Source organism: Arachis hypogaea, chromosome 18 (assembly GCF_003086295.3).
Source record: "Arachis hypogaea cultivar Tifrunner chromosome 18, arahy.Tifrunner.gnm2.J5K5, whole genome shotgun sequence".
In the NCBI taxonomy this organism is placed as follows: domain Eukaryota; kingdom Viridiplantae; phylum Streptophyta; class Magnoliopsida; order Fabales; family Fabaceae; genus Arachis; species Arachis hypogaea.
In genome coordinates this window covers 18,271,966-18,344,054 of record NC_092053.1, presented here as the reverse complement: position 1 = coordinate 18,344,054, position 72,089 = coordinate 18,271,966, and the positions used below count along the sequence as shown (strand labels likewise).

At 34.0% G+C, this 72,089-nt stretch overlaps 4 protein-coding genes and 1 long non-coding RNA gene across 6 annotated transcripts; 4 read left to right on the top strand and 1 right to left on the bottom strand.

Annotated features, from left to right (window-relative positions):
• Positions 1–23,392: 23,392 nt before the first annotated feature.
• LOC112772997 (uncharacterized) lies at positions 23,393–25,348 on the bottom strand. Its single transcript, XR_011876592.1, has 2 exons — positions 24,479–25,348; positions 23,393–24,400 (listed from the first exon to the last, which is right to left on the bottom strand). It is a non-coding gene; the product is annotated as an uncharacterized lncRNA (long non-coding RNA).
• A 17,400-nt stretch (positions 25,349–42,748) lies between these two features.
• On the top strand, positions 42,749–45,348 carry LOC112772621 (G-type lectin S-receptor-like serine/threonine-protein kinase SD1-1). Its single transcript, XM_025817588.2, has 7 exons — positions 42,749–43,339; positions 43,479–43,607; positions 43,767–43,927; positions 44,020–44,230; positions 44,345–44,582; positions 44,679–44,829; positions 44,905–45,348. The coding sequence occupies exons 1-7, from the start codon at positions 42,835–42,837 to the stop codon at positions 45,190–45,192; spliced, it is 1,683 nt and encodes a 560-aa protein (XP_025673373.1). The 5' UTR covers positions 42,749–42,834; the 3' UTR covers positions 45,193–45,348.
• An 8,093-nt stretch (positions 45,349–53,441) lies between these two features.
• On the top strand, positions 53,442–56,671 carry LOC112772620 (G-type lectin S-receptor-like serine/threonine-protein kinase At4g27290). The gene is made up of 7 exons (XM_025817587.3): positions 53,442–54,842; positions 55,006–55,128; positions 55,211–55,359; positions 55,444–55,654; positions 55,737–55,971; positions 56,056–56,206; positions 56,294–56,671. Exons 1-7 carry the CDS (start codon positions 53,564–53,566, stop codon positions 56,597–56,599), a joined length of 2,454 nt encoding a protein of 817 aa, XP_025673372.1. The 5' UTR covers positions 53,442–53,563; the 3' UTR covers positions 56,600–56,671.
• A 2,261-nt stretch (positions 56,672–58,932) lies between these two features.
• LOC112769121 (G-type lectin S-receptor-like serine/threonine-protein kinase At4g27290) lies at positions 58,933–62,423 on the top strand. The gene is made up of 7 exons (XM_025813534.3): positions 58,933–60,366; positions 60,584–60,709; positions 60,801–60,949; positions 61,033–61,243; positions 61,373–61,610; positions 61,703–61,853; positions 61,920–62,423. The coding sequence occupies exons 1-7, from the start codon at positions 59,055–59,057 to the stop codon at positions 62,196–62,198; spliced, it is 2,466 nt and encodes an 821-aa protein (XP_025669319.1). The 5' UTR covers positions 58,933–59,054; the 3' UTR covers positions 62,199–62,423.
• Positions 62,424–64,032: 1,609 nt separating this feature from the next.
• Positions 64,033–67,457, top strand: LOC112769123 (G-type lectin S-receptor-like serine/threonine-protein kinase SD1-1). Of its 2 annotated transcripts, none has more exons than XM_025813539.3 (7): positions 64,033–64,874; positions 65,177–65,317; positions 65,702–65,871; positions 65,971–66,181; positions 66,297–66,534; positions 66,645–66,795; positions 66,886–67,457. In XM_025813539.3, the coding sequence occupies exons 1-7, from the start codon at positions 64,358–64,360 to the stop codon at positions 67,171–67,173; spliced, it is 1,716 nt and encodes a 571-aa protein (XP_025669324.1). In that variant the 5' UTR covers positions 64,033–64,357; the 3' UTR covers positions 67,174–67,457. The 2 variants fall into 2 exon arrangements, with proteins under 2 accessions (XP_025669324.1, XP_025669323.1); XM_025813538.3 differs by having other exon boundaries at positions 64,192–64,874; positions 65,174–65,317.
• The last annotated feature ends 4,632 nt before the right edge of the window (positions 67,458–72,089 follow it).

The window sequence follows — 72,089 nt, the reverse complement described above, 5'->3', positions numbered from 1 at the left end:
GTCCTAAGTTAGGTGAGAAGTTTAGGTTAATTAAGGATTCAAATTTTAGTCCACTTAACCAAATACATTCCTACCTTGACCCTAACCCCATTACAACCCTTAAAAGACCTCTTGATTTGTGTATTTGTGCATTAAACTTTTGTTGATTGGTAGAAGAAAAGCAAGCCTTAGAAAGCAAGATTAGTAGAGAATTGAGAGAATCTAACCTCAAACACCTGAGCGATTAGAGTGTATACACTTCCAGTGAGGGTTCGATGCTCGATTCGTTGTTCCCGGCTTTCATGAGCTATCTTCTTCTTGCAAGTCTATTTGTACTTAATTTTTATAATTTGAATTAGTGAAATCCAGTTCATATTTGTTCTTGAAATATTTATTTACTTTTTACCGAGTAGGTAAAAGCATTTTGCATGTAGTTGCATTCACATAGATAGGTTGCATTTCATACTCTTTACCATTCCTCTTCACTCTTTTAGTTCTCTTGAGCTTAGCATGAGGACATACTAATGTTTAAGTGTGGGGAGGTTGATAAACCCCATTTTTAGGTTTTATCCTGTGCTTAATCTAGTGGAATTTATCCATTATTCTCACACTTATTCATACAATTCGCATGGTTTACATTTTCCTTCCTAATTTGGTGCTATGATTGAAAACATGCTTCTTTGGCATTATATTTGCTAATATTAATCCTCTCTTATTACCATTCAATGCCATGATATATGCGTTAAGTGATTTCAGGGATTACAGGGCAAGAATGGCTTGGAAGATGGAAAGGAAGCATGCAAAAGTAGAAGGAATACAAGAAATTGAAGAAACTGCAAAGCTATCCAGCCTGACCCTCTCGCACTAAATCGATCATAAGTTGAGCTACAGAGATCAAAATGAGGAGGTTCTAATTGCTTTGGAAATCTAACATCCGGGGCTTCAAAATGATATATAATTTGCCATAGTGGCCATATATCTAGGCGACGCGCACACGTGATTCATGCGCACGCATCGCAGTGACGAAAAACCAGCGTGGCAGATTTCGTCCCCAGCGATTTTTGGGCTGTTTCTGACCAGTTTTCGACCCAAAAAACAAAGATTAGAGGCTATAAAGTGGGAAAACCCATTCATTCATAAACAAAACTTTCATATACATAATTTGAGGTTTTAGATGTAGCTTTTAGAGAGAGAGGTTCTCTCCGCTCTCTAGGAATTAGGATTTCTAGTTTTATGCTGTTGAGTTGGATATTACATTGCAAAGAGTTACTACCTCCGTGAAGTCTTTATTATTCTAGTTTGTTTCCTATTTTCTTACTCCTTTAATTTCCATTTATCTTATTCTAGTTTGTTTGCTTTGTTCCTTACTCTTTTATATCCTTAATCCTTGTTCAGAGATACAATTGGAAAGCTTTTATGATTTATTAATGCAAGGAATACTTTTCCATTTAATTTTATTATTTATTTAATTGCTTTTAATTTTATTTCCATTATCATGTCTCTTTTCTATTCCAAACTCCCAACAACGAAGATGGCATGCATGATTACAGAGTAGACTCCCAACTTGACTTGGGGGTTGATTAAAAGGAGACCCTTGAAGTGAAATGCTCAAGTGATTAGTTAAAATTTGGAAGTTGTTGGCTAATTCTCCATTTACTAACGCTAGACCTTTCCAAGGGAGAGGACTAGGATTTGCGAATAAGAGTTAGCTCATTCACTTGACTTTTCTTTATTTAGTAAGGGTTAACTAAGTGAAAACAACAACCTCTTGACACTACACTTGAGAAAATCCACTAAGGATAGAACTTCCAATTAATCATAACCCCGGTCAAGGCTTTTTATTTAATTATATAAATCCCTTTTAATTTATATTTCCTTAATTCACAATCCTTTACTTTTCTGTTATTCAACTCTTAAAATTTCTCAGAAAACAAAAACCCATAACCAATAATAAACACACCTCCCTGCAATTCCTTGAGAGACGACCCGAGGTTTAAATACTTCGGTTATCAATTTATTAGTAGTTTGTTACTTGTGACAATCAAAACTTTTGTACGAAAGGATTCTCTGTTGGTTTAGAAACTATACTTACAACAGAAATTTATTTGGATCCTAAATTGGTAGCAGAGACTACTGAGAATATCAAGAAGATTCGTGCAAGGATTCTAACTGCTCAGAGTCGACAGAAAAGTTACGCGGACCAGAGGAGGAAACCGTTGGAGTTTGAAGTGGGAGAGCGCGTATTCCTCAAGGTCACACCAACAACTGGGATTGGAAGGGCAATCAAAACTAAGAAGTAAACCCAAGATATATAGGACCGTTTGAGATTTTGAAGAGATTCGGGCCGGTGGCGTATCAAGTAGCTTTGCCACCTTATCTGTCTAACTTACATGACGTATTCCATGTGTCACAACTTCGTAAGTACACGTCAGATGCGGCTCATGTGTTGGAGCCTGAATCGGTCGAGTTGAAAGAGAACTTTACTTTCCAAGTAACGCAAGTGAGGATTGGTGACACTAGTGTGAAGAAGCTTCGAGGAAAGGATGTTCCATTGGTTAAAGTTGCTTGGGAGCGAGTAGGAATTGAAGAGTATACTTGGGATTTGGAGTCTGAAATGCGAAAGGATTATCCCGAGCTTTTCTCAGGTAATTCAAATTTTGAGGACAAAATTTCTTATTTGGTGGGGAGAATATAAGAACCGCAATTAATCAACCGATTAATTAAGTGAAAATATTGTCCTAATTAGACTCCGAAAAGTTAGAGAGAGAATTGGAGGATTTAAAGGTGATTTTTGGACTCAGTAGGTCTTTCTGAGTCAGAAAATGTGTTTTCTGCAAAAAAAATCGTAAAAAATTGTGAACCGGCAGTTGAACCGGTTGAACCGGTTCAAGTCTGCACGGTACTCTGCAAGGAAAAGTGAAAACATTCGAAAAGCTTAGAAAAATATTAGAAGTAAAAAACCGAGCGTTAATTTTAAAGGCTTGGCCCAAAGTTGGGCCAAACGGGCTAAAAACGCTAACGGGTTAGACTGAGCCCAAGTTGGGCCAAAACCCAACATATAAATACACTTAAATGAATCCATTTCAGCCACATTCACCCTCATAACATAAACACAACAGCAGCTGAAGTGAAGAGAGAGGTGAGAGCTTTCCACCATTGTTACTATTCACTTCAATCTTCCCAAGCTCATATATTGAGCTACAGAGCTCCGATCGCCGCACCGTTTGTGGCTACGCGTTCCTTGTGAAGAGCTCTACAAAATCCATATAAGAAACTGGTAAGGTAAGCTTGAAATTCTCCCAGTTCTTCTCTCCAAAATTTTGGGTATTTAGAGCTTTTGGTTAAATGAGTTTTTGTGATTTTGGATGTTTAGGTTTGCTCTAATCCTTGCTTAGCATTAGATTTTTGCTATCAAATCTGTTGGAAGAGGTAAGAGACACTAAACCCTTGTGACATTATGTTTAATTGGAATCCTAGGTTGATTTGTGGTGATTTATAGGTGTATAGCTTGATTATTGTGAGTTTTGGAGCTTGTTGGTGCTTGTTGAAGTTGCATTGGTGGTTGGATTTTAATTGAAAGCTTCTTTGGTGCTCAATTTTGAGTTTTGGACATATAGGGGATCAGCCAAGGTATGGTTTCGGTTTCCTCTATGTAGTATATAATATTCATGGACACTTAGGCTAGTGACCCATAGGATAGGTTTGAATTAAACATGGTTGATGAATGTTGAATATTGTTGTATGTTGATTTATGATGAATTTATGGTTGTTGAGTTTGATTATGATGATAGATAATGATATGATGAGGATGAATGATTTGTGAAGTTGAGGAGTAAATTGTGTTGATATATGTGATGTAAATGTTGATGAGTTGATAATGTAGTTGGAAAATGTTAATAAGGATTGACTATAATGTGATATAATGATGATGAGGTTGAGGATGAAGAAAGGTGAAGAAAAATGTGGTAAGTTTGGTGTACTATGACACAAAGGGTTGATTTTGATTGTAGATTAGGTTTTAGAACGATTTGGTATGGTTTGGTTGAGTTTTACAAGGAATTGTGAATTTTGGTAAAAGTTAGTTTTTGGTAAATTTTGTCTGATCATAACTTTGCCTTGGTTTTCGAAATTGATTGAAATTTATTTAGAATTAAGGATCATTAAAAACCCTTTAAATAGATATAAAGTTTGTGAAAATTGGAATTTTGTAGAGGAAGTTATGATCATTCAAAGTTGGTGTTGAAAATCTGAAATTCTGCTAAGTTTGCATAATTTTATGATTTCTGATGTGTGCTGACGTTAGGATTTTTGCTGGTAAAGAATTTTATAAAAATAGTCGCGTTGTAGATATAGTTTCTAAACCGACAGAAATTTCTTCGTACAAACGTTTTGGTTGTCACAAGTAACAAACCCCTTTAAAATTAATAACCGAAGTATTTAAACCTCGGGTCGTCTTCTCAAGGAATTGCAGGGAAGTATATTCTTATTATTGGTTATGAGTCTTGTAAATTGGGGGTTTTGAAGGTAAGGAACCAGTATGTTAAATGATAAAAAAAAAATAAAATAGTAATAATAAAATAAACTCTTGGCAAGGTATTAGAACTGGAAGTCATATCCTAGTTATCCTTATCAATTGTGATGATAATTGGATTTTAATCCCACTTTGTTAACCTCTAACTACGAAGGTAAATCAAGTGGACTAATTAGTTTGATCCTCAAGTCCTAGTCAATTCCTATGGAAAGACTAGAGTTATTGGAGCAACTCCCAATTTCAACCACTACTTTAATTCAAGCGTTACCAATTACTTAACCAAAGCCAAAAGGGAAGAGAATCTACTCGAATAAAAATAATTTGGATAAATCGAAAGCATTCATAGCATAAATAAAATAATCATAAACTGAAATACATCAAATAACATTAATTAAGAAAATCATAACATGAATGTAGCATAAACCAAATTGAAAAGATAAATAATAATTAAAGTAATAAAATAAAAGTAGAAAAATAAATTAAAGGAACATTGAACCTGTGATGAAGAAGAAATAATCCTAAATCCTAAAACTAAATCATAAGAGAGAAGAGAGAACTTCTCTCTCTAAAAACTACATCTAAAATTAAAAATTATTAATTTTGAGCTTGTTATCATGAATGAATGAATTCCCCTACTTTATAGCCTCTAATCTGTGTTTTCTGGGCCAAAAACTGGGTCGAAAACAGCCCAGAAATCGCTGGAGAAGAAATCTGCCACGCTGATTTCTGTCACTGCAATGCGTCTGCGTGGAGCACGCGTTCGCGTTGCCTAGCGTCAAGACAACTATGGTATATTATATATCAAATCGAAGCCCCGAACGTTAGCTTTCCAACGCAACTGAAACCGCGTCGTTTGGACCTCTGTAGCTCAAGTTATGACTATTTTAGTGCAAAGAGGTCAGGCTGGACAGCTTAGCAATTTCTTCAACTTCTTGTATTCCTTCCACTTTTGCATGCTTTCTTTCCATCCTCTAAGTCGTTCCTGCCCGGTAATTCTTGAAATCACTTAACACACATATCACGGCATCGAATGATAATAAGAGATGATTAAAGTTAGTAATTTAAAGGTCAAAGAAGCATGTTTTCAATCATAGCACAAAATCAAGAAGAAAAACGTAAAACATGCGAATAGTATGAATAAATGGGTAAAGAGTTGATAAAAAATACTCAATTGAGCACAAGATAAACCATAAAATAGTAGTTTATTAACCTCCCCACACTTAAACATTAGCATGTCCTCATGCTAAGCTCAAGAGAAGCTATAAGGGAGTGAAGATGAATGGTATGATGTATGAAATGCAATCCTATCTATATGAATGCAACTAAATATTAAATGCTTCTACCTACTTGGTTAAAAGCAAACAAGTTCTCCAAGACAAATACAAACCAATTTCCACTAATTCAAATCGTACAATAAAAAGCAAGTAAACTTGTAAGAAGACAGCTCATGAAAGCAGGGAACATAGAATCAAGCATTGAACCCTCACTGATAATGTATAAGCACTCTAGTCTCTCAAGTGTATAGGGTAATCACTCTACTCTTCTCTAATCATGCTTTCTAAACTTTGTTCTTCACCTAACCAATCAACATTATTTAATGTACCAATGCAAACATCATGAGGTCTTTTTCAAGGTTGTAATGGGGCTAAGGTAAGGGTGAAGGTATATATATGGCTAAGTAAGCTATAAATTGAATCTTTGACTAACCAAGCTCTCACCTAACATACATACATTCTATATAACTCTAGAATCATGCCTAGCTACCCAAAATTCTTACTTTTGCATCACATACTCATGTATCAACTTTTCTTTAATTTTATCACATATGCATTGATTTTTCATTAACTTAACATTGGGGTAATTTTGTCCCCTTATTTATTTACTTATTTATTGAATAATTTTTTTTCTTTTTTTTATTATTATTATTTTTTTATTATTATTATTTTTTTTAAATAGAAAAATAAACATAACTTATCAATGCACATGGATTTTTTATTTTTCTAGTCTCACATGAGTAGGTACCCGAATTTCCAATATTTTATCAAAGTAAAAACATAACACATTCCCTTATTAACCCATGTTTCCACAGTTTCCCCACACTTAATTGTTACACAATCCCTATCTTAAGCTAACTAAAGATTCAATTGGGATATTTAATTATTTTTCTGCTTAAGGCTAGTGATGTAGTAAAATACAGAACAAATGGGGATTAAAAGCTCAAGGGGGCTAACAAGGGTGATGTAAAAGGTAGGCTAATTTTGGGGATAAGTGAGGAAAAATTCAAATGATGGCCTCAATCATATGCAAGCATGTAAATACACTAAATAATGGACATATAGAGTGGAACAAAGCAAAGATTGCAATCATAGAAAAGAAAATACACAAGAATAAAATATTTATAGTTAAATAATATAACCATATAAATAAGCTCAAAACCTCATAGGTTGTGTGTTCTTTGGCTCAAAAACCATGATCCAAATACAACTTCTGATAAGTTTAACACAAAAATTTTGATTTTAAATTAGTGAAAATTTTTCAAAAATAGGGTCTTTAAAAAGAAACTTATTATTTCTCAACCAAGCAGTGGCTAAATGCATAAAATCAAACAAACATGCAATTAAACATGCAAATGCAAAATGAACAAACAAAGAAAATAAAACAATGGTGTTGGAAAGAAGAAAATAGATAACCCATGGAGATCAGTATCGACCTCCCCACACTTAAAGATTGCACCGTCCTCGGTGCATGCTGAGATGTGCAGGTGGACGGGTTGTTCCAACTGATGCTTTTCTTCAAGGATTGTGCAGATGGACTTGTTTGTCTCCCCTTTTAGAAGTTTCTCCCTTTTTCCGTCTTCGGTGGCCAGCCTGAAAGAAGAGAAAAAGAAGAACAGTAACCCAGAAATAAAGATAAAATAAAATATGGTTAGGTTAATGCCAATAAGGAGGGTCTCAATTACATGGTAGCTACAACATGCAAGTGAGAAAACAGTAGAAGTACATGGCAAATCAAGAGTGCAAAAATTTGCAACAATAGGAAAGAGAGTGTGGGTAAGAAGAGATAATATAAATTCATGTCAATGTAAAAGTAATACAGGTATAAAAGATTGGCATTGATTAAAATAATATTACCTAACCAGAATAAAACAAGTCACTAAGCACCCAAAATAATTCAAGAGAAAATGCAACTGTTAAATAAGAAAATCAACACCAAAGGAAAAATAATGAATTTAGAAAAGAAAAGAAAAATATGCACTAAATTAAAATGCAATGAATGAAATATGCAAATAAATTAAGTAAAATAGAATAAAGGTGAAAAGGAATGAGAAGTGAAAGAAATAAAGTAAGAAAGAAAGAAGAAAAGATAGAAGAAATTAGGATTAGAAAAGAAAAGAGAAAATAATTGGCACTGATTTGGATGAGTTGTGCAGCGCAGGCGACGCGGACTGATGAGAGGAACTTTTGCGTGGTCTAGAAATTTGCGGATAAATCCTCGTTGCAAGTATAGTTTCTAAACCTTCAAAAGTCCTTTCATACAAACGTTTTGGTTGTCACAAGCAACAAACCCCTTTAAAATTGATAACCGAGTATTTAAACCTCGGGTCGTCTTCTCAAGGAATTGCAGGGAGGTATGTTCTTACTATTGGTTATGAGTTCGTAAATTGGGGTTTTGGAAGTAAGGAGGGAATATGTTATATGACAAGTAAAATAAAATAATAATAATAAAATCTCTTGGCAAGGTATAAGAATTGGAATTCCTATCCTAGTTATCCTTATCAGGTGTGAAGAGAATTGGGTTTTAATCCCACTTGGTCAGCCTTTATTAAACAAAGGAAGGTTAAGTGGACTGATTAGCTTGATTCTCAAGTCCTAGCCAACTCCTGTGGAGAGACTAGTGTTAGAGCAATCCTAACTAAAGCAGAATCTGCCAATTTCAATCACTTTCTGAGTTTGATAACTCAAGTATTACCAATCACTTGACCAAAGCCAAAAGAGAGAAAAATATCTAAATTAAATTAAAAGCATCAATATAAATAAAGCAAAGCAATCTTAAATCTGAAAATACCTCGAATTGCATTAACAAAAGAAATTAAATCTGGCATAGATGTTCATAAATTAAATTGAGAAAATAAATAAAAATAAAGAACCTGTGATTGAGAGTCACTCCTAAAACTAAGAGAAATCCTAAATCCTAATCCTAAGAGAGAGGAGAGAACCTCTCTCTCTCTAAAAACTACATCTAAATCTTAAAATTGTAAATATGAGAGCATGTTGATGAATGGATGCATTTTCCCACTTTATAGCCTCTAATCTGTTTCCTGGGCCACGAACTGGGTCGAAAACAGCCCGGAAATCGCTGGAGAAGAATTCAAACACGCTGATTTCTGTCACTGCGACGCAGCCGCATGGAGCACGCGGTCGCGTTGCCTAGCGTCAGAAAAACTATGGCATATTATATATCAAATCGAAGCTCCGGACGTTAGCTTTCCAACACAACTAAAACTGCGTCGTTTGGACCTCTGTAGCTAAAGTTATAGCCGTTTGAGTGCAGAGAGGTCAGGCTGGACAGCTTAGCAATTTCTCCAACTTCTTGTATTCCTTCCACTTTTGCATGCTTCCTTTCCATCCTCTGAGCCATTCCTGCCCTGTAATCTCTAAAAATACTTAACACACATATCAAGGTATCTAATGGTAATTAGAGAGGATTAATATTAGCAAAGATAAGTCCAAAGAAACATGTTTTCAATTAAAGCACATAATTAGGAAGGCAAATGTAAAACCATGCAAATAGTATGAATAAGTGGGTAAAGAGTAGATAAAAACCACTCAATTGAGCACAAGATAAACCATAAAATAGTGGTTTATCAACTTCCCGACACTTAAATATTAGCATGTCCTCATGCTAAGCTCAAGAGAGGCTAAAAAGATGAAGAGGAATGGTAGAATGTATGAAATGCAACCTATCTATATGAATGCAACTACATGCAAAATGTTTCTACCTACTTGGTTAAAAATAAATAAATTCTCCAAGGCAAATATAAATCAGATTCTACTAATTCAAATCATACAAAATAAGGTACAAGTAAACTTGTAAGAAGATAGCTCATGAAAGCAGGGAACATAGAATTTTAGCACTGAACCCTTACTGGTAGTGTATATCACTCTAACTCTCAAGTGTCTAGGGTCAATCACTCTACTCTTCTCTAATCATGCTTTCTAAACTTTGTTCTTCATCTAACCAATCAACATTGTTTAATGTACCAATGCAAACATCATGAGGTCTTTTCAAGGTTGTAATGGGGCTAAGGTAAAGGTAAGGATATATGTATGGCCAAGTGAGCTATAATATGAATCTTTAATTAACCTAAACTTTTACCTAATATACATATACTCTATATAATTCTAAGTCATGCCTAGCTACCCAAGATTTCCACTTTTACATCACATACTCATGTATCAACTTTTTCTTTTTAATTTATCACATGTGCATTGATCAACATTGGGGTAATTTTGTCCCCTTATATATATATATATATATATATATATATATATATATATATATATATATATATATATATATATATATATATATATATATATATATATATATATATTTTCTTTTTCTCGTTTTCTTTTCTTTTCTTTTTCTTTTTTTTTTTTGAATCATAAAAGCAAACATAACTTATCAATGCACATGGATTTTTCATTATTTTTCTATTTTGGTTTTTCATGAGTAGGTTCCCAAATTTCCCATATTCAAATAAATTAAAAACATGATACATTCCCTTATCAACCCATGTTCCCACAATTTCCCCATACTTATTTGATACACAATCTCTATCTTAAGCTAACCAAAGATTCAATTGGAATAATTAATTTGTTTTTCGCTTAAGGCTAGTGATGTGGTAAAATATAAAACAAATAGGGATTAAAAGGCTCAAAGTGGCTAACAAGGGTGATTTAAAGGGTAGACTTATTTGGGATAAGTGAGCTAAAATCAAACAATGGCCTCAATCATGTGCAAGCATGTAAATATACTAAATAATGGACATATAGAATGGAACAAAGCAAAGATTACAATTATAGAGAAGAAAACACACAAGAATAAAATATTTATGGTTAAATAATGTAACCATATAAATAAGCTCAAAATCTCACAGGTTGTGTGTTCTTTGGCTCAAAAACCATGTTCCAAATACAACTTCAAACAAGTTTAACACAAAAATTTTGATTTTAAATTAGTGAAATTTTTCAAAAATAGGATTTTAAAAAGAAACTTATTATTTTAACCAAGCAGTAGCTAAATGCATAAAATAAAAAAAATCATGCAATGAAACATGCAAATGTAATAATGTACTAAATAAAATATTGGTGTTGAGAAGAAAATAACTAACCCATGGAGATCGGTATCGACCTCCCCACACTTAAAGATTGCACCGTCCTCGGTGCATGCTAAGATGTGTAAGTGGACGGGTGGCTTTAACTGATGCTTTTCTCTATAGATTGTGCATATTGACTTGCTTGTCTCCCCATGTAAACGTCTTCCAGGTGGCCATCCTGAAAGAAAAAGGGAAGAAGAGTAACCCAGAAATAAAGATAGGAAAATAAATACAGTATGGGTGGGTTAATGCCAAATAATAAGGGTCTCAATTACATGGTAGCTACAACATGCAAGTGAGAAAACAATAGAAGCCATGGCATGCCAGTGGTACAAAATGTACAACAATGGGGAAGAGAGTGTGGAAGGAGAGATAATGTAAATTCATGTCAATGCAAAAGTAATACAGATATAAAAGATTGGCATTGATTTAAATAATATTACTCAATCAGAATTAAACAAGTCATTAAGCACCAAGAGAATACCAGAAAAGATGTAACAGTTGAATAAGAATATTTGAACACCAATAATAATTTTTTTTAAAAAATAAAAATATGCAATGAATGAAAGTATGCAAATAAATTAAATAAAATAGAATGGAAGTGAGAGAAAATAAGAAAGGAAGAAAAAAGAAGTAAGAAAAGATAAGAAGAATAAGGATTTGGAGAAGAAAAGATAAGAAAATTGGCACTAATCTGGATAGGTTGTGCGCGACGTGGACGCGTGGGTGACGCGGTCGCGTGGTGCGCAATAAGGTTAGGCGATGCGGACGTGTGGGGTACGCGATCGCGTGACTCGATTTGTGCTAGTGGCGCGAGTGCAGCCTCGCGGTCGCACAACTCTCTGTTCAAAACTTAGTATTTCCAAAATCCAGGGTGACGCGGTCGCGTGGGTCATGCGATCGCGTGAGTGGCCATTTTCTTAAAATGACGCGGCCGCGTGGGGCATGCGGTCGCGTGGTAGGGCTTGGGCTTCCAGCACGAGTCCAGCCCAATTCCAGCTCAACTTTCGACCATACACCTTTTTACGTCGATTTACAGGGCCACGCGGTTGCGTGGGTGACGCGGACGCGTGGGGAGGCTATTTCGCGAATGACGCGATTGCGTCAGTGACGCGGTCACGTGGGGTCAAATTATGCTAAAGGCGCGCCTCTAGCCACGCTTTTGCGTGACTCTCTATTCAATTCTTTTCTCCCCAACGCACTGGTGACGCGGACGCGTCAGCGACGCTGCCGCGTCGCGTGCATGCTTTTTTTTTTTAATCTGAAAAAATGCAGAATGCAGTGTTAATATGAATGTGATGCAAAAAATCCAGGTTCAATATAATAAAATAAAATAAAACTCGAAAACAAATAAAACTAAATAAAAAAAAAGAACGATCATACCATGGTGGGTTATCTCTCACCTAGCACTTTTTGTTAAAGTCCTTAAGTTGGACATTTGATGAGCTTCCTGTTATGGTGGCTTGTGTTTGAACTCACCCAGGAATCTCCACCAATGTTTGTATCTCCAGTAACCTCCGGGGTCCCAAACTAGGCATGTAAAGCCCTTAAGAATCTTCAAACAGATTCTTAGGCTCCCGGGGTGGCAGATGTCAGAGCAGATTCCAGCATCCCAAATCTTGCTTTTACACCCATCCTTGTCGGGATCTGTATTTTTCCAACTGGATGATAAGTAATTTGAATTCTTACTGCAGCTACCAAGGGCATGGGAGGTTGTGCTTCTTCTTCTTGAATCTTCATCTCTTGATCAACCTCTTCCAAGTCTTCAACTGTGATATGCCTTGGAGGTTGTACACCCTCCTCAGCATCAATTTCAAACATCTTGGAAGGGGGTTCTATGACTGGACTTTCCCATGGAGGTTCTGCATCTCCTAAGTCTTCAACCACTTCTTCTTCTTCAATAATTCCGGCTTCCTCCACTTGTTCCAGTACAAAGTCATGCTCCGTACTGTTCACTGGAGTTTCTAGTATCTCCTTCATGCTACGTTCTTCATTAGATTGTCCACATGAAGCCATGGGGGTTCCTTGAGTGTCCGAACGTCGGGAAGCTAATTGATTTATCGCTTGCTCCAATTGACGAATGGTTGCCTAAAATCGATCCACTGTTTCCTTGAAACGATCCTTTGTCTCTTGATGCACTCGGCTTTCATAAATAGGATCATAGTGCTCTTGGATTGATGGATATGGAGATGGTGAATATTGAAGTGGTGGTTCTTGTGAGTAATTGGGTTGGAATTGGGGTGGTTCTATATATGGTTCATATGGCTCATAAGGTGGTTGGTATGGTGGTTGAGGGTTAGGGTCATATGGAGGTGAATGGTTGTAGGTGGCTTGTGAGTATGGTGGTTCAAAGCTGTGTTGAGGAGAGGGTTTATAGGCATATGGTGGTGGTTATTGATAGTCCATTGGAGGTGGTTGTTGCCATGAGGGTTGATCAAATCCTTGTGGCTCCTCCCATCTTTGATTGTTCCAACCTTGATGCCTGTTCTCATTGTAATTTCTTCTTCCTGCAACATAATTGTAACCAGACTCATAGCCAAAGGGATGAAAGTTCATAGTAGCAAATAAAAATTAAAAACAAAAATAAAAAAACAAATTTAAATTAAAAGGTTATTTGAATTTTGAATTTGAAAATTAAATTTTGAAATTTTGAATTTTAAATTTTTGAATTTTGAATTTTTGAAATTTAAAATTTGAAAATTTTTAAATTTGAATTTTGAAAATTTTTAAATTTGAATTTTGAAATTTGATTTTTGAAATAAGATAAGATAAAATAAAAATTTTAAAATAAAAACCAATAACCTCTTAACTTAAGAAAAAGCAAAAATAAAAACAAAAATAAAAACAAATAAACAAGCAAAAATAAAATATTTACAATAACCAATAATAAGGCACACGTTTGCAATTCCCCGGCAACGGCGCCATTTTGATGAGAGGAACTTTTGCGTGGTCTAGAAATTTGCGGATAAATCCTCGTTGCAAGTATAGTTTCTAAACCTTCAAAAGTCCTTTCATACAAACATTTTGGTTGTCACAAGCAACAAACCCCTTTAAAATTGATAACCGAGTATTTAAACCTCGGGTCGTCTTCTCAAGGAATTGCAGGGAGGTATGTTCTTATTATTGGTTATGAGTTCGTAAATTGGGGTTTTGGAAGTAAGGAGGGAATATGTTATATGACAAGTAAAATAAAATAATAATAATAAAATCTCTTGGCAAGGTATAAGAATTGGAATTCCTATCCTAGTTATCCTTATCAGGTGTGAAGAGAATTGGATTTTAATCCCACTTGGTCAGCCTTTATTAAACAAAGGAAGGTTAAGTGGACTGATTAGATTGATTCTCAAGTCCTAGCCAACTCCTGTGGAGAGACTAGTGTTAGAGCAATCCTAGCTAAAGCAGAATCTGCCAATTTCAATCACTTGCTGAGTTTGATAACTCAAGTACTACCAATCACTTGACCAAAGCCAAAAGGAAAAAAATATCTAAATTAAATTAAAAGCATCAATATAAATAAAGCAAAGCAATCTTAAATCTGAAAATACCTCGAATTGCATTAACAAAAGAAATTAAATCTGGCATAGATGTTCATAAATTAAATTGAGAACATAAATAAAAATAAAGAACCTGTGATTGAGAGTCGCTCCTAAAACTAAGAGAAATCCTAAATCCTAATCCTAAGAGAGAGGAGAGAACCTCTCTCTCTAAAAACTACATCTAAATCTTAAAATTGTAAATATGAGAGCATGTTGATGAATGGATGCATTTCCCTACTTTATAGCCTCTAATCTGTGTTTTCTGGGCCGCGAACTGGGTCGAAAACAGCCCGGAAATCACTGGAGAAGAATTCAAACACGCTGATTTCTGTCAGTGCGACGCGGCCGCATGGAGCACGCGGTCGTGTCGCTTACCGTCAGGGAAACTATGGCATATTATATATCAAATCGAAGCCCCGGACGTTAGCTTTCCAACGCAACTAGAACTGTGTCGTTTGGATCTCTGTAGCTAAAGTTATAGCCGTTTGAGTGCAGAGAGGTCAGGCTGGACAGCTTAGCAATTTCTCCAACTTCTTGTATTCCTTCCACTTTTGCATGCTTCCTTTCCATCCTCTGAGCCATTCCTGCCCTGTAATCTCTTAAAACACTTAACACACATATCAAGGCATCTAATGGTAATAAGAGAGGATTAATATTAGCAAAGATAAGTCCAAAGAAACATGTTTTCAATTAAAGCACATAATTAGGAAGGCAAATGTAAAACCATGCAAATAGTATGAATAAGTGGGTAAAGAGTAGATAAAAACCACTCAATTGAGCACAAGATAAACCATAAAATAGTGGTTTATCACAGACGCGTGAGGGACGCGGTCACGTGGTGCGTGATAAGGTCAGGTGACGCGAACGCGTGGGTCACGCGATCGCGTGGCCTGATTTGTGCGATTGGCGCGAGTGCAGCCTCGCGTTCGCGCAACTCTCTGTTTGAAACTTTTTTCGCCAGATTTTTGGGTGACGCGGTCGCGTGGTTGACGCGATCGTGTGGATGGCCATATTTTGAAAATGACGCAGACGCGTGGGGCACGCGTTCGCGTGGTAAGACTTGTGCTTCTAGCACCGTTCCAACCTTACTCCAGCACAACTTTCAGTCATGCACCTCTTTTACGTCGATTTATTGGAGCACGCGTTCGCGTGGGTGACGCGGACGCGTGGGAGGCTATTTTTCCAAATGACGTGGCCGCGTGGGTCACGCGAATGCGTGGGCATGTTTGTGCCTAAAGCGCGCCTCCAGCCACGTTTTTGCGTGACTCTCTGTTTACTTCCTTTTCTTCACAACGCACTGGTGACGCGGACGCGTCAGGGATGCTGCCGCGTCACGTGCATTTTTTTTTTAATAATGCAGTATGCAGAATGCAATGCTAATATGAATGTTATGCAAAACTCCAGGTTCAATTCAATAAAATAAAATAAAACTCTAAAACAAATAAAACTAAATAAAAAAATGAAAAAGGAACGATCATACCATGGTGGGTTGTCTCCCACCTAGCACTTTTAGTTAAAGTCCTTAAGTTGGACATTTGGGGAGTCCTTTGTTATGGTGGCTTGTGCTTGAAATCATCCAGGAATCTCCACCAATGTTTGTGATTTCAATGGCCTCCAAGATCCCAAACTAGGCGCAGAAAGCCTTCAAGCAGGTTAAAGCAAGTGACAAGACCCCAAGAGTGTTGATTTCTAGACTGAATTCCGGGTTCCCAGACCTTGCCTTTGCACCCGTCTTCTTGTTGACCATCTTGGTCCAACCGGGTGATAAGCAATCTGAATTCTCACTAAGACATCCAAACAGCTTCCTAAACCCATTCAATTGAGAATTGTACCAACCTTTGTACTTCAATTTGGAGCATGCAACCATATTGAACCTTGCATGACAATTCCTACCACTAATTGTCTTCCTCTTACTCTTAATGCCACAAAGAGCTCTAAGTTGACCATCCGTCTCCAGTAGCCCATATTCAAGTGGAATTAGAAAGCTAGGGGATATGAATTTTATCCACTTAAATGTTGTGAAGGATGATGGCAACTTAGGGGGAGGGGTCTCCAACAATTTTGGCAAGGTGATTTCCAGCTCCACTCCCTTGTGCTCTTCTTTGACAACTTCCACCTCTTTGCAAGCTTCTTCAATTTTAACCTCTTCCTTTTGGTAGCTTTCTTCCAATTTAGTCTCTTCTTCATTGCTTACCAAGGACATGGGAGGTTGTGTTTTTTCTTCTTTAATTTCCATGTCAAGTCCAATGGGAGAGGATTCAATTGTAGATAAGAATTCATCAATGATTGAATCCATCTCTTGATTATCCCCTTCAAAGTCTTCAACCATGATATGCCTTAGAGGTTGTACACCCTCCTCAACATCTATTTCAAACGTCTTTGAAGGAGGCTCTTTGACTAGATTTTCCCCTGGAGATTTTGCATCTCCTAAGTCTTCAACCAATTCTTCTTCTTTGATAATTTCGGCTTTCTCCACTTGTTTCAGTACAAAATCATGCTCCTTACTGTCCATTGGAGTTTCTAGTATCCCCCTCATGCTGCGTTCTTCATTAGATTGCCTACATGAAGCCATGGGGGTTCCTTGAGTGTCTGAACGTTGAGAGGGTAATCGATTTATTGCTTGATTCAATTGGTGGAGGGTGGCATGAAATTTTTCCACTGTTTTCTTGAGACGATCCTTTGATTCTTGTCCAGCTTGAATAACATGATTAGGATCATAGTGCTTTTGAATTGATGGATGTAGACATGGTGTATATTGAGGTGGTGGTTCTAAGTATGGCTCATAAGGTGGTTAGTATGGTGGATACAGGTTAGGGTCATATGGTGGTGTTTGGTGGTAAGGGACTTGTGAGTATGGTGGCTCAAAGTTGTGTTGAGGAGATGGTTCATTGACATATGATGGAGCTTGCTGGTAACTACAAGGGGGTCCACCATATCTATTGTCTTGGCATGCATTGTAGGATGGTCGTTGTCCATGGTATCTTGGAAGGTGATGTTGCCGAAAGGGTTGATCAGATCCTCGTGGCTCCTTCCATATCTGAGTGTTTTGACCTTGATGCGTGTCCCTGTTATAATTTTCATTCCTTGCAACAACATTGGAACCAAACTCAAAGTGACGGGGTGAGAACTCATAATAGCAAATAAAAATTAAAAACAAAAATAAAAACAAATTTAAATTAAAAGGTTATTGAAATTTAAATTTTGAAAATTAAATTTTGAATTTTAAATTTTAAAATTTGAAATTTGAAATTTGAATTTTGAAATTCGAAATTTGAAAATTTTTAAATTTGAATTTTTAAAATTTTGAAATTTGAATTTTGAAAAAGTCAACAATAAAAAATTTCAAAAAGATTTAAATTTTGAAAAGGTTTGATTTTTAAAATTTAAATATTGAAATTTGAAATTTGATTTTTGAAATAAGATACGATAAGATTTTGAAAAAGATATGATTTTTTTAAAAAGATTTGAATTTTGAAATTTAAATTTTGAAATTTTAAAGTTTGAAATTTGAAATTTAAATTTTAAATTTTTAAATTTGAATTTTGAAAATTAAAATTTGAAATTTTGATATTTGAATTTAAAATTTTTTTTAAATTTGAAATTTGAAATTTGAGTTTTAAATTTTTGAATTTTTGAATTTAACGAGGAAAGAGAAAAATAATAAAATGACACCAAACTTAAAATTTTTAGATCAAAACGAAGAAAACAACTAAGAACAACTTGAAGGTCAAGATGAACACGAAGAACAAATTTTTGAAAAAGAAAATTTAATAACTAAATAAAAACCAATAACCTCTTAATTTATGAAAAAGCAAAAATAAAAACAAAAATAAAAACAAATAAACAAGTAAAAAGAAAATATTTACAATAACCAATAAAAAGGTACACGTTTGCAATTCCCCGACAGCGGCGCCATTTTGACGTTAGGATTTTTGCTGGTAAATAATTTTATCAAAATAGTCGCGTTGTAGATATAGTTTCTAAACCGATAGAAATCCCTTCGTACAAACGTTTTGGTTGTCACAAGTAACAAACCCCTTTAAAATTAATAACCGAAATATTTAAACCTCGGATCGTCTTCTCAAGGAATTGCAGGGAAGTATGTTCTTATTATTGGTTATGAGTCTTGTAAATTGGAGGTTTTGAAAGTAAGGAACTAGTATGTTAAATGATAAGAAAAATAAAATAGTAATAATAAAATAAACTCTTGGCAATGTATTAGAACTGGAAGTCCTATCCTAGTTATCCTTATCAATTGTGATGAGAATTGGATTTTAATCCCACTTTGTTAACCTCTAACTATGAAGGTAAATCAAGTGGACTAATTAGTTTGATCCTCAAGTCCTAGTCAATTCCTATGGAAAGACTAGAGTTATTGGAGCAACTTCCAATTTCAACCACTGCTTTATTTGACAACTCAAGCATTACCAATTACTTAACCAAAGCAAAAAGGGAAGAGAATCTACTCGAATGAAAATAATTTGGATAAATCGAAAGCATTCATAGCATAAATAAAACAATCATAAACTGAAATACCTCAAATAACATTAATTAAGAAAATCATAACATGAATGTAGCATAAGTCAAATTAAAAAGATAAATAATAATTAAAGTAATAAAATAAAAGTAGAAAAATAAATTAAAGGAACATTGAACCTGTGATGAAGAAGAAATAATCCTAAATTCTAAAACTAAATCCTAAGAGAGAGGAGAGAACCTCTCTCTCTCTAAAAACTACATCTAAATTTAAAAATTATGAATTTTGAGCTTGTTATCATGAATAAATGGATTTCCCCACTTTATAGCCTCTAATCTGTGTTTTCTGGGTCAAAAACTGGGTCGAAAACAACCCAGAAATCGCTGGAGAAGAAATCTGCCACGCTGATTTCCGTCACTGCAACGCGTCTGCGTGAAGCACGCGTTCGCGTCATCTAGCGTCAGAACAACTATAGCATATTATATATCAAATCGAAGCCCCAAACGTTAGCTTTCCAACGCAACTGAAACCGCGTCGTTTGGACCTTTGTAGCTCAAGTTATGACTGTTTTAGTGCAAAGAGGTCAGGCTGGACAGCTTAGCAATTTCTTCAACTTCTTGTATTCCTTCCACTTTTGCATGCTTTCTTTCCATCCTCTAAGTCATTCCTGCCCGATAATCCCTGAAATCACTTAACAAACATATCACGGCATCAAATGATAATAAGAGAGGATTAAAGTTAGTAATTTAAAGGCCAAAGAAGCATGTTTTCAATCATAGCACAAAATCAGGAAGAAAAACGTAAAACATGCGAATAGTATGAATAAGTGGGTAAAGAGTTAATAAAAACCACTCAATTGAGCACAAGATAAACCATAAAATAGTGGTTTATCATGTGCGCACGCACAGCCCTGTGCGCGCGCACAACCCTGCAAAAAACTTATTCTGTGCGGATGCACGCACAGGCAGGAAAGTGCGTACTGGTTGCAGCGCTAGCACAGCTGGTGCGCGCACACATCAATGGAGAATTGCGGCCTGTGCGAATGCACACACCCCTGTGCGCACGCACAAGTCGGGAAGGGGAGTCTGTTGGGGGAGCTAGCACACCCTGTGTGAGTGAATAGACTTTATAAATTTCAGTATCTGTGCATACGTACACCTCTGTGTGTATGCACACTTTTAAAATCTTCCTAGGCGTGCGCACGCACACACCCTTTTGCAGTCACACACGTCCTGTTTCTCAAATTTTACTTTATTTTCAACTATTATACCTTCCCAACAAGGTTGTAAGCTTCTCTAACACCATTTTAGGGCTATTGGGCCTATTTTTAGACTTTTGAAATATTGGGAAAGAATGTAGGGATAGTAGATGATATTAATTGGATAACTTAGAGAACGGAGGCCTAGGTTTCTGGTGTGCTGAGAAATGATAAACTATTGATGTGTGGAAACTGAGAGATGAATGGACAGTGGTTGAGATGAGTTGGGGACTTGGAATGAGATGATGGATCCATGTGTACTGAAAATGCTTTCTGAAAACCACTGAAATAATGTTTATACTGAGATTATGAGACTCTATGCTCCTAGCAGGGACGGTGGTTAATCCCGCCTGTCGAGGTAGTGGCAGTGGCGTAAGGGCGGTGGTTCGTCCCACTTGCACTTAGATGTGAGGTCTGTGGCAAGAGTATCCCGCTCACATCTCTTCGGATCAATAGAGCGTACAGGCGCCAGTACCTGGATAGTGATCCAGACACTATATCTCAGAGGTTCCCATATAATGATTTCGAAGGGTGACATCTCCATGGAGATGTGTCGGGTTGGCAGTTGAACCGACAATGTGATATCACAGCCAATAGGGCAGGCATTCATCATATGTATTTTCTATCTATTTGTATGCTTTGATTACTTGTAATGGCTTGCCTAAGTGAATAACATGCTTAATTGCTATCTGAATTATTTGCCTTATATGCTTCAAGTTGTGTTTTACTTACATTGTATATTACTTGTGTTTTCTACTGGGATTGAGGAGGTTTGGAAGGCGGTGGCGATGGGATCGCATAGAGGATAGGTTGGTGAAGGCTGTGGGACAGTGGTGTTTGGTTAGAGTAGAAATTCCCTAAGATAGATTACCCGGTTTATTATATTAAGGATTATATAATCATGCTTATCTGTTTTAATATGCCTTAAGTTTGAATCTTGTGATGGATATGAAGTCTAGGATCGCCTTTGACGTCCCGGGGTCTTATATCCTACATCACTGGGCACTGTTACCATACTGAGAACCTCCGGTTCTCATACCATATCTTTGTTGTATTTTTCAGATTCAGGTCGCAACCCACCTCGGTGAGTTGTCTAGTTGGTGACAGGAGCGGAGGATTCGGATATCTTTTGAGTCTTTTTGGCTTATTTTGTATATGTCTCTCACTTTTGTATTTTGTTTTTCCTAGAGGCTTGTATTTGAGAGAACAAAACATGTATAAGCTGTTTTACTGTCAAGTTGTTATATGTATGTATATATGGCTAGCCGGCTTAAACTCCGCGAGCCGTGACTAGATTCTTATTACATCATACTATCATATGTCGTAATCTCTGATTAACCTTTGCTTTACGATGCGAGGTGAAGCTTAGGCTAATTAGGGTGTTACAATTAAGGACTTTTCTTTCAACCTTGTACTGATTTGACTTTGTTTTCCTTTGCAAATTCAGATTGGGGCTTAGATGTTGATGACCGTCGATCCACAACTGCCTTCTGTGTCTATCTTGGCACCAATCTGGTCTCTTGGGCAAGTAGGAAGCAACATTATGTCAGCAAGTCCAGTGCTGAAGCTAAGTTCAAGAGCATTGCTGCAGCCGAAACAGATCTTCAGTGGATATTGAACTTGTTCACTGAACTTCAAATCCAATGTTCAAACACTCCAGTGATTTATAGCGATAACATCAGTGTTGTCATTCTCACAGCAAATCCTATCCTCCATAACAAAACCAAACACTTTGACCTTGATCTCCATTCAGTATAGAAATGAGTATGAGGGGGTGTTGAATATAAAAACAATAGGCTTACTGAGATAACTTGACTAAGCAAGAAAATCAAGATTTATTATGTTAAAACTCTATTTTAGCTGATCAATTCTGTTATCAATTGGTTATTGGGACAGGAAGGATTGAGTTCTATATATAGAATTTATGTGGCCCATTTCATGTACAATATAAACTTCTTCTATTTCATTGAATTTCGATAGCCATACTAGTGATTTAGAGGAGACTTTCCGAAAAGTATTTAGTTCCCATTTTGGCCAACTCTCCATCATCTTTCTTTGGCCTAGTGGCATGTATTTCCATACCGGACCAGATCGGAATAAGGTTATATACATTCTCATTATGAGAAAGGGGTCATTGTCACTGTTGCAGAATCTTCTCTGTTGCGTTTATCATCAATCTTCGTCTTCTTTACCCTTGATCTCTGTTACGTAACACCCCATGTCAGTAGGACAGATAAAATTTCTTTTGGTAGCAATAGACTATTTTACAAAATGGATAGAAACATAACCACTTGCAAAAATAATGTCGGATAAGGTATGATCTTTCATTTGGAAGTTCATCATATGTAGATACGGTTTACCTAAAGAAAGTGTTTTTGATAATGGTCGTCAGTTTATAGATAAACGAATTGCATCTTTTTTACAAGATCTTTGCATCAAACATATTTTTTTCTTTGTCGAGCACCCACAAAGCAATGAGCTCACTGAGGCAGCTAAAAAAAATTATCTTGCAGGAATTGAGGAAAAAACTAACAAAGACAAAAGGACATTGGGCCGAACTAATTCCTGAAATATTATGGAGTTATAATACCACCACACAATCATCAACCAAGGAAACCCCTTTTCGCGTAGTATATGGTGCGGACTCCTTGATGCCGCTAGAGATCTCTCAAGGATCACCACGACCCAAGCTATTAGACGATTCATCAAATGAAGAAGTCTGAAGGACAGAGCTCGACACACTGGAATACAACAGATATACAACAGAAATATAACAAAAAGGTCTGGCCAAGGACGTTGCATACTAGAGACTTGGTGCTTCAGAAGATCGAAGAAGTCCAAAAACCTCAATGGCATGGAAAACTAGCCGCGACATGGGAAGGCCCGTTTAGAATAACAGAAAATCTTGGAAAAGGGAGCTTTTTCACTAGAAACTCTGGCTGGAAAGATATTACCTAATACATGGAACATCTCATGCTTGAAGTTTTATTACAGTTAACATCATCAATGTACTGCGGGATTGGAAGGTACTCTTTTCCTGATCATGAGATTTTTCGCACAACTTTTACTCGGACAGGTTTTAACGAGGCCGACACCCCGCAACTCCTATCAAGGAGGATTCATCAATTTCCTATGAATTTATTACTTAAGACATCTTTCTTTCTCTAATCGATCTACTTTTCATAAAGTTCAAAATGTCAATCCTGCTCCAATGCAAATACTAAAACATATATTTCAAAGCAAATCCAAACAAAGTCAAACTGTTATAATAATTGGCACAACATCCATGCACAAACAATTCAGCACATAAACAGTTCCGAAATAAACATAGTCAAATTTAACAAATACATATTTTTAAGCTTCTTTATCAACAGGAGCGGCATTCTCATCTTCCAGCTCGTCGGCTTCATCCTCTACAAGTTCTCTATTAACTACTATTTTTGTCACATCTAACTTTCCAACGTCAAACTCGGGCGCAAAAGCAACCACCTGGCTAACAGCCCGATCAAAACCAGTAGCAAACATCTCCAGAACATCATTTTCTAATTCATGAATCTGGGATGTCATTCTTCCTTTCTCATTATCATGCTCCTTTATTTGACCTTGTAGTGAACGAATTTGATCCTGCAGGTTAGCAATTTCTGACTCTCCACTTTTCATCTTAGCAGTAACATCAATAATTACTGCCTCTTTTTCCTTCAAGGACTTTTCCAAAGTCGCCACTTTAAGACTTTCCTCAGCACCCATTAACTCAGCAGTATGGCCCATACACAACAATCTTAAAGTCACTATCTGAAATGAAATATTTGTCATCAAAATAAAACCTATGCATGTCACGATTGAACAACAAAACGCCAAATCATCCCAACACCTTCTTGGCCCACACGTTTGACCATCTTAACATCACGGGCATGTTGGGCAACCTTATCTGAAAGCTCCGCGATAGGAAACTTCTCACTCCACAAAGACTGGGTATTTCCATTGTCAACGAAGTCGTGCAAATTTCTCTATTTTTCAAACACTGACTTCTCGACATCCAGCTCTTCCTCGGAGAGAATTTCCAAAGAATCCTCCTCTTCACCCCTTTTTCTTTCCTGAACAATAGGCCAAGCACTCGATTGAGCCACATCGGCAGCTGTCTCTTTAACCACATCCAGATTAATTCATTCTTTCTCACTTTTTTTCTTCTACACTAGAAATGACTGCAACCGCGACATGGTTAAGTTTGTCACCCTTCCACCTGCACATAAGCAAAAAACTAAGAAAAACCATAAGCTCAACATCATCTATCAAAAGGATCTCATAGAAAGGCTTTTACCTTTATAAACCCCTAACGCTTCTTTGTCATTCTCCAATTTTAATAGTTCGAAAATAAACAAACACTCTCCATCCAAAAAAATTTCTACCAAAAAAAATCTAGAAACAAATCCTCCTCTTCGCTCCTGTCAACATCTTCTAGTATCTGCATAGGCTCCGGACACCAGTAAAGAGGGAACCTTTCCACTAGTTCCTCATCCAAGTAAAAGGGATACTCGCTTTGAAAAGACCGAATTTTTACAAACATGACTTTGAAGTTTTTAAAAGATGATTTATACAGCAAAAACAAAGATCGTCCAGAATAGCTACTAAGATATACAACCCTCTTCGCACACCTTTAGACTGAAAAAAGGAGAAGAAGATATCCAAGGAAGGTGAGTATTCAAGAAATTTCATCAAACATTCAAATCCTAATAAGAAGGCCCAGGAATTTAGGATATAACTGGGAAGGGACACAGTTCAACTGTGTCAGAATCTGACACTCAAAAACTAAAAAGGAAAACTTGACATGCAACTCCGTCAACACTGGAGTATACATGTAGAAGTACGTCCAATCTCTTTGCCTTTCACAAACTCGCTCTTCACTGCTAAAAGGCAACAGCTCAACACCAAAGGAAGCATCGTCTTTCGCCAACTTTGCGGATTTTAATTCAAGTAGCAAATTCGTGGTACAAAAGGCAGAGGCATGATGTCTAACATCGACATGCACCCAGTTGTAAATATCCTCCTTCGTAACTTCTACTACTTTACCCTTTTCCCTAGCCATCAAACAAAATGGACGATAGCAAAAAGGCAAAATAAAACTAATCTCTTGACGACATGGCTTTTTCACCTCCAACAAAAGAGTCCATAGTAGATTTTGTGTTTTTTCAAAGACACAAATGGCAGTAAACACACCACATTAACACTTTCACACGATCCCCAATAAACGAACGGTTGGATTACAAACCCTTTCAAATTCCGTAATAATGGAGGGTCGACATTATCTAGAAAAAACCGCACACAATATTTATTACAGTTACACGCTTTTAAAATCACGAAACGAGTTAAAAACGGTCAAACTTGTCCCAATTCACCAAAAACACGCATGTTGAGCTTGGGGGCTCAAGGAACACCACTTAAAAATTGACTAATGTATAGCAATTAAAAGCTCAACTTGCTAAAACAAATAAGTTCGGCAAGTCAAGATTGGAGGCTATGTTTTGTATCCCGAAATGCTCGGTCAAAAGAACAAATACCTCGATCAGTTATTTAACGTTACTAAAACACAAATAAATCACTACACAAGCTGCTGCCCAAAAATCTCATACCTAATCAAAAGTCGGTTACACATATTCACTATAAATAATAACGTTTAAATCTGAGAAAAAAACAGAAAAAAAATAGATCACAATATCACATTTATACTCTTTATTTCAAAAATATTTCACTGATTTGAGCGTCAGAAACTTTTTTTTGTAAGTATCACATCTGAATCCGAATTCAGAAGGTTACTTCCTTATTAATCAAAAAGTTTTGAAGACTTGTAGAATAATCCGGAACCGATCTATAACACAAAAGAATATTTTGATGGAACATATACCGAATATAATTAATTTTATTGTACGTGTAAATCTAGATTTATCAAATTTAAATATAAATATTAGTTGCCGTTGGTACAATTTACAAAAGAAAATTCAAATATATGAAGCTAGCACTCACGATTTCGATATTTAAAAAAAAAAATCCAAAAACGGCTCTCAATTTCTTATTTTTCATAACAAATATTTACAAAATTTTCGAAAGTTCTTCATTATTTAATTATAAAAAATGTTAAAAAATTATTATAATTTATTATTTTTAATTAATTATTAATATTTAAAAATATAAAATAAAATATATTATTAAATTATTAAATTGAAAAATTATAATTTTAATCAATAATTAAATAATAACTAAAAAATAATAAATTTTAATATCACTCTACTTTCCTTTCATATATCCTGATATGGTTTCAGTATGTGAAAAGAATTCGAGCACAATGATGTAGGTGTCATGGTAAATTAGTGCATGTACAACACGTGTGTTTTCTTTTTTTTTTTTTGAAATTATTACTCAATTTATTTATTTGTGCACAGTCACTTTGATTGTTTCAAAGCATACATGTCTTCCTTTTAGGTTTCTTTACTAGTTTACTTATTTGTTTATCAGTGTCCCCATCATCATGGTTGTTATTATTATTATTATTATTATTATTATTATTATTATTATTATTATTATTATTATTATTATTATTAAATAGTCTTTCCCCTTGCAATTCAAGTGCATTTAAAATCATTAGGTGTATCTATTTTCGTGATCCATTTTCTTTTGTTAATAATTTTATTTTATTTTATTATTTTCATTTTTTTTATTAGACTGCAAGACTAACGCCCAAAAGCACTACAACAAAACAACTATAGAGAAGTTAATTCCTCTAACATTAGTATCATAGGCTTCGTTTGTTTTCGAGAATAAGATATAAGATAGGACAAGATATTAAAAATATGACAGGATAAAATATTGATGGACAGAAATATAAAATTGTGTTTTTATATTTTATTTAGTGATAAACTAGAACAAATTATAAAAATTCAATTTATTCTTATTTTTTTTATTCAAAAAATTTGAGATAAAAAATATAATAATAAAAAATATAATTATAAAAAATTAACAAGAATAATGAAAGAAAAAATAAAAAATAAATTGTGTCTTTATTAGTATCTTCGTGTCTTTTCTGTCAGGATGGACATAAAATACACTAATTCAGTATCTCTGGATATATTGTCTCTGTCCATGTCTCCCCCTGTTAAACACAATTTTATGTCTCTGTGTTTCTGTCTTAGTGTCCTGTCTCTGTAAACAAACGCAGTCATAGAAATTGAAAAGAAAATATGAAAACCAATAATCAAAGTAACAAACTATGCCCATATGTTACTAATACGGGTAAGTATTGTTATAGTCCCTAAAATTTAGGGTCGAAATTAAATTTGTCCTCAACGTTATTTTTTATTTAAAATCGTTCTAAATATTTTATTTCGTATTAAAATCATCATTTTTAATAAAAAATTTTATTTTATTATTAAATTATTCTTATTTTAATAAAAAATTATAAAATAAAAAAAAAAGAAAAGAATGCATGGTAGGAGGAGGGGGAAGGGATAAAAAAAGGGGAAAAGACGTAAAGGGAAGAAAAAGGAGAAAAGGAAAGGAAAACGGGGACGGTGCCGGCGAAGATTGGAGCCGCCGTTGTCGTCGAGAATCAGAGCTCCCGAGAGAGGGAGGAGATGCGAGCTCGCCGCCTCACCTCGCAGCTGTACCTCGCCGCCTCACCTCGCCGTCGCACCTCGCCGCCTCGCCGCTGCACCTCCTGTTTCCGCTTCTGCTTTTGTTTTTTGCTTCGGTTTCGGCTTCTACTTCTTGCTTCAGCTTCGGCTTTTTGCTTCTGCTTCTTCTTCTGTGTCTGTTTTTGCTTCTGCTTCTTTTTCTACTTTTAATTCTGATTTTGATTTGTTAATTTCTGATTTTATTATTGTTGTGTGTTGATTTTGTTGTTGAATTTGATGTTATTGTTTCTGAATTTGAATAATGTATTATTGTTGGTATTTTTTAATCTGATTATTAGTACTTGGTGATAGTAAGGGAGGTGATGGTGGTGGTAAAGATGCTGGTGGTGGTGCTGTTTTTGTCCGTAAAAAGTTAAAAAGACGATTTTAATACGAAATAAAACATTTGGGACAATTTTAAATAAAAAATAACATTGAAGACGAATTTAATTTCGACAGCAAATTTTAGAAATCAAAGCAATACTTACCCCTTACTAATATGTCCATGATGGTAACTCTATTTTTTTTTTTTTGAAGTGGCGCATCGTCGCATTGTAATCCATTATAACATATTGAAACATTTATAACTACACATCTATTATATTTAATGTTTTAAAATTATTTTAATATTAATTAAAAATATAAAATAAAATAAATTTAAATTAATTTTTTATTATCTCCTAATTACTTTTTTGGTGAAAACTCAATGGAATCAACTTCACATAAAATCGTTAAATAATTTGATTGATTTAACGAAATTTTTATCTAATACCTATCAGTTATCAACTTTATGTTAAGTTAACTCCACCTGAGAGTTTCATTCCCGAACTTCATGCTTCTGCTCTCTCTCCCTCTTCCCCAAACCCTTTACTTCTAGAACCAACAACAATGTCCACCTTCATGAGGGACGGATCTAAAAATATTATTATGGGGCCATTAACATATATAATATTAAAAAATTATACAAAAATTTATATAATGTAAGATGTATTACAAAAATATATCGATAGAGAATATATTTTAAAATGCAAAAAATATGTGTGTACTTTTTACTAATGAAGTACTCGATTCTTGGCATTATAAAATTCATCGAAAATAGAATATGTGTTAAATTTTTCAGCAATTTTTTTAATATAATTAAAAGACAATTAACAAGAAATTTATTTTTTATTTTGTTTTTGAATCATTCTTCACAATATTTATAGTTAAAAAAGATCTTTCAGTTGTAGTAGTTGAAACAGAGAGAATTAATACCAAATGAATCAAAAAAGACGATCACAAGAAAAAAAAAGAATCTACTTTATTGGATTTGAAAAATTTTATTTAATTAAAAAATATTAGTAATAATATCTTTTTTTTTTTTTCTAATATTGTTACTTACTTTTTAGATATTAGAAATCATTAATATTTAGGTTGGACTAGACTATTATTTATAGGATAAAGTATACTTTTTGTTCCTGAAGTTTGACCAAAATTTAAAAAATACCCCTAAATTTTATTTTGTCTCAAAAGTTTTCAATTTGCATCAAATATATCCTCGACGGTTAAATTTTCAAAAAAATAAAGACCAATCTAACAATAATGCATGAAAATTATGTTTAATTTTCTTGTGTTGAGGGGTTGTTCTTATAAAATTGTTGTTGAATCGGTCTTAAATTTTTTGAAAAATTAGTCGTCAGAGAGATATTTTTATGCAAATCGAAAATTTTTGGGACAAAATTAAAACAAAATAAAACTTAGGAGTATTTTTAAAATTTTTGTCAAACTTTCGAAACAAAAAGTATACTTTATCCTTATTTATACTAGACTAAATATTAAATAAATTTTTTAAAAATTAAATCATACTTAATAACTAAATCATACTTAATAACTTACTACTATTAATTTAAAAAAAAAAAGTTGGGCAAAGGCCTCCACTCAACTTGCCCGAGCTCGTACGTGCCATTAGGGCCGCCACCGATGCAATTCTCACCACCGAACCAAAGGAGATCAAACACATCCACAGCGGCGGCCTTCCGGTCGGCACAAACAGCCAATACTTCACCACCTGGGATTTTGTCAATGGCATGATCTGTGCCGCTTCGACTACTCCGTCACCAACTTTCTTCGCTACAGCGGCTTCCAAGAAATGGCTGCCCTAGCCGCCGCAGTCAGCAAGCATCTTCCCGCTGCCACCACCCGCGAAGAGGCTGTCAAAGCCGTCCGCGCATTTTTGGCATACATAAACCGTCTCGCGGCATGGTCGTTTCATCACTTTCCTTGGAACATTGGAAAGCATCTGACTTACAGCTACACTACCGCCGCGTTCGCAACACGCACAGATATTTCTCGTCGAGTCCACATCTCCAACGGAAAAAAGGTTCTTCTAACGTGGCAGCCATTGGATATAAGTGTGATTGCCACGTTGACAACCAATGAAAATCCGGATCTCTGCAACGATGTGTTGAGAGAGCTGCCGTTTACTGTTGTCCAAGATCACACCATGGTCTGCGGTGACATGAATTCATTGATGATGAAAAATCAGGTGTTGCATTAGTTCTGTGCCAATTGGATCCTGTCATATACGATGGTCAAAATAGAAATGAGCAATCAAGAAGCTGTCATCGAAGGAGTTCGCAGAAAGTTTATAGAAAAAGTTGTTGTTGATCATGAAGATGTTGGGTATAGCAAGAGGATAAGATGACAAAATTTTATATTTATGTATTGGTTTCAAGGAACGATTAGATCGTTTTCTTTAAAGAAATATTTGTCTCCACACTTAGTTGCTACAGGGTTGATGATAATACTCTTTCAGAATACAATGAAACTTAAGAATTTCTTAATTAGCAACAGTAAGAAATTCTCAACTCTCTTGAACAAAGAAAATCTCTTAATAGTTGAGTAAATTGTACACTTAGTACTTGTATCTCTGAAATAATGGACAAGGACTTATTTATACATATTGCACGCACCAATTATGATTAATTACGTATACAAATGGTTGTGTCTTTTTTATTGCCAATAGATACAATGTTTTGAATATACACAGTTCTTAAAGAGTTATATCCCTTTAGCCATAGACACAATATTTTAAACATACACAATTTTTAAAAAATTATGTTCTTTCAACCAAATAGTACTAAACGGTTAATAATCGTTTATTAATATTAATAATATTAATAATAATATCAATAATATTAATAAAATTAATTAATCAAATTTGTCAAAAGATCGTGACAATGATGGTTCCTCAAGTGATTAGCATTTTCTTTTGGTTATATTTGGTTTTCTTTTAAGTGGATTTTTTTTTTCTTCTTCCAATTTCCATGAAATTAAGTAATTTTAATCCGCCCACCATTTGCTTCTGCTAGGAAAGGTTATGTAACGGTGTTAATGGTGTTGTACTCATAATATTTGTGCCAAAATGTAGATACCTGATTCTTCATGTTGTACTCATAATGTTGTAGTTATCGCCCTTTAAAGAAGATGCATAAAAGAGAAAATATAATTATAATTAAACCATATGTTTTAGGACTAGAAGGTTACTATAAGAGAGTTTTGCCTTTATTTTATTATATTATTTGTGTAGTGTAGTCCAATACTCCAATCATGCTAGCTTTGTATATTATTTTCAATTTTCCAATCACAACTCGTTTTATATTTTAAAAAAATATTGAGATTATAAAAATTAAGAAAGTTTTTAAATATATTTAGAATATTAGTATTTCAGTGATTTTAACTATTTGTTTTAATTAATATATATTATATATATTTTTTATAATTGAGATCAACCATTAAAATTATTAAAACACTTATTAATCTCACCTTTATCCATGGTGTATTAGTATATAATCCAATTAGTCCCCTCATTATTATTTTATTGCACCATTTTTTTGGCTTATTTTTTTATCTATTTTATAGAAGAATAACTTTTATCAAATTGTTTTAGAAATGAATAAGCATATTGTTGCTCTTTGAAATCATAACTTGCATTCACATCATGGATGCCCAATTAACATTTCTTTAAAAAAAGTACAGCAAAATTTACCCTAAAAAATATACATGATAAATTTATGTACTACTTTTTAATAAATAGAGTTTTTTTCTTATTATGTGAAATTCAGCCAAAAAAACATATATTATTTAAGACTTTAAATTTTGTTTATTATCCGTGTTGTTCCTTTAAGAAAAACCTTAATAATTTGTCTAAATTATTATTTGATGTCTTTGTTTTATTAAGGTTTAATTATATAGTTTTACTGAATTTGTAATTAGGTCTCTATATTTTTTTTTTCTTTTTAATTGAGTTCTTACATTACTTTTAATTTTGTAATTAGGTTCTTTTCACGTTAAAAATATTAAACTTAACAGAATATTTCTCCTAAAAAATATATTATCAAAGATCTAATTAGATTTAAACTGGCATTTGTTATCACTAGGTAGAAGCGCCGATTAGGTTTTTTCACGTGAGAAGTACATACTCTTTCAACTTGCTCGGCTAGGATTTTTCATAAAATAGAATTCTTGTGCCGTCTAGATCAATGTTTGATTTTGTTAATTCATTTCTTTATTCCCTTCTTTATTCCTTCCTTTTGATTTGTCATGAGAGTTCTTTCATGGAATTGTCACAGTTTGGGAAGACCCTTGACAGTTTATAACCTTAAAAGGATGCGTCAATCTCACTCTCCCGAGATTATGTTTTTATGTGAAATAAAAAACCAATCTTGTCTGGTAGAAAGTAAGTTGAGATCTTGTCACTTTACGGATTGGAGGATTGTTAGTCCAACGGGTACAGTTGGTGGATTGGCTTTAGCATGGAAGGAGGGCACAACAGTTGAAATTCTTGCTGAAAAAGAGTTTTTCATAGCGGACAAAGTAACTGATCATGCTTTGAACTGTACTTGGGGGCTGATTGGGGTACATTTAAATAGCTTTGCTGGGATTCGGTCTACCCAATACACAGAACTTTTCTCTTTTGTACAAGGTTTCTTTGAAAAACTTATAATTATGGGTGATTTTAATGTTATAGTGAGTCTCGATGAGAAGGAAAGAGGGGGGGTTAAAATCAGCTTCATCTATTTCTGAATTTGTGAATTTTATTGATGGTGGTGGACTGAAGGACTTGGGTATGATTGGGAGAAGGTTCACCTGGACTAATAGGCGACGAGGACAGGACCAAATCAGGAATCGGCTTGACCGTGCACTTGTAAATGGTGAGTAGATGAATTATTTTCCATCAGTCTCGCTGTCTCGACTCGCAAAAAATGGTTCAGATTATGCGCCTATCCTCCTTGATACAAATCCGGTCATAGAAAAATTTAATCGGAGGTTTAAGTTTCAGGAGAGATGGTATGATTTAGAAGAAATTCGGGTAATTATCACTAAAACTTGGAAGGAATGGGTGGATGGCTCATCAATATTTGTTTTGGCTCAAAAATTGAAGCATTGTAGGCACCGTATTGTTCAATGGCAGCAGCAGAACAAATCTAATTCGAAGAAGGACATTGGTGAACTCACATCTCAACTTGAAAAATAAACTTGAGGATGCTTACTCTATGGATGAAAGCTATTGGAGGGAGAAATCTCGTGTAAAGTGGCTAAAAGAAAGGGACAGAAATACAAGTTTCTTTCACCAATCATTCCAATCCAGAATCCGGAGAAATAAAATTTGAAAATTGGAAAAGAATGATGGTACGTATGCTACCACCCGTGAGAAAATTGCACAAGTAGCTGAAACATACTTCAAGGATATCTTCACATCGATTAACCAAGCTAATCCGGCACATGCATTCGAAGATTTTGAAACCAAAGTTTCAGCAACCATGAACAGAAAATTAACTAGACCGGTCAGTTTTGATGAGGTAAAATGTGCGGTCTTTAGTGTTCACCCCCAGAGCGCCCCTGGTGATGATGGATTTACGGCTAAATTCTTTCAATTCTACTGGAGTTTAGTAGGGAAGGATGTTTTTAAGGCTGTCCACAGTTTCTTTGTTAGTGGTAGACTACTAAAGAGCTTCAACCATACACAAATCTGTCTCATTCCTAAGATTCCTTATGCAAAGGATATGACACAGGATAGACCCATCAGCCTTTCCTCAATTATGTATAAGATTATTTCTAAAGTACTAGTCCATCAGCTACAGAAATTTATGACTTCGCTGATCAGCCCTAATCAAAGTGCCTTCATTAAGGGTAGATTCATTTCAGATAATGTCCTAGTCGCTCATGAATGTATGCACTATCCTATCCAGTGAAATGGCTGTTAAATTGGATATAAGCAAAGCCTATGATCGTGTTGAGTGACATTTTCTTTGGTTCATTTTGGAGAAGCTGGGATTTGAATCTAGGTGGATTGGTTGGATAGGTGGTGACTACAATTTCTTACTCTATCATTGTTGAAGGTCAACCTTTTGGTTTTTTTAACCAAAGAGAGGTATTTATCAAGGAGACCCTCTATCTCCATACCTTTTTTTGTGTGCAGAAGGATTATCCTTTTTGCTAAACAAGGCAGAGCAAAATGATCTCATTGAAGGTATTCAGATCAACCGAAGATGGACACTGTTAATCATTTATTGTTTGTGGATGACTCAATCCTTTTTTGCAAAGCATCAGAAAACTGTTGTGAAGATATTCTCAATCTTCTTCCGTCATACGAGGGGTTCAGTGGCCAAAAAATTAATTTGCATAAATAAGCTCTATTCTTTAGTAATAATACTCCTCCTACTGCTCGATTACTATTGGCTCAAAAATTGAAAATTGATCATATTGGTGCACAGGATAAATATTTGGGTCTTCCATCTACAATCCAAAAATAAAAAAGGCCACCTTCAGAGAAATCAAGGACAAAGTGAGGAAGAGAGTTCAAGGGTGGAAAAGAAAACTTCTCTCCTTCGCAAGCAGGCATGTTCTAATTAAAGCTATTGGGGAGGTTATCCCAATTTATTCATTATCATGTTTCCGTCTTCCTGACACTTTAATAAGGGAGATTCACAACATACTCTCCCAATTTTGGTGGGTCAAAAAGGTACAGAGCGAAGAATGGCATGGGTTAGTTGGGATACTATGACAAGACCAAAATTGGAAGGTGGTGCTATTAGCAAAACAATGTTGGAAAGTTGTCTCTCAACCACAATCACTCCTATCTAGACTCCTTAAAGGTAAATATTTTCGATACAGTTCTATAATAAATGCAGAGATCGGAACAGTACCTTTGTGGGGGTGGCGTAGCATATTGGAAGGGCGTAAGGTTGTTGAAAAGGGGCTGGTTTGGTGAGTTGGTGATGGATCCAGTATCCGAATCTTCAGTGATCCTTGGCTTGCTCCTCCACATCCTTATGTTGTTTAATTTCTTCATCTGAAACTTTCAATCTACAAAATCAACCACTATTGATGGTCAAAGACTTAATACTTTCTAATGGTCAGTGGAATCAAACTCTAATTAGAAGTATTTTTTCTAGGACACTAGTCAGCGTGTGCTAGCAATAACAATTGGGGGTGCAGAAGATAAAATTTATTGGCCCTTAATAAAAGTGGTTTATATGAAGTGAGTACTGGGTACCGTGTGCCTTATGGGTTCTCACATCCTCCCATTGAATTTTGCCCAGAGATTATGAGACAACGAAATTTGTGGCGAGAACTGTGGAAGCTGAAAATTCCAAGAAAGATTAAGATTTTTCTCTGGAGAGGCTTCCATGAAAAGCTTCCAGTGTTGCAAAAGTTTCATCATTGCATCCCATCAATTCAACCTATCTGTGGAAGATGCCTACAATTTCCATAAACAATCAATCATTGCATCTTCCATTGTATAAAATCAAAGGAAATTTGGTCAAAAATGGGCTTACCATCTACTAGAAGGAGTACCGAAGACTCTGATTTCTATGTTGAGTGGAACTTGAGAATGGGAGCCTTGCGTACCCAACCCAATAACTCCTCTTAGAGAATGATGATAGTGATTTTGAGCTGGTCCTTATGGAAGGCTAGGAACATGTTCGTCTTTGATAATGTATCAACTAGTGTGGAAGAGATAATGACGTCGGTTTTGAAGCTGCAGAAAGAGTGATGGTTATCAGTGGCTAAGAGAAAAGGGGGTTGAATCTTAGCCCCTTGTTTGAATAAATCTTGCTGCCCTTTTAAAACGCTTAAGGAGATATTTCTACTTTTTGTCTCGTCACTAGTCAAGAGACTTTTTTTTTTGTCTCGTAACTAATGAGGAGATATTTTTCAATTTTGTCTCCTTCGAACAGAACCAGAATTTGAGTAGAGTAGAGAGAGAATCACACTCAGAAGTATCCTGGTTCAGCTGCTAAGTGCAGTGCAGCTTACGTCCAGTCTCCATCACAACAATGACGGAATTTCACTATAATCAAACATATTACAGACACCAATTCTCCCTAGGAACTACCCTTCTTATCTGGGACAAGTCTAGAATCTAACCCCAATCCTGAACTTGACTTGGCCACCTACCAAGCTTCCAACTGCTAAGTGCTAACCCAACTTACAAGGGGATTCCCACAAGATCATGAAACACAACACAGATGTACAAAGGACCTCTAGGACATCTATGACTTTTTCTTTTAATTTTGTATACTCTGCCTTTTTCCGCTCTATGTCTTTTTCATACAAACCTCACTGTTTGCCTTTTTCCATGAGACTCAAGACAGACAAAACTAAACAGAAAAATACAACATGAAAAACATTGAAGGAGAAAAACTTCTGTTAGCTTGGGTAGTTATAAGAACTCTGTGCTTTTCACTCTTTTCTCCTTGCTTCAATCCCTGGCTGTTCTCCCTTATTTATAGAAGGGGAAGCCTCCAAGGTTGAAACTGTTGAATCGAGCTAACTTTTTCTTCTTCAAACAAAACCGGTTCGGCCAGAGAGAGAGGAGAGGAAATTGAACGCTAAAACCAACATGCAATTACATCTGTGTCATCCCTCTTACTAAACTTCATCAATCCGAGCCTTCCATCTTGACTTGCTACCCAAGAAGGATTCCTGGCCCTTGATGAGTCCTTGATTGCTTGACAGCTCCTCCTGCTCTTATCTTCTGCCTCTTCCTCAACGTAGCTATAGTAGCTACCTCCTATGTTGGTTGATCAAAAGTAGAGACGAGCCATGCTTCCAAGGGATCTTCTTCCTCTGACCGAATTGGATCTTCTTCCATTTTCGGGTATGGAGAGCTTGAGACTTCCTCACCACTTCTTACCATAAGTGGCAAAGATCTCAGTCACACTATACTGTAGATTTTCTTTTTGCTAAGGACATCATCACCTTAGCCATTTTCTTGCTTCTAGCTTCACTACTACAGAGTTTCATCTCTGATAACTTGCAACTTCTTCTTCTCTGTGACATGACCGAAACTGATGAGAGAAGAGAGAGAAGTGAGAGAATGCTTTTTATGAAATTGAATAGAGAAATTAAAATGAATTAATTTCTACTTCCCTTTTGCTTAGTAGCGTGTGTCATTAATTATGGCAATAAAATCAATTGTCATTTCTCTCTCATGTTACCAATGTCTGCATTAACTCCATTTAATCAAATTTTGAATTCCAACTATGGAGTGAATAAAGTAACCGAATTAAGCATGCAAAGTTCCCTCCTTTCTTTTCAATTCGAACCAAACCTTTTGGTCTTTCACCAAAGAAACAATTGGGCCTGCTTCTCAATTTTCTGGCCCAAATAGCACAATAATAATTCAGCCAATAATTTTTAAGGACATTTTCTCATTTTTTGCACAAGGCTGATTAATATATTAGGCTTGTTTCAATTTTCAGCCCAGCCATAAATTCTGCATACCACAAAATTATTAATCAATAATTGTGAAACAAATTCAACTTAATAATTTTGTAATTAAATATTTTAATAATGTTTGATCATCATCATATTAATTTTGGAGTTTTCCAAACTCATCAAAGAGCTTCAACAAATTTCCACTTCCTAATTGACGAGCACTTTATTTTGTTATCTCTCTTATTAGATTATTATATGATGTTATTTCTATAGTAGAGAGTTGAGAGTCTCCCATATCTTTTATATGTCTCATATATAGACACTTATATATTTCTTTCATTTCATGAATGAAATTATCTGACTTTGAAAAAAAAAAGATCTAATTAGATTCTTAATTATTGATATCTTCAAATTGCAGAAAAATATTCGATAATATTTTTTACATTAAGAAATATCTAATTACAAAATTAAAAGCGGTGTAAAGACTCAATTGAAAAAAAAAATATAAAAATCTAATTAAAAATTTGATAAAACTATAAAGATCAATTGAATAGTTAAACTTTTATTAATAAAACATAAAAGCTAATACGTTCGTCTATTAATTGTTTTAACTATTTTAAATTCTAAAAAACTAATTATTAATGCGAACATTTTCTCAAACAATCAAAATGTCAAAATTTTAATTATTATTGCTGAAAAATGATTCTAAAATTTAAAACATTATTAATGATCAAATTTAAAACTCATTTGCATAATTCAAATTCAAGCTTGCATCAGAACACAAAAGTAAAGACAATAAATAAATTATTTTGTACAAAATCTAAGAAAAAAAAACCAAACAACAGCCACATTTTTCTATCACATCACAACACAAAATAAAGTTTTACAATTCAGGAATATGTTACTTCTGCACTCTACCAATTCTATATTTTAAGAGCCTCCAGTACCATGATCATGCCACAAAGAAAAAGATGCAAAACCTAATATTGCCAACGGTTACTAAAAAAAAGATAAAATCCTAAGAGAAGTCTTGCGTACTAAGTTTTAACAATTTCTTTAAATTAACATTGGATTAATGTATCCACAAATAACATCTCAATTTTCCTACCAACATCGTATAGACAATAACCAAACAAAAAATTTTGAAAGGAAAATAAATTAGCGTTATATCTTGCCAACATTCATAATGATTAATGAGTAATTGGACATATTTTTCTCAAATGCATGAAATAGTAGTACAATTTACATTGCAATGCAAATATATCTAAGCAAAAACTTCTAAGAGAATATTCAATGTGATTTTGATCAATTGTCTGATTGAAAATCATTATATATATATAGATAATGAGCTGCTGTAATGTCACATATCACAATATAGATAGAAATTGAATAAGATACTCTAAATTCAGATGACATGTATAATTTTAATTATGTGAACTTAAGTGCAAACAAACATATTATGGCAGTTCAATTCTTAAGTATTTTGTATTAATGCCGAAAAAAAAAATCACATTCAAAACGTATAATATAAGTAGCCTAACTTAATAAATACATCAATAACTAATTCCGACTTCAATGTAAAAAGATTTAGACCAAAATTTATTGTAAGATTAAAAAAATTCTGATCATAAATAATAAATAATCTATTACTAATTCCTTTTTTCATTACTAATTCTTCACTTGCAATTTTTCCTCCATTTCTTGATCATTTATATCAAGAACTAACTCTGCTATTTCTTTAACAAAATCAACAATGACACCATCAATCCTCGTTAGCTGTTGCATGTAAACTGCCTTAAGAACATTGCTTAATTTTCCATATATAAAGAGACAAAGCTTATTAGAACACTCCTTGATCTTTCTTAGCTTACAGCTTCAGAATTTCTAAATATTTAATTTCTCTGACTTCAAAGACTATTCCTTGCAATCTATGTTCTATGCAAAGATTTTAGAGCCTCCTCTAATGAATTTCTTCTCACATCTACATAAAGTTCACATCCTCCTTCAGTTAAGAAGAATAAAGGGTATGTGCTTTGCAAAGTAAACATGTACTTCTTTAAAAATAATTTTGTGATCTGCTCCAACAGTCACCCAATCTTTTCGATACATCATCAATATGATTTGGATAGAGAAATGAAAGAACTTCAAAAAAGCTAGAACTTCTGACAACATCTTTCACGGATAGTAAAATAATCTTTAAGGTTCAATTATATTTTTAAAGTAAAACACAAATAAATAAATAAAATAATGAACAACAACAAAAGGCAAAAGCACATACTAAGGTTTGTTGATTTTAGGATTTTAAAGTTGAATATTTAAAAAAAAATTTAAAAATCTATTTGTACATAACACGAAATTTAACATGAGACAATTTTATTTTATGTTTTAGAAATGATTCAATTTACTCTTAGATTGGAACGATTAAGTATAAAATTGAATAAAAATTCTAAAAATGTTTGAATAAAACTGAAGATATTTAAAAAAGATAAAATTAAAAGTTAGCAAACGGTAACAATTAAACTAAAAAGTATGTTTTTTCTAATATTTCTTTCGAGAAGTTTAAGTTAAGAGATCAATTTATATAGAGATAAAACATAATTTTTGTTGTCTAGCTTTTGAATTTGCTTTCAATTTCACTTGCAATATTTTTATGCAGTTTTAATATTAATCTTTCCATACTCATATATATAGATCATAGTTTGAATATCTTTATCTTTGGAAAAAAAAAGCAGGTCTTTTTGCCAATGATTTTTATTTCATTTATGCCTAAATGATGAGTCAAAGTTGTCATTTTATTTAAGAAAAAGTATAAATAGACAATAAAAATATTAAACAATGTAAACAATATATATATTAGATGTTCAATTTACTAAATATATAAATAATTATTTTAATATTAAGATTTAAATTAATAATTTAGAGATATAGTATATTTTTATTTTATTAAATTAATTTTAAAGTTCATTATTCACATTATTCACAAAAATCATCGTCTAATATATATATATATTGTTATTATTTGAATGACTTCCAAATCTACTATATAAAATATAAATTCTTGGTACTTGTGTTCAATTTTTAATAGGTTTCCCAATAGGTTTTAATGTGTTCAATTTCCTTGTTATTTTTTTTTGGTGACTCAATTTCCTTGTTATTTAATATTTCTAATAGGTTTTCCAATCTCTGAACATTTTGTCAACCTCACAACTCATTCTTATGGTCAAAGACATTTTTAGTGTTCAAACGTATCGGAAAGAGGAGAAGGTTTACCATACCCGCTCTATCTAGCTCTGAGTAGAGTGTAACAAGACCAACCATAAGTCCATAATTGGATCATCACTCCATCACTACAAAGATAACTCACCAAAATTAACACTACAGAGCAATTCATAGGTCAGCAATATAGACTCTTAAAAAAAAAAGTTTAGATACATAATAAATTAATCCTTATCCTATAAAATTAAAAAATAACATGAGAAATTTAAGAAAAAAATATCAACTTACATTTAAAGCATTTTTAATAGAGTATTTTTAGAATATTATTTTTATTATTTTTATTACTTTTAAGAAAAAAATTAATTTAAAATTAAAATTTACATTAGAATTAATGGATAAAATAAAACTGGTATCACCTTAACATTACGGTATTATTTTAATAGAGAACCAATAAAATTTTATCACTCATATAATTATATTAATAAAATAATTAAAAATAATATAAAATTCTAACTAATTAAGATTAAATATTAAAAGGACAAATTTTATTTTTATTTTTAAATTATTATTTATCACATATAATTTTATAAATATTTATATATCATCTTATAAGATCTAAAATGAAGTTAAAATTTAATCTAGGATTTGAGATGTTGTTAGAGTTAAAAGTGAGATACAGAGCATTTAAAGAACCTTGGTCATCCATGATGTTTTCATGGGCAATAATTTCTCTATCTTCGTGGACATTTAAGCCGCCGACCCATGGTTATTAATGCCAGTATGCCACCCTCACGGCATAGATACAAACCACACAAGAAGTCGTCCATACTCCCCCAAATACCATTGATTTATACTTTTATTTTGATGTGCATTCTCATAAACACATGCATGCATGCATGCATGCATGCATGCATGCTGGGTATACAAATAAGTTTTTACTTATAAAATTTTATTTTGATTAAGCAAAAGTATTCAAATTATAAAAAATAAAAAATAAGTTATAAAATTACTCTTATAGAGATATATTTTGTTACCCATCAATTTAAATATATTTTCTACCATAAAGTGGTATTTTTATATATTGTTAGAGATATAATTATTCATGTAAATTTTTTTTTGTTGGTTTAAGTTTTTGAAAGAAATAATATTACGATATAATATCAGAATTTCTATAATTCTTATTGAACAAATATATATATATATATATATATATATATATATATATATATATATATATGAGAAAATTTAGGAGATTAGCACTCAATAAAAGAAAAGTGAATAATTTTATACTATTAGATATAATTTCACACCATTAAAAATATTAATAATGACTAATTAATAATTACAAATCATAAAATTTATTGACCCTCTATCACTTTTTATTTTTTTTCTTTATATATATATATATATGAAAGAGTGCTATAAGACAAATAAAAAAAATTATACAAAAGAATTTAAACACACACAAAAAGTTTTTTTATTTAATAAATATATTAAAAATATAATTATTTATGTGTATTTTTTTATCGATTTAAATTCTTGAAAATAGTAGTCAGAAAATATACTTCATGATGAAGTATGACAATAAATATAAAAATGTGTGTCGAGCATAGTATTACGTTATCATAAATACCACTTTAACATACGTTTACCAAATCTTACAATTTTACCATGAAGAAATATAACTCTATCACTGGCAATACACCTAATTCAAAAGTATGACGAAAAAACAATTAAATTAATTTATTAAAGGTGGAAACTCAGATGCAGTCGGTTTCACGTGAAGTTGATTACTGAGAGTGGTTAAATGATTTAACTGATTTGACTAAATTTTCATCTAATGACTCTCAACTATCAACTTCACATGAAGTCGACGACTGTAACTGAGTTTTCACCCTTATTAAATAATAGATACTTTTTGAAAAATAAAAGTAAACTGTTTTCTTTAATATCAGAAAGACTAGCAACAATGCTAGTCAACTACGGTATCAATCATTGTCAACCATACTCAAGTACTCAACAACCTTTTGAATAAAACGCAGTCCCACTTTCAATGTTCCAAAAAAACTAGCCACCATTGAGTGGAAGAATAATGAACCTGCTTCTCCTCACTCTTCATCTTCTTCTCTTACCCTTCACAACATCACAACAACAGAACCAAAACTACCCTTCTTCTGGGACACAAAGAAACGATACCTACTGTGACTACCCTTCAGTTTGTGGACCAAATGGGAACTGTGACATTAATCAATCACCAGCATGTTTCTGTTTGGATGGTTTCACACCTAAGTCACCGAGTGGTTACAGTTCAATGGATTATACACAGGGCTGTGTTAGAAACAAGGCCTTGAATTGTAGCACTGACGTGTTTGTTACTTATTCTGTGTTCAAGGAACCAAGTGGCGGCTACTCTTTGTTGAACCAAAGATTGGGAGCGGAAGGTTGCAAGGGAAGCTGCAAGAGTAATTGTTCTTGCATGGCTTATTCTGTAACTGGGAGTGCATGCAAATTGTGGAGTGGTGATTTGTTTGATGTTAGGTTGGTTAAGGAAGGTGGTCAAGCTCTTTATATCCGAATGTCAGCTTCAGAGGAACACAGTATGTATTAACCTCTTTTAACCATTGATTAATTATTGTCCACATTTGTTAAAAATCATAATTGTCACTGTCTTGTTTATTATTTCTTTTTGTAATGATAGTTTCATATTTATTTTAAATGGTGAATTGTGGATATCAGAATCTGGAGGGGAAAATCACAAGAAGATAGTTGGAATAATAGTAGGAAGCATAGTTGCTACAATTTCTGGAATGATAATGATATTGGCCTGTTGTTACATATTCAGAAAAAGAAGAAAGAAGTTAGAAGGTAAATTGTTTAAATGTTAAAATACATTAATTCTCTCTTATGTGATGATACTGTTAAATGGTAATGTTTATTTTACTTAATAATTTACCCTCTTTCAGTTGTTGTTTCTCATAATTTCCTTTTCTCTAAATAATAAATCATGTTATAACTTATAAGCAGATATGAGATTGAGAGCTAGTGAGATTGTTGATCAAATCAATGAATATGAAGAAGGAGATATAGAGCTTCCATTTCTTGACCTATCAAGAATAGTTGAGGCTACTGGTAATTTTGCAATCGGAAACAAGTTAGGGGAAGGTGGTTTTGGACCTGTGTACAAGGTGAATTTCCAACATGACACTTTATTAATTTCAGAACAAGTAACTTCTGCAAACTTAAGAAATTTTACTTTCTCTGAGCAATTGTTATTCAGGGGACATTAGATGATGGTCGTGAAATCGCGGTAAAGAAGCTTTCAAGTAGTTCTGGACAGGGGATAAATGAATTCAAGAATGAAGTACTACTCATAGCCAAACTTCAACACCGAAATCTTGTAAGGCTTCTCGGATGTTGCATCCAAGATGAAGAGAAACTGCTGATATATGAGTACATGCCTAATAAAAGCTTAGACGGCTTTATTTTTGGTCAGGATCCATTAAGCTACCCTGTAAATGTAAACTATCTGATTGACATAGTTGCTATCCCTTTATGCCAATGCTTTACTATGTGACCAAAATATCATTGTATTGTGGTCACAGATCAAACACGGAGAAAATTATTGGATTGGCCTAAGCGTTTCAACATCATTTGTGGGATTTCTAGAGGCCTACTTTATCTTCACGAGGATTCTAGGTTGAGGATTATACATAGAGATCTCAAAGCAAGTAACATTTTATTGGACAATAAGATGGATCCAAAGATCTCTGACTTTGGTTTGGCTCGATGTTTTGGAGGAGATCAAAGCAAAGGAAATACAAAGAAAATAGTAGGAACTTTGTAAGAATTGTTCTCTTTTTATTCTCACTTTTAGTCAAAAGCTAAATAAAAAACCTTGGTAATGATCGATCTAATGTTTGTTTTGTTAACTTACAGTGGATATATGGCACCAGAATATGCTATTAGTGGACACTTCTCGGTAAAATCTGATGTGTTCAGTTTCGGAATTTTGTTGCTGGAGATAATCACAGGGAGAAAAAATAGAGGGATATATTTTTCAAGTGACAATGTCAATCTATATGGACATGTAAGTACATATATGATGAAACTAGTTTAGTATGCTACATTTCAAGAATTCTAACATGATGAATTTGTGTACTAGGCATGGGATCTATGGAAGCAAGGAAGGTCCTTAGAACTAGTTGATGAATGCCTTAAGGAGTCATGGAATTCGTCGGAAGCGCAGCGCTGCATCCACATTTGCCTGCTATGCGCGCAGCAGCATCCGCAAGATAGGCCGGAGATGTCATCTGTGGTTCTGATGTTAGGAAGTGAAATCGATTTGCCTCAACCAAAGTTTCCTACTTTCATCATTGGTGGAAATTCTGATGGCAAAAGTTCTTCCTCTTGTCAAAATGAAATAAGCATTACTGAGGTGGAACCTCGATAACAATTATATATAGCTCTTTCTTTCTCTTGTTATAATAGTTAGAATTTATAAACCTTGGTTGCATATAATATGCACCCCAAATTTTGTGTAGTATCTCAACTTTCATGACACAATGTGGTAATGTTTATGTACTTTATACCCTTTTTACTTTGTCAATGTTCTGTTTTAGCTGTATCTTAACTCTCATTTTAGTGTTAAAATTAAATGGTCGTTTTTTTGAGTGTTCTGAAAAGAGGTTTGTGCAATGACATAAAACTGTAATCATATGATTTTTTCCTTTTTAACTTTTAATGGGTAGAGGCACTTTTGAATACTGTATCTGAATTAGAGCTCTGTTGTATGACCAATCCATTCAAACAAGAATTATTGCAAGAAATGTTCCCTGCGACAAAGGAATGCATATTTGATATGTTTGCAGTTTAGTTGTTCACGGATTAATGTTGTATTTTTCTTTTTTTTCCACATGTTATCATTAGTTAGGTTGAATATATTTACACATGCAAATTTTCCAAAATATCAAAGACTTTGGAAAGGGAAAATTAATGAAGAAGCATTGCTCAAGTCAATATTGGCTGCTAGCTAGAGTCCCCCCCCCCCCCCAAAAAAAAAAAAACAAAAAATCTTAATTCCTCAACAGATGAAAAATGATGAATAACTTCTTCCTCCTCCTTTGGAAAAATTTTTGGTGCATTTTCTAGTCGGTATAGAGATAGATCTAAATTGCAAGAGTACTTAGAATCATTTCAAAGCATTACTTTTTAAACCTATACCATAGACACACAAAAATAAGTTATTCAATTAGTTATTATATATTTATATATTTATATATATTATTTAACTCATTTTTAATTTACATTTTATATTTAAATATGAATTCTATACAAATAACTGATCTAATAGTTAGAGCTTGTTTGGGTGAGTTTTTAAGAAAATATCTTTTTTCGAGTTATTTTTTTCTAAAAGATCTTATGGAAAAGTAAAAGTAATTTTATGTTTGGTTATCTCATGCAAAAAAAAATTTTTATCTATCAATTATGTTTGGGTATAACAATATAAAAGTACTTTTTTGTTTATTTATTACATGAAAAAACATATTTTTTTTAAGAGAAAAGATCTTTTAAAAAAAAGATGTAAATTACAACTTCTCAAAAAAGATGTTTTTTTTATTTTTCTAGTGCTTTTATTTTTACTAATAAAAATTTGCTAAATACGCTAAAAAATTAAAAAAAATATCTTTTTTCAATATTTTTTTTATTAAAACAATGACGCCCAAACAAGTACTTAATTTTTTTTTACGTGCACATAGCATACTTGTATATTTTATGTATATTAGATAAATAATTGAACTACTATTTTGGTTAAAAGAAATCTTAACCTCCTTTTACGTTTTTTTTTTTAATTTAAAAAAAGCGTTTACAAATTAACCAAATAATTAAAAAGGATGAATTAGAATTTTCAATATCATTTTTATTAAATATTATCACCAGGAAGAAGAAGCTGAAATTCCATGACCAGGAAAAATGTGAACCACATAGTAGCTATCCAAAATTCTCGTTTCTTACAGTCAATTTTAAAACGCTAAATGCAATGATTGGAAAAAATAATTCAACAATTGTGTCTATATACATAATTACATATGTTTCTTCACTAGGAAATTATGAAGTTCATGGAGAGAACTATGTTATTCCCAAATTATTAAACGTTACGTACAAAATATGGTAGAAGAATGAGAGAGCGAGAGAGAGCGAGAGAGAGAGCGAGAGCGGGTGGGTGGGAAACATAGAGAGGGGTAGATCTAGGAATTATGGCAATGACTCCAAAGTTTGAAACAGAGAAGAGTATCGACGGCTTGAGTACGAGTCCTACTCGGTATTTGTGAGCAACCTCCCTACAGACATATTGAAGAGAGAGTTATTTCATCTGTTCAATTGGACAGGACGCATCAATGACATATACTTATCCCGAAAACAGAGGAATGGAAACATATACATGTTTGCTTTCATTCGCTATACGACGAAAGGAGGGGCGTTGAAAGCTATAGCGGAAATGAATCCACTGAGACTGAGAGGGAAGAATATATTTGTCGGAGAGGCTAGATACAGAAGAAAGGCGGAACCAGCACACAAACCGATAGGACCAGAAGGAGCTAACTTGCAACAACACACCGCTCAGAAGACGCATAAAGAGGTAGTGCCGATTGATGCTGTGCCAGATGGGCATGCTTCAAGAGCGGAGAAGGATGGAAAGGACCCACATGGCAATGGTTGGACGAAGAAGGTGGAAGTTGAAGTGGCAAAGAAAAATTTAGAATGACTGCAGCGAAGTCTTGTTGGGGGTACGACGAAACCTTTTAATTTGGAATCCCTGAAGGAAGTTGTGGCAAAGAATCTGCCTAATGTCGTCCAGGTTAGGGAAATGGGAGCGTATAAAGCTTTGCTGACTTTTGATAGCGCTATACATGCTGAAGAAGCGTACACCTTAAACATGAATTGCCTCCTATGCTTATTACACAGTGTATGGCGATGGGAGGAGTCGGAACATACTGAAACGCATAGGGTGTGGCTTGAATGTTTTGGGGTTCCGTTACATGCATGGTCTGCGGAAACCTTCACCACGATAGGAGGCCAGTGGGGGGAAGTAGTTAGTTATGATAGAGAGACAAAATTGTGCAATTCTTTTACGGTAGGTCGCATTCAGATTGATACGTGTATAATGGACACAATTCAAAAATGGATCCATATAACAGTGGGTTCGGAAGGCTTTGATGTGTTGGTAAAAGAAGTTGGACATGAGGGGTGCAGCCTGAAGTGTACAGAGAAACTGGATAAGGAAGTCATCATAACCGGTGGAAACAAAAACTGTAACATAGTCACAAGCGTAGGAGTGGATATGGTGCAGGGGCTTCAAGCAGCACCAGCAAATGAGTTCGCTCACGACGAGGACATGATCATACAGGTTCACCGGAAAGAGGAAGGAGACAAGGGTAGGGTGGTAACTCCAATAACAAATTTGAATAAATGGTTTAATGATAGTAATTATCAAAATCATTTGAATTTTGGAACAGATCACTTAGCCAAAGGCGAGAATCAAGGGCTGGTTGATTTAGGGGGAGGGACGGTTATGAGTGATACGGCTGACTCAGAAATGACATTATCTTATGATTATAATGGGCCAAATGGGGGAGGCAATAAGGAGAAACAAAAACAGGCTTGCCAAAACCTATATTGGGCCAGCAAAAATAATAACATGGAAGAAGAAAACCAATTCCTGCTGGGCCCAGACTCATATGCGGTTAACGATGGGGATAGTGGGCTTCTGGAGAGACCGGGTCGGGCTAGACGCGGGTCGCTGACCCGCAGAGTTGAAGAGGAGCGCAACCATCAAAACAACGATGATGCTCGTCTCGGTGATGAGGACGCTGCGCCTGATGGGACTGGCCGGGTGGAAGCTCGCCGATATGCAGATGAAGGAAGCCGACGCCGCCAGGACGGCGAACCACACACGCGAACTCGCGAAAGTGGTCTTGTTGGGGCTGCTGGGAATGTCTCTGCCTCAGCGTTTATTGGTGGGACGGGGAGTCTTGGAGGGGGCTCATCAGCTGCGGTGGACGGCGCGACGGGACCGATGCGGGCGGGGCAATTTCAGACCGTCGATTTCAAAAGCGTGGGTGCGGCGGGAGAGGATATGAGGGCTAGTCATAGCCCCAAAGGTATGAAAGCGGATTCGACCGTGGCTGAGACACCGCATGCCTGTCCGGTTGTGAGCCTGGACAGTGGAGGCCTGATTCATTCTCAAGGTGCTATGGGGAAGGATTCCAGGCAGGATGAGGAGCGCTATGGAGGGAATGAGTCTGGGGATGAGGAAGGTGGGAATGCGGCGAAGGGTGACACACAGAGCTTAACGCTGAATGAACAGATGATGGAGAATCGAAGGACATGGGAGTTGGCAAAGGAGTCGGGCGTTCTGCTAGTCGACGAGGAAGATGACATTATGGTAATACTCCAATCGCAGAACGAAGAAATTGAACGCAAAAGGAAATTGGCAAAGCAGAAGGAAAAGCTGAAACGTTGCAGGCCTAAACATAAAAACAGGTGTGTAAAGAAAATTTTAAATGATATTTAGCTCTTGGAATGTTAGGGGATTACGGGGTGATGTCAAAGTAAGAATGGTGAAGGAGTTAAAGAAAAAACATAGATTAGATATGCTGGGTTTGATTGAGACTAAAAAACAGGTTGTGACCAAATTTAATGTTGTAAGACTTTGGGGGTAAGATGGTGCAGGTTGGGACTTTGTAGGCTCGGATGGGGCAGTAGGTGGACTATTGTTGATATGGGATGAATCGGTGTTTAAAAAAATAACTGTTATAAGGGAGAGAGATGGTTGTGTGTGGAAGGGGTCCTGGTAAAAAATAATTACAATTGTGCTATTTTCTTGGTCTATGGTGCACATAATAGGGATGAGAAGCTTCAAGTGTGGGAAGAGCTGAGTTATATGGCTGGGTTATGTCAGGTTCCTAGCTGCTACATGGGAGATTTTAATGAAATAATACATGTGGAAGAAAGGCAAGGTACTGATGTTCTACCTAGGTCGGCAGAAGAGTTCAGAAGTTGGATACAGGATATGCATCTAGTGGATCTCCCGCTAACAGATCGCAAGTTCACATGGTTTAGGGGACGCTCGTGCAGTCGGATAAACAGAGCTCTGGTTAGCGTGGATTGGTTGAAAAAGTTCCCTGAGACTAGGATATGCGGTGGACCAAGGGGTTTATTAGATCACTGTCCAGTGATCTTGGAGCACACGAGGCTGAAGGTAGGGCCAAGGCTGTTCCGAAGCCTAGATTCATGGTTTACACATGAGGGTTTTCTTAGCTTTGTGAAGGAGGAGTGGAGAGGATTGGGGGAGATGCAATTCATAGACAAATTGAAGGCGCTGACGATCCCACTAGGGAATTGGCATAAGACTAATTTTGGGGATATGGACAAGAAGATTACGAGGTTTGAGGAAGAAATTAAGAAGACTGATGACTTGGTAAGCAATGGGGTGTATGATGGAACGATGGAGACTAGAAGAAAGGCGCTGATTACCTGCTGTGAGAGGTGGTATGTCAGGAAAGAAGTCCATTGGAAACAGATGTCCCGGTCTCGGCAAGCAAAAGAGATGAACAAAAATACAAGATACTTCCACAACTTAGCGTCATCGAGACGGCAAAATAACAGGATCGATACATTATTAATCAACGGTAGGCTGGTAAGGAACCAAGCTAGAATAAAGATTGCTATTAAGGATTACTACAAGGAGCTATATCACCAGGATAAGTCGCCTATGATAAGCTTCAGAGATGGTCTGGTAAATAGGATAGAGCATGAAGATTCTGTAACTCTAGAGGCGATGCCGACAGCTGAGGAGATCAGAGAAGCTGTGTGGGATTGTGAGTCCTCTAAGGCACCAGGATGCGATGGGTACAACATGAATTTTGTCAAGAGGTGTTGGGGTGAGATTGGGCCTGAATTCACGGCTGCAGTGATGGGGTTCTTTCAGACGTCAAGGCTGCCGACAGACTCTAACATCACTTGGGTGGCGCTGGCACCGAAGTTCATTGGAGCTAAAGAGATTAAAGATCTGCGACCCATCAGCATGGTTGGATGCGTTTACAAGGTTATCTCCAAGGTTATGGTTCGGAGGATGAGACTTGTGATGCCAGCTTTGGTAGGGGAAACCCATAGTGCATTTGTAAGGGGCAGAAAAATCCATGACGGGGCGCTCATTGCATGTGAAACGGTAAACTGGCTCAAAATGAGGAAAAAGGAGGCGGCAATAATCAAGATAGATTTCCAAAAGGCATATGACAGAGTCAGGTGGAGTTTTGTGGACATAGTGCTGCAAAAGATGAGGTTTGGCAATAGATGGAGAGCGTGGGTGATGGAGTGTGTCTCCACAGCTTCTATGTCGGTCTTGATAAATGGGTCGCCATCTAAGCCATTCAAGATGGAAAGAGGTCTGAGACAAGGTGATCCGCTTTCTCTGTTTTTATTTGTACTGGTTGTGGACGTTTTACATCGATTGGTGGGGAGACAGTCAGGAATGGGCGTATATCACCTCTGGCGATTGGCAGAGATCGTATAGTGTTATCCCACCTTCAGTTTGCGGATGACACAATTCTGTTCTATCCACCAGAGGCGGACACTATCAAGAATTACAGGCGACTATTGAGGTGCTTTGAGTTGATGTCAGGTCTCAGCATTAATTTTGACAAATCGAGCTTGATTCCGATAAATTGTGAAGAACAGTGGACTCAGAATATGTGCCAGCTGTTGGGGTGTAAGGGTGAGTCCCTTCCAGTTAAATACCTGGGTATTCCCTTAGGTGCAAATCCGAGGTTAGTAAAGACCTGGAAGCCTATAATAGACAAAGTGGAGGAGAAGCTAAGTCTGTGGAAGGCTAAAATCCTGAATAAAGGTGGAAGGTTGGTGCTGATTAAATCAGTATTAAACAGTCTGCCTGTGTATTGTTTGAGTCTGTTTGAGATGCCAAAAACTGTTGCTGAGAAATTGATCTCATTGCAAAGAAGGTTCTTGTGGAGTAAGGATGATGGCAGCAATGGGATGGCATTGGTAAAATGGGACGTGGTGCAGTCCCCGAAAAAACTAGGCGGACTGGGGGTTGGGGATGCTATGATTCGAAATACGACTATGTTGTTTAAGTGGTGGTGGCGATTTGCGAAGGAGAATTGCCCGTTATAGAAGAAGATGGTTTGTTCCTGTTATGATCTGAATCCTCATGAGCTGTTGTCAACCCAGGTGCTACCTACCAGGGGAGGACCGTGGAAGGATATCTGCTAGCTACAAATAACCAATGACCATATAAGGGGTAAGATGGTTACAGGGCTGTCTATGGATGTTGGTGATGGACGGCGTACGCGGTTTTGGGAGGATACGTGGCTGCTTGGTGGGCCTTTAAAAGACCGATTTTTCAGGCTTTTCTCTGTTTCAAACCAATGTGGGTCTGTTATCGGGGACTATGAATTTTGGGATGGGCTAGACTGGATTTGGAATTTCCAGTAGAGGAGAGAACTCTTTCAATGGGAGTTGGGACTACTGGGTCAATTACATGAAGCACTAAGACCTGTGCAACTAGTTCTTAACAGAGAGGATAGGGTAGTATGGAAATATGATAGCCAAGGAGTTTATTCAACTAACTCATTTGTTCAGGTTTTGCAGGAGGCGACACTCCCGGAGGTGACAAGCTACAGCTTCACAAAGACCATCTGGAAAGGATTGGTTCCGCCTAGAGTAAAGTCATTTGCATGGTTTATCCTGGTAGGTCGGATGAACACAAAAGAACGGTTAAGCCGGCTAGGAATTATTAACCAGGAAGATAACGTCTGTGTGCTATGTAATAAACATGTGGAACTTGTGCCCCATTTGATTTTATGCTGTGAATTTGCTTGGCAGGTGTGGAGTGCTTGGTTATCAAAGATTGAACAACAATGGTCTATTCCAGGGACAATGAGGGAACACTTTCTGAGTTGGACGGAGGGGCCAAAGAGAAGGGAGGATAGAAAGCAACGATTGAGATACTTCTGTGCGGTGGTTTGGAATATATGGTTGGAGAGGAATAGAAGGATTTTCCAGAATAAAAGCAAAGGTGTTGAAGAAATCACTAACATGACAGTGTTGAGCTAAAACGAGTGGAAATATAGTGTGGACCCCTTTAATTGTTGATGGCAATACCGGAGATGACAAAGGGACTTCTTTTGATGATACTGTGTTATTGTATTTGTTTGTTTATTTGTTTCTATTTAGACTGCTCCACTGTATTGTGTTGAGCTTCTTGCATTAAAAAAAAACTATGTTATTCCATCAAGAGAACTACATCTACTCAATAGTAAATAATCATGATTACTAATAAAGATATTTAAATTTAATGGTATACAATAAAGTGGGAAAACAAAAGTCACAATAACCTTAATTCATATATCTTGATCCTGTGTGATAAGAATGAATCTTCTCAATCATCAAGTGTAGAATTTCCCCATTAATAATCAGTGGTAAAATTCAACACTTGATCCTCTTAATTGAATTCCTCAAATCGAGATGATGTTTTCGTATTGCATTACAAGAAAATTATCTTACGTTTCTGTCACTACAGCTAAGAATATTTAGCATCATAAAGTCTTCGATGTAACGTGCATTCATTGCAATCTTTGACTTCTCAGTTGACAATTGCACAAAATATAGCCATCCAAGAATGTGAACTCGTTTATTATGATTGAACACAGTTCTAGAAAATAAGTAGAACTAGAAAACATTACTGTTAATTTTAATACCAAATATTTGAGTTTTGTTTCAAGATCCAATGCTACTATTAAGACATGGCACTAATAAGTTTCTACCTTCTCTTTTTTTTGTCAAAAATTGTTTCAGCAACTGATACCATAACTCAGTCACAGTCTCTCACTGAAAACCAAACATTGGTTTCCAAGAATGAAAACTTCCAATTGGGTTTCTTCACTCTTCCCCAAAACTCTAGCAACCGTTATCTTGGGATTTGGTACAACAAGATACCGGTTCAAACCGTTGTATGGCTCGCAAACCGAGAAAAACCAGTCACAAAAGAAATACCTGCAGTCTTGATGATAAACAAAACACAGAATAATAATGACACACTTATCCTCCATCAGAATTACTCTGTTCTATGGTCTATAACTCCTTCTAGAAGAGCTCGAAATATGGTTCTTCAGCTATTGGATTCTGGAAACCTTGTTCTGAGAGAAAAAAATGATGAAAATGAAGAGAATTATCTATGGCAGAGTTTTGATTACCCTTGTGATACACTCTTGCCAGGGATGAAGCTTGGCAAGGATTTAAGGACTGAGTTCGATAGGCGAGTAACCGCGTGGAAGAACGAGTATGATCCTTCAATTGGAAATTTGTCTTGGGGAATGGATGTTACCAATTGGCCTCAACAGATGCAGAGAGTAGGATCAATGAAGCAGTACAACAGAGGTTCTTGGAATGGAATTGACTACACTGGCAGACCTACCATAAGGCCTAGTCCGGTTTTCGAGTTCAAGTACTTTGCCGATGACGAACAAGTCTACTTCATGTTTAGCCTTGTGAATAGCTCTGTCAAAGCTAGGATGGTTCTGAACCAGAGCAGTTATAAGCTCCTGCATTTGGCGTGGGACGAGGCGGCACGAGAGTGGAATGTTTATGGCTTGTTACCAAGAGATTTTTGTGATGATTATGGTGCTTGTGGTCCTAATGGTAATTGTGATGTTAGCAAGTTACCATATGCTTGTGATTGTTTGAGAGGGTTTAGGCCTAAGTCATCAAGAGATTGGAAGGCAATGAACTACCAAGGAGGTTGCTTGCGCGACAAGCCACTGAATTGCGAAAGCGATGGATTTATTAAGTATGGGAAGATGAAAGTGCCTGATACTGAGAATTGTTGGTACTTGAATCAGAGCAAGAACTTGGAGGAGTGCAGAGATACATGCTTGAGGAATTGTTCTTGTATGGCTTATACGAATTCGGATATTCGAGGAGAAGGCAATGGCTGTGCTTTGTGGTTTGGTGATCTTAATGACTTGAGGGTTCAACCAAATGCAGGGCAAGACCTATATGTTAGAGTGCCAGCTTCAGAATTAGGTATGATCTATGTTTATTTGGTTTTGAATTCTTGCTCTAATATTCATTCATTTTGTTTGTCTTAAAATGTATCAAATGATTTAAATTCTCCTTTTACTGTCACTGCCTTCAAATTCACCTAAACGTTTGTGTTGTTGTACATGTGATTTTTAAAAAAATGAAGATACAAACAATGGAGACAGGATGAAGATAGGATTTGCAGTTGGGGGCACTATTACAATATTAAGTGGATTACTGTTAGTTCTTTATTTCATATTCATAAGAGGAAGGAGTGCAACAATGAAAAGTAAGGCTCTTATATTTTGAGATTTGAGAAGCATAGAAAACTTGAATTATGTTAGTATGATTAACCTAAGAAAATAATGCAGAGTGCGCATCAGTAGCAGATCATTTAAAGGAAGAACAGGAAGAGGATTTGGAGCTTCCTTTGTTTGACCTATCTAGTATAGTTAGTGCTACTGACAACTTTTCAATCAACAATAAGCTTGGAGAAGGAGGTTTTGGACCAGTATACAAGGTAATATAGATTACAAATTAATTTAAGAAGCATTGAAGAAGGAAATTTTTGCTTGTTACAATATTTTCAAGTGATAAATTGTAGGGAACATTGGAAAATGGAGAAGAAATTGCTGTCAAGAGACTTTCTAGAGGCTCCAAACAAGGTGTCAAGGAATTTAAGACTGAAGTTGCGTTAATAGCTAAACTTCAACACCGTAATCTTGTAAAGCTTTATGGATCTTGCATTCAAGACCAAGAGAAATTGCTTATATATGAATATATGCCTAACAAAAGCTTAGATTTGTTCATATTTGGTAAGGAATTTAGTCTTCAAATCCATGTTTAGTCTTCCAGTCTTGCACGTGTAAATATTAACTTGTATGAACGACATATCAGATCAAACCCAACGGATGCTGATGGATTGGTCTAAGCGATTTCACATCATTTGCGGAATCGCTAAGGGTCTTCTTTATCTTCATCAAGATTCAAGACTCATAATTATTCATAGAGATCTTAAGACGAGCAACATATTGTTGGATAGTGAGATGAATCCTAAGATATCAGACTTCGGCTTGGCTAGAATTTTAGAGGTGGACCAAACCTCAAAAACTTCGCGCGTTGTTGGAACTTAGTAAGACTCCTAAACAATTCTTAATTTCAATTATACCATTCTAGACTTGTCACTAATAATGTTTATTATTATATTGTTTATTAGTGGATATATGGCACCAGAATATGCATTAGATGGAAACTTTTCGGTAAAATCAGATGTCTATAGTTTTGGTATTCTATTGCTAGAGATAATAACTGGAAAGAAAAATAAAGGAAATCATCGCCAGAAAGACGGTACAAACCTTATTGAATATGTAAGTGACATTCCAATTCTATTTCTGATCTATTCATACATAATTACTTACATTACCATGAATGATTCATAATTTGGTATGTTATAGGCATGGAATTTCTGGACAGAAGGGAGGCCCTTAGAATTGATTGATGAATATATGATAGACTATTGCAATATTTCTGAAGCATTGCGATGCATCCAAATTGGTCTTTTGTGCGTGCAACAAAATCCACATGATAGACCAACCATATCATTTGTGGTTATGATGTTAGGTAGTGAAATTCAGTTGCCTCTTCCAAAAGAACCAGCTCTTTTTGTTGGAAAGTATTCATGTCAGGAATATTCTTCTTCATGTATAAATGATGCACCTTCTGTTAATGAGTTAAGTATCTCAGATTTAGAAGCTCGTTAGGAATCAACACTCAATTACAACGTGTGTAACAAAATATTCTATGGAAAATGGCATGATCATTGGCCTTTTATATATTTTTTTTCTATTTTCTTTTTACCTATATGCTGGCGTAGTATGAAGTGATTAACGTTAGTTACAATATTTTTAGCAGAAAAATGTCATAATTTTAGGACTTCATGAGTTTAAAATGATCAAACATATGAAATATACCGATAGGAATCCATTTAAGATCTTGTGAAAAATCAACAGTGTTAGTTTTAACTAACTTTTCTGGTAAAGACCAATACTTACAGAAAATTAAGCATGCATGAGGAATCTCTAGAGGAAAAGCAGTATTTATTGTTTTTCGTCGGTAGTTAGCCATCTATTCTACACATTTCGGACACAACAATGATCGACACTCGTCTCGGACGAGTGTTTCTGTGTTTAATTATGTTTAAAAAAAATTCATTTTCAGACACTTTTGGACATACCTAAATACCATCACGTGTGGACGTGTTCAACCTTATTCTTAAAATAATTTTAGAAATAGTATATATTATTAATTTTTAAAACAAAAAAATTTAAATACTTTATATAATTAAAAATATTAAAAATAATTTAAAAATTAATTTATATTTTAATATCAATAAAATATTAAAATATCATTATAATTTATCTAAAAAATATTTTATATTTAATATATATACCGAATTTCTATGTCTTATAAGAATTTTAAATTTGTGTGTTCGTGTATCTAGTATCATATAATATCCTTTATTAGTGTAAGTATCCATGCATTATAGTTAGCCATTAATATTTAAAAATATAAATTAAAAATATATTGTTAAATTACTAAACTAACCAAAATAGAGTTAATAACTAAAAATAAGGGCTAAAATCAATACATTCTAATGGCTCTCAACCATTTCTCTTTTCACAATAAGTTTTAACATAATGTTTTTCAAGCGTAATAGACAAGGCAACAAGAGTGAACCAAGAATGGTTATGTAGAAGTCAAAGCTCTTACCTTCAAAGTCAACGAGAGAAATATACAAACCACTTACATACCTTATAAGTTACATACCTTACATACCCTTGAACGGATTTAACGACAGCTAGAAAATTGGTTCATCAGAAGAGAATTGCTCAAGACACATAAAGATTTGGATTGACTAATATGAATTGACTTATATAATATTCATCTAATAATCTAGCAGGAAAAATAATATAGCTTAATTTGAAAATAATTGTCAATTTTAAAAAAAAAATAAAAATTTATTTTAATTTGATTATGAATTTAATCTGGATACATTGATCACAATCATCCAATACATGATTTTTTAAAGAAAAAAAATTATTTAAATGATTTTTTAAATAATAAATTTAAAACTATATTTTTACTAATATATGATTAATTGTTTTTGTATAAATTCTTTTTGACTGACAGTATGAAATTAAATTTTATTTTAAAATAAATAAAATAAAAATTAAAACATGAATGTAATAGTAATACCGAAATCTAAATGTGATGAATTGAGTGTTCATATGTCAATAATTTTAAGATTGAAAAAAAAAAGCGTTTTTCATAGGAGTGCACATGATCCGACTGGGTCTGAAGGCTCGATCCGATCCTGAACATTTTAGGGGTTAATTTGGTGTGATTTCATCGAGTTTAGGGTCGGGTAAGGGTTTCAAAAATAGACCCGGTCATTATTTCGGGTCGGGTCCGGTCATAACTCGGGTTTGTGGTTATGCTTTTATTTTGAAGAATGATTGGTTCTTGTTGTATTTTTCTAAGTGAATTTTACCATATTAAATAATGGTTGGTGTCTTGGAAATTTGGATATTTTTACATGCTAGCTTACAAGAATGTATCAACGTAATGTAATGTTAACGGCCCGATTTTCACCCGATTTAATTGTGGCCCGAAAGTGTATTGGTTTCATCGGGTTTAGGACCGGGTTCGAATCTAATAAATAGACCCGATGTATATTTCAGATCGAATTTGAGTCACATTAGATCCGGTTTCACCCGGCCATGCGCACCCGTAGTTTTTCAGAACTCAATGAAAACATCTATAATAAGAGCCGCCATAAGAACTGGTACATCCAACTATGTTCTTAAATTATCCTTCTAACTCAGATATTTTTCTGATTTCTAAACCTAAAGTCAAGACCATAGTTTATTTTTGACAAGGACATTACTCAATGCAAATGCATAATGATATCGGTCAGCATTGACGCCCATATTCACATTTATTCAACTCTGCTTTGTGAATTATGAACATTGAGTGATTGAGTCAAAAGGTAACTAGCAAACAAAGATTCAAAATTGGAAATTAAAAGAAGAGTGGGAAAATAATAAAACTAATTAAAAAAAAGGTAGCCTATTACACTGTTCTTCATTCATGTGTTCTTCTATTTGAACTGTTTTAATTTATGCATTGCTGCAAAGACATCACAATATTGTAAACATGCAAAGAATGAAAAACTTTCACCACTTTGTACCAATTATTTTCCACCTTTTTCTCTATTTTCTTCTCTCCAAAACCATAGCTGCAACAGATACCTTAACTCAATTCCAGTCTCTAAGTGAAAACCAGACATTAGTTTCCAAGAATGGAGACTTTGAACTTGGTTTCTTCACTCTTGATAACTCCACCAACATCAATTATTACCTTGGCATTTGGTACAAGAACATCCCAGTCAGAACCATAGTTTGGGTTGCAAATCGTGAAAATCCCGCCACAAATCACAACTTTGTTGTGTTGCTGATAAACAACACAGCAAATAGCACAATCCTCCTTACTCAGAAAAACAAGAACACTGTTCTATGGTCTGTGAGCATATCAAGAAAACCCAAGAATCCAATTCTACAACTGTTGGATTCAGGAAACCTTGTTCTGAGAGATGAAAATGATGAGAATGAAGAGAAGAACTATCTATGGCAAAGTTTTGATTATCCTGGAGATACACTCTTGCCAGGAATGAAGGTTGGGAAGGATTTAAGAACTGGTTTTGATTGGCGCGTAACGGCGTGGAAGAATGAGAATGATCCTTCACCAGGAACCTTGAATTGGGTTATGGATGTTACCAATTGGCCTGAACCGATGCAGAGGATTGGAACAATGAAGCAGTACAATAGTGGTCCTTGGAATGGAGTTCAATACAGTGCCAAACCAACAAACAAGCCTAGCCCAGCTTTCGAGTTCATCTACTTTGCTGATGAAAACCAAGTTTACTACATGTTCAAACTTGTTAACAACTCTGTCAAAGCTAGAATGATGTTGAACCAAACCACAAACAAGATTATGCAGCTTGTGTGGACACAAGGTGTTTGGAAGATGTATGGTTCGATGCCAAGGGATTTTTGTGATGAGTATGGTGCTTGTGGTCCTAATGGGAAATGTGACATGGCTGAGTCTCCAAATGATTGTGAATGTTTGAGAGGGTATAGGCCTAAGTCGCCAAAAGAATGGATCGGATTGAATTATGAAGGAGGTTGCTTGCGCGACAAGCCACTGAATTGCGAAAGCGACGGGTTTATCAAGTATGTTAAGATGAAGGTGCCTGATACTGAGAATTGTTGGTACTTAAATCAGAGTATGAACTCGGTTGAGTGCAGAGATAAGTGCTTGAGGAATTGTTCTTGTATGGCTTATGCGAATTCGGATATTCGAGGAGAAGGCAATGGTTGTGCTTTGTGGTTTGGTGATCTTAATGACTTGAGAGTTCAACCAAATGCAGGGCAAGATCTTTATGTTAGAGTTCCTGCCTCAGAATTAGGTATGGTGGATATGTTCTATTAAACTCTTAATTAATCTTTCACTAATATATTTATTTATGGCTAAACAGTCTTTGTTTTGCTACACAATACTTGCTTGATTGTTTAATATAGCTTAATCTAAATTATTATACCATATGGTCTAAGTTTTCTTACGACTATCATTGAGATTGAAATTCTTTGTTTTATGTGAAAACAAAATAAAATGAATAATTGAAGAGACAAGAAATGGAAGCAAGGTCAAGATAGAAATTGCAGTTGGAAGCACTATTTTTGTTGTATTATGTAGCTTGCTCTTAGTTCTCTACTTCACTTGCATAAGAAGAAGAAGTTCCAAGGCCAAAGGTAAGGATTTTCTATTCTGTTATGAGGTTCAGAAAAGCTGCTTCTGAGTTATGGAAGCTATGATTAACTTTGTGTGAGAATATTGATGCAGAGAATGCAGCAATAATGGATAGTTTCATTGAAGAACAAGAGGGTCATCTAGAGCTTCCATTGTTTGATCTATCTAGTTTAGCTAAAGCTACTGGTAACTTTTCAATCAATAATAAGGTTGGGGAAGGTGGTTTTGGACCTGTATACAAGGTAATACATAAGATAAGATATTTTGGAAAAATTAAGAACATAAGCTCATTAATGAATTGGAATATTGCAATTGATAATTGTAGGGATTATTGAAAAATGGGCAAGAGATTGCTGTTAAAAGACTTTGTAGAGGTTCTGTACAAGGGCTCAAAGAATTCAAAAATGAAATTGCGCTGATTGTTAAACTTCAACATCGTAATCTTGTGAAGCTTCATGGATGTTGCATTCACAATGAAGAGAAAATGCTTGTATATGAATACTTGCCAAACAAAAGTTTGGATCTCTTCATATTTGGTATGTAATCTTGATTCTCTATTCTTAATAAAATTGTTCATACTTCAAAGTAGTTGTAACTATGTAGAATTCATCTTCTCGTTTTGATCAAATTTGAAAAAAAATGTTGATTTGTATGAAACTTTCTAGATCAAACGCGGAGAAAGCTCTTGGATTGGTCGAAGTGCTTCCATATGATTTTTGGGATTGCAAAGGGGCTCCTTTATCTTCATCGAGATTCAAGACTTAGAATCATTCACAGAGATCTTAAAGCAAGTAATGTCTTACTTGACAGTGAAATGAATCCTAAAATATCAGATTTTGGCATGGCTAGAATTTTGGGAGGAGACCAAATTGCAGCAACGACGCGACGAGTGGTTGGAACATAGTACGAACACTTAACATTGTTAATTATCATAACTGGATCGTACAACTTATTTACTTAATCATGACATTTCTTGTCTTACCTTTGTGCATTAGTGGATATATGGCACCAGAATACGCAATAGATGGAAACTTCTCGGTAAAATCTGATGTCTTTAGCTTTGGCATTTTGTTACTGGAGATACTATCCGGAAAGAAAAACAAAGGAAATCATTGGGAAAATGAAAGCACGGACCTTATTGGTTATGTAAGTGTAAACTAAACCAAATTATATCATACTATTATTCATTCACCTAACTTGATGTTGTTACAGGCATGGGATTTGTGGACAGAAGAAAGGCCTCTAGAAATTGTTGATGATATCCTAAAAGAGTCTTGTAACCTCTCTGAAATATTGAGATGCATTCAGATTAGTCTTCTTTGTTTGGAGCAACATCCATATGACAGACCAGACATGTCATCAGTGATTATGATGTTTGGAAGTGAAATTCCCTTGCCTAAGCCAAAGCAACCTGCTCTAGTTGTTGGAGAATATGCATATCAATATGATTCTGCCAATGAATTAAGTATCGAAGTCTTAGAATCTAGATGAGAAGTATTTTAGTCACATCTCCAAAAGTTCAACTTATTCACTTTTTTTTTTTTGGTAATTTAGAGGGGCTTAAGCCCAATCAACTTATTCACTTTACATAGTTAGAAGTTACAAGCCTTAGCAATTCTACCAAAAATATAAAAGAAAGTTGGCCCAATAAGGCCCATACTGGTGACGAGGCAAAATATAAAATGGTATAAGAATTTCTTAATCTTTTATGTGAAATGGCTTTGTGCTGTGTGGCTGTGTGTAATTTTTTTTCGTCCCTTTTTAATTTTAATTTGTGTGAATCAGATATGAAGGCAACAGAGGGTATTATGTGGTTTATCCGAACATGTGAAGCGTTGCCAAAAAATCAGTCATGAGAAGCAAGTCTTGAGTGGGAACATAACCTAATTGTTTCTCAATGCAGTAATCCACTATTTGAAATTTTTTATTATTAGGTACCACTTGTTTAAAGCTTACTTAAGCATGGTTTGAAATAATTTCATATTTCCTTAGATATGAGGACAAAATGTGAAGTCTTAAATAATGCTATCTTGTGAAATTTACTTTTATGGGTTTCAGACTTTCAGTCAACATTGGCTGCTCAACTATTCAAAAAGATGCACAACTTTTTAATTAACCAATTCCAATTGGGGTAAGTAAATCAAGGTGAGAACACTTTGTTTCCAGATGGACCTAGAACAATTATTATTAAGTCCGCAACAGATTTAGCCTCAGGGAAATGGACAACTAATTGGAAGTTAGGTTTCCCACCCCCAACAGAACATAAGTATTCGCGGACTAAACATTTAAATTGGGCCAAAAAAGTTTTAGATATTTTACTTTTTAGCAATTTTTTATTATTGTATAAGTTCTTGAAAATTTAGTTTCATATAATGAATTTATTTTTTTTGTTATTTTAAAGAGATTAATTTATTTATAATAATATATTTTTAGAATTTAATTCTTTATAATAAAATTTATTAGATATTTATTTATCTAATATGTATGTTAAATGTTTAATAAAAAATTATGGAAGGATCAATAATTTATATAACAAAAATATTTTTAAAGAATTTTAGAAAAATAAAAATTTATTAAAAATTAAAATATTGAATCTAAAATTCATTGAAAATTAATTTAAGTATTACTCATAAAATGTATAGGACTACTTAAGAAAAAGACATGCTTGGTGCCTTCTCATTAACTTAACATATTTAAATCTCCATTACGTCAAATAAATATTTAGCCTACTTTTTTTTTATAAGTGTGAAATAAAATCAATTTGTATTAGAAGTCCTGTGTTAATTTTATAGTGTAAAATAATCACTATCTCTTGAGTTAATTTGTTTTAAGTTGAATTAATCCAACTTATATATATATATATATATATATATATATATATATATATATATATATATATATATGCAGAGAGAGAGAGAGAGAGAGAGAGAGAGAGAGAGAGAGAGAGAGAGAGAGAGAGAGAGAGAGAGAGAGAGAGAGAGAGATTATATAATACGGATGATTAGAAAGTACAAAACTATAGTCTTAAAAATGAATGGAACAAAAGTATTAAGGACAAATTAAAATTATCTGGGTGAAATTAGGTAAACCCTACACGTGGTAATAGTAGAAATCTATCATACAATAAAATTGTCCTTCAAAAATAGAAACGTACAATAATAATAATTATGTTAAGCGTATATTAAAATTAATTATTAAAATATAAAATATATATTAAAAATAAATTAATATATATTTATATATAAATAATATTTTTGGAATAATAATTTAGTATAATGATGCTAGGTTGAAATCATACCTAATATAATATAACGAACCAAAATATTTGGCAAGCCAGTGCCAGTAGTCAACTGTCAATTGCCATATTGAATATTGATGGTTCTGTCTGTCCTATTGTTTGGATTTTTATTTTTATTATTTATTTATTTTTAATGCAAAGATGATAACATCAGTTTCTTAAATATCACATCTAAAATCTAATCTAGGCTTTGCTAGCAACTAGCATACAAACAACATCAATTTCTTCAGTGCTCATCCTTGGGGGAAAGAAAGAATGAAAAAAAAAAAAAATCATAGTTAATAACCATTTCTCTCTGTAAAATTGTGAACAGCCACACCTCAAAGCGTTGAAAAAATATAGGAAGCACTCGATGGAAGTGCTTCTTTCTTTCATCCTAATCAATCTTCATCTCCTTCTTCTTGTTCTTCTTCCTTTCACCTACACCAGTGTCTCAGCAGATTCTTCCTCTGGGTTGAAAAATGACACCATGTGTGACTATTACAGATTTTGTGGAGCAAATGGGAACTGTGATCTTACAAACTCAAAAATATGCGTGTGTTTAGATGGTTTCACACCAAAGGACCCAACTTCCTATGATTCCTCAGACTTCAAAATGGGATGTGTTAAGAACAAAGCATGGAATTGCAGCACTGATGTGTTTGTTAGATACTCTGTGCTTCATGAACCAAATGGAACTTCTTCTTTGTTGAACCAACAAAGCTTGGGAGGTGAAGATTGCAAGGGAAAGTGCTCTAGTGATTGTTCTTGCATGGCTTATACTATAATTGGGACTGGTTGCAAATTGTGGAGTGGTGATTTGTTTGATGTTAGGTTCGTTAAGGAAGGAGGTCAAGGTATCTATATTAGAACACCAGCTTCGGATAAAGGTATGATTTTTTCTTCACTTGGGGTTAAGCATGTGTTGAATTATGTTCTAGTTATGCTAGTGTTAGTGAATACTAATAAGTAGTAGTGGTGAAGTCTCCTGCAGTTATCTTCATGTAAAGTTGATAGCTAGCTGAGAATCATGAGATGATTTGATTTGTTAGTTTTGACTAAATTGTCATTTAACGGTTCTAAACTATTAACTTTATATGAAAATAATTGCACGTTTGTTTCTGCCAAATAGTAATTTGGTGTTAATTAGTAACTAGAGTTTGTTTTTATTTGTTTGGTGATGATGAAGCAGGGAAAAAGGGTGGTGGAGGGGGAAATCAAGGTAAAAATGAGGGATTGGTCGTAGGAATAGTTGTTGGCAGCACGATAATTGTGATTTCTGGGATGATTGTGGCTTCTTGTTGCTTTCTCAGGAAGAGAACACAGTCAAAAGGTACATCCATTACTGATCATAATAGTATTTAGTTTCCTTCTGAATTAGTTATTGGTGGCTGATGAGTGATGATGATGATGTTTGTTTACAATATGTGCTACTTGCTTAACTTTATTGCCCTGTTTTTTTTCACTTTTCTTTGTTATTTATATGGTTTGTGTTAATTTAGCACATAGGTTACTTAGCTTGTTTAGTTTACTTCATGACAATTGGGAAAAGCTTATAATGGCATACAATCATAATAGTCATATAACATTTCTCCTTTTACCAATGTAATTCACAGTTCTCCTTCACATTCTTTAGTGAAGCTCCAAAAACTATAATTATCACCAGATACTATGTAGTATATGGCTAATTTCCCTCTTTCATTTCCTCAATAAATAGCATTGGGACATGTAAGGATAAATGAGATGGTTAGTTATCAAACTCATACCAATGAACAAAAGGAAGATCTGGGGCTTCCATTATTTGATCTGAAAAGAATAGCTGTGGCCACTGATAATTTCTCCCCCAACAATAAGCTTGGAGAAGGCGGTTTTGGCCCTGTATACAAGGTAAAGTTCTAATGTGCTAAATTAGTATTCAAGCAAGTAAGAAACAACAACACAACTATATCTAAAGAACTTTACTTTTTATGTGATATTGTTCTTTAGGGTATACTAGATGATGGGCGACAAATTGCTGTGAAGAGGCTTTCAAGTAGTTCTGGTCAAGGCCTACATGAGTTCAAAACAGAAGTAAAACTAATAGCTAAACTTCAACACCGTAATCTTGTAAAGCTTTTTGGATGTTGCATCCAAGAAAAGGAGAAACTACTCATTTACGAATACATGCCTAACAGAAGTTTGGACTATTTTATTTTTGGTAAGTATCCATTAGACTACTCTATATATTAGTATAAATCTCTTGTTGACATAGTCGCGAATCCCTTCATGACAATATTTTAATAGTGATTACAATATGACTGTATTGTAACCAGATCAAACACAAGGGAATGTTTTGGATTGGCCTAAGCGCTTTAATATCATTCGTGGGATTGCTAGAGGCTTGCTCTATCTTCATCAAGATTCAAGGTTGAGAATTATACATAGAGATCTTAAAGCAAGTAATGTTTTGTTAGATAATAAGTTGGACCCCAAGATATCAGACTTTGGTTTAGCTAGAAGTTTTGGAGGGGATCAGAGTAACGCAAATACAAACAGAGTTGTCGGAACTTTGTAAGTTGTATTCATCTTTGATCACCTGTTTCTCTTTCTCTCAATATTAAAAAATAAATTATTAGAATTTGATACTAATCAATCTATGTGTTTGTTATGTCTCTCTATAGCGGATATATGGCTCCAGAATATGCTGTTAATGGACAATTTTCAGTCAAATCTGATGTCTTTAGCTTCGGAGTTTTAATACTTGAAATCGTATCCGGAAAGAGAAATAGAAAATTTTATTATTCAAACAACAACGATAGCCTATATGGGCATGTAAGTGTAACAAAATTTTAAATTCTAAAATCTAATTAAATAATTTGGTGGATTCTGTATTAACATGGTTAATAATGTGTGTAATAATAGGCATGGGATTTATGGAAGCAAGGAAGGTCACTAGAGCTTGTAGATGAAAGCCTCAAAGATTCATGGAATTTGAGTGAAGTAGAACGTTGTATCCACATTGGTCTCCTTTGTGCACAACAATATCCCCATGATAGGCCAACCATGTCTTCTGTGGTTCTAATGTTGGGAAGTGATTTTGATTTGCCTCTACCTGAAATTCCTACATTTTTCATTGTTGAACCTTTTGATGCTTCAAGCTCCTCCACTGGTAAAAATGACTTGAGCATTACAGAGATGGAAGCTCGATAACCAAGATCACATATAAGATTTTTTTTTTTTTAGTCATTATAGTCGCATTATTTATGTAGTTGTCATCAGATATAGATAGTATAGTCAGATTTCTGATTATAGTTGCATTATTTATGTGTATCATAAAGTTTTGTATAGTTGTAATCAGATACAGATAGTATAGAGTCAGATTTCTCAATGTTCTTCTAGATATTATTACCAAACTTTTCTATTTTTATGTAAAGGCTAGAGGGTTTCTTATGTGTGAATTTACTAATAAAGTCTCATATGGTAGTTAGCAAAAATGTGAACCTATAGCCTTTTAAAATAGATAAACTTTTGACTAAAGGGATTCTTAATGTGAATTCACCAACATTATTAGTTAGCGAAAATTGAACCTATCTAGAACGTTTTAAAATATAGATATGCTTTTATGCTAACTGCGTCACTTTCCATTGGTTTCCACAAGTCAATGTGGTCTTTATGATGAGAACTATATATCATTATCTCCATTTTATATTTATTCTGAATTATAAATTTAGATAAAGCAATATATTAAAACGGAAATGTTTGGTAACAAAAAAATCAGCCAAAAACAGTCATAACTTGCCTTATTTAGCATTCATTAATTGTTGCAATAATTAATTAATGCTAAATAAGACAAATTTTGGCTTTTTTTTTTGTCTACCTAGCATTACCCATATTAAAAATGTTATATTTTTGAACAAATATTAATGTATTTGTCAGTTTAAAAAATTTGGTGCAACATTAATAATCCAATGAATATATATAAACAAATTATAACTAAATTTATGTATGTTATAAATGAATCATATCTTTGATCTCTTTAGATTTTATATTAATATATTATCATTCAACTACATATTTCTATTTCTAATATTTATATCATAGTTATAATTAACTGAAAAACTTTTTATTAATATGACAATATATAATTAAACGATTAAAAAATGGGCAATTTTGATGGCGGCTAAAAATAAATATTTTAATATAATACTTTTTAGTTTTTATGGTTACTAATTGTCAAAAGAATTTTAAGGATATTTTTAACAGCTATTTAACTATCATAAAAAAAATATTTAGTATTCTTAAGAATTAATAATTGTGTGAATATGGCAATATTTTTGTTGGCCTTACTTTTTAGTTTTTACAGGAAATAAATAGCTTATCTACAAAATATAATATTCAAGCCAACGAATTGCTCACCATATCATAATTCATAACTACCCAAAATAAAGTTCTTGTTGTTGTCCCAACACAAAGAAGGTTCCAAAAACTGAAGAAAATGTTGGGTGTCCTCTCCATTACCCCTTTGTCTTTTTCTTTCTTTACCTTTTTTCCCCCTCTCACTAGAGTCCTTAAGCACAACGTGTACCTTCATTTAAAGAAAAGACTAAATATGTTTCGAGAAATTTTCCTTTGCAATAATTTTCTTCGTTTCTAGGGCTGCGTTTGTTTTTAGAGACGGGACAGAACATGACACTGAAACAGAGACAATAGGACAAAGACACTAAAAATTATTTTTTATGTATTGTGTTTGGATACGATAGACAAGACACTAATGTAATGTCTAGTATTATGTTTGGATACACATGGATAAGACTAAAATATTATATGAAATGACTAAAATAGCCCTGTGATTCCAAATTTTTTACATCAATACAAATTAATTTAATAAAAAATGAGAGTAAGTAGGAGTACAGACGAAACCTGAAAAAAATATTTGAAGAGGCAAAAAATTTTAATAAAAAAATATATTAGTATTTATATTAAAATAAAATTTATAAATATAATTATTTTATTTTAAAATTTATTATTAATATGTAGGAATACATATGGTTAAGATTAACAAAAAAAATAAATTTGAGTTTGATTAATAAAAAATTATGTTTAAGTTAATAAGCAAAATTAATTTTAAATAAAAAATTAATTTAAAAAAATCCATTTTTACATGAAAAAACAATTAGTTTTTGCATATAAAAATCTATTTTTATTTAAAAAAAACTAATTTTTTAATCTAAAAACTGATTTTTTTTATAAAAAACTGATTTTTCTTTAAATTATATAAAATTAATTACAATTTATAAATTATTTTTTAGCATTTTAAAAGATTAATTTTACTTTTGTTAATATTTATCTTTCAAAAGTTTTAAGATTAATTATTTTTGTTATTATTTTTATTACAAATCAAATAATATAATATAAAGTTAAAATGGTATTGAAGTAAAACGATAAAAAGAAAAGAATTATCTACCCCAATAAAAAATTCTACAAAAAGGAGAGAGTATCTGAAAAAGAAAAAGATAGAGAAAAAACAGGAAGAAAAAGTATCTCTGAACAACGCAATAGAAAAAATAAGAAGGGGTAATAGTGAAAAAAAAAAAGGAAAACAAAATTTATAAAATTGTCCGTGTCCACTCTTCCAAATCCCGTGTCCATCATTGTCCTTCGTGAAAGAGTGGACACAAAAGTATATAAAAAACTGTCTCGGAGACAATATGTCCACTGTCTATGTCTCTGCTTCCAAACACTTTTTAAACAAGTGTTGTCCATGTTTCCGTGTCCTGCCCCCTGAAAACAAACGCTACCTAGGTGATGTTTAGACACTTTTGATTATTACAGATACAGACATTTATCACTTCATTTAATATTTTAGAATATTAACAATCTGAAATAAGTTAAATTTTAGAATAACAATTATTTTAGAACAAAAAAAAGTAATAAAATGTTGTTCTTATCCATTGTATGCTATGAAACACTTCATTGTCACATTTCGGACACGAGACTCATTAACATTCGTTCGACACGCGTATTTACCGTGTCCAATCATGTCTTAATAAAATATAAAAAATTATTCTCTATACACACTTGACATATCTAAATATCATCCCATGTTAACGTGTCTAACTTTATTATTAGTATGTATTTTTAAAATAAATTTAGAAATAATACATATTATTATTTATTAAAACAAAAAATATTTTAAATATTTTATATAATTAAAATAAAATATTAAAAATAATTAAAAAATTAATTTATATTTAATATTAATAAAATATTAAAATATTAATATTATTTTTTAAAAAAATATTTTATAATTTATATATATATATATACACATATTTCTATCTTATAAAATTTTAAAATTTATGTCTCAATATATCCTATATCATGTTCTATGTCCGTAGTAATATCCGTGAACCATAAGTCATATAACTCGCAACTCGTTTCATAAGTCATAACTACTCCAAATAAAGTTCTTCGATGTTGTTGTCCCGCCACAAAAGAAGGTTCCAAAATTATAATTAAACGAAATGTTGCATTAAATTCGGCTAGAAATATCTATCGTACAATTTTGAAAGGGTCTCGAGGATTAGATAACCTTCAAAATCTTTTTGGCTTGACTGACCAAAGCACAAATCATAACCTCACACCCCCCACCACACCTTTTGAAAATCATTTGTATGATCATCGTTTTCATTTGTCAAGAGTCAAGACTATCAACGTCATACTAGTTTCCTTGCGAGAGTGGGCGTTAACTCAATCGCTCATTAATGAATATTGTTATTAGTTATTATTATATTGGTTAGGCATTGACCCCCGTCGTCGCATTTTGCATTTTGGCACTTTATACATCAATTATTGTTGAAACATTAGCCTACACAGCCAACTGGACAAGAAAAAAAATTGCAATAACTTAGAAATATATGTTAGGTGAAAAGATATATGGCGGAAGCTTTATTAATGCTCTTATTAATTATTTAATAAATTACTCCCTCCCTCCCTCGGATACTATACTTTCCCAGATATCCACTCCCTAATCCCTATTTCTATTAAAAATTTAAAACGATTATTCTAATTAGATAGTGACAAATAAATGGCCATTTTTTGGAATGTAAATTTGGATACTAGAAAATTTCGTTTAAATGTAATAAATAATATATAATAGTTAAATCAGGGTTTTGTTTAAACATTAACTAAAATTATTATAATTAGAATATTTTAATAAAGCTAATAACTCTTTTAAATTTTTTTATACATTGAGTATATTGAATGACTTAATTTTTTATTTTCATATTTTTAAGCAATTCCCTAAATTAAAGTATATTTTTAATTAAATAATTTTTCATAATTTCAAATAGGATAAACCACCAAAACCATCTCCTATACCTTCTAGTACTTTTGATAACAACAAAAATATTTTTAAAATATTATAAAACATGACAAAAATAACTAAAAAATATTTTTTATAAATATCAAATAATTTTTGTATTTGACAAATTACTTATTTATTTGATCTAAAATTTTGTACAAATATTTAAAGGGTAAAGTATTAAATTGGTCCCTTATGTTTGGGCGTAATCCTATTTTGGTCCTTAAAGTTTAAAGTGTCCTATTTAAATCCAAAAAAATTTTATTTAACTTCAATTTAGTCCCATCGTGAGGTCAAAGTTAAATAATTAACGAAATAATGTCCTACATGACAACAGTATAAGAACAAGGTCGATAATATGGAGAATAAGTACAAGCTCAAGAAGCACAAAATCAACCGTGGATGCATCAATACATGTATTTATCATTTTTCTTAGTTTTATAGAAAATATTTCATTTAAATTATAAAAAATATAAATAAATGTATTAATGCATCCACGGTTGATTTTGTGCCTCTAGAGTTTGTACTTATTCTCCATATTATGGACATTGTTCTTATACTGCTGTCATGTAGGACATTTCGTTAATTATTTAATTTTGACCTCACGGTGGGACAAAATTGAAGTTAAATGAAATTTTTTTGGATTTAAATAAGACACTTTAAACTTTAAAGACCAAAATAGAATTACGCCTAAACATAGGGGACCAATTTAGTACTTTACTCATATTTAAATAAATATTTAAAATGCACATAAAAAACAGAT

Coding starts and splice junctions, on each gene's coding strand:
- LOC112772621 (XM_025817588.2), top strand. CDS start 42,835: ATGAACCTGCTTCTCCTCACTCTTCATCTTCTTCTCTTACCCTTCACA. Junction 43,928..44,019: donor GTTTTGGACCTGTGTACAAG/GTGAATTTCCAA, acceptor ATTGTTATTCAG/GGGACATTAGATGATGGTCG. Junction 44,830..44,904: donor ATGTCAATCTATATGGACAT/GTAAGTACATAT, acceptor TTTGTGTACTAG/GCATGGGATCTATGGAAGCA.
- LOC112772620 (XM_025817587.3), top strand. CDS start 53,564: ATGGCACTAATAAGTTTCTACCTTCTCTTTTTTTTGTCAAAAATTGTT. Junction 54,843..55,005: donor AGTGCCAGCTTCAGAATTAG/GTATGATCTATG, acceptor AAAAAAATGAAG/ATACAAACAATGGAGACAGG. Junction 55,129..55,210: donor AAGGAGTGCAACAATGAAAA/GTAAGGCTCTTA, acceptor AAAATAATGCAG/AGTGCGCATCAGTAGCAGAT.
- LOC112769121 (XM_025813534.3), top strand. CDS start 59,055: ATGCAAAGAATGAAAAACTTTCACCACTTTGTACCAATTATTTTCCAC. Junction 60,950..61,032: donor GTTTTGGACCTGTATACAAG/GTAATACATAAG, acceptor TGATAATTGTAG/GGATTATTGAAAAATGGGCA. Junction 61,244..61,372: donor TTTGGATCTCTTCATATTTG/GTATGTAATCTT, acceptor GAAACTTTCTAG/ATCAAACGCGGAGAAAGCTC.
- LOC112769123 (XM_025813538.3), top strand. CDS start 64,358: ATGGAAGTGCTTCTTTCTTTCATCCTAATCAATCTTCATCTCCTTCTT. Junction 66,182..66,296: donor TTTGGACTATTTTATTTTTG/GTAAGTATCCAT, acceptor TATTGTAACCAG/ATCAAACACAAGGGAATGTT. Junction 66,796..66,885: donor ACGATAGCCTATATGGGCAT/GTAAGTGTAACA, acceptor GTGTAATAATAG/GCATGGGATTTATGGAAGCA.